The following is a 72,089-nucleotide window of genomic DNA, read 5'->3' as shown; positions in this document are numbered from 1 at the left end:
TAATTGAAATTTCAAGGTTATAGGCATTTGAAATAATATCAGAATAAAAATTAGCGTACATGGAGATTTGAGGCAATGTTAAAATTGGAAGGGAGAATAGTTCTGGTCGTTGGGGCTGTAACTCACAAAATAATATTTAAAAAAATAATATTTTATGAAGTTATTTTTTTCACATATTTGTTTAAGGAGATAGTTCTCTTCCCATTCAGTACTTAAGAATGTTGTGCTACTTTCTTCTGGATGTCACGTTTTCTGATGAGAAATCGGCTGTCTTTTGAATTGTTTGGCCCTCGAAGGTAAGTGATGTCTCTTTCTCACTGCTTTCAAGATTTTTTCTTTGTGTTTGGTCTTCAGAAGTTTATTTATAATGTTGTATTTTGGCATGGATTCATTTGGGTTTATCCTGTTTGGGGTTTGCTCAGCTTCTTAAATATGTAACTTTATATCTTTTGCGAAATTTGAGTTTTCAGCCATTAGTTTTTGGAATACATTTTCAGTCCTATTCTTTTTTCTCCCTTTCTCCTGAGACTCAGATGACATGAAATGTTGGATTTTTTTTATAATCTTACAGGTTCCTGAGGCTCTGTTCATTTTTCTTCAGTCAATTTTCTCTCTATTGTTCAGATTGGGTAATTTTTCTTCTCTGTCTTCAAGTTAACTGGTTCTTTTCTGCATCATCTCCATTCTCCATTGGGTCCATTCATGAATTTTTTAAATTTCAGTTTTTAAATTTTTCAGTTCTACAATTTATATTTGATTCTTCTTTATGGGGTGTGTGTGTGACTATTCCCTTTGATGAGACTTCCTACATTACATTTCCTTCTAACATATTAGTAATTACACATGCAAGCATGTTTACAATGGCTTTTTTAACTTGTTAGAGAATCCCAGCATCTCTGCCATCATAGTGCCAGTCTGTTGATGATCTTTCCTAATTTAATTTGATATATTTTCTGGTTTGGGACATAATAAATGATTTTTGATGGATCCTGGATATTAGGAATATTATGTTATGAGAATCTTGATCTTATTTATGTTTTCTGTTTTCATGGCCATCCTTTGACACCATGCCAGCACCATTTGCTGGGTAGGATAATTCAGGCTCCCCGGCAGGCTTCTGCAGAGATCATGACTGTTCTTTTTGTGGCTTCCACTGACATTCTGGGTGCATGTCGGGTGGGGGTTCCTTATTGAAGACAGAAGTTTCAGGTCTCCAGTCAGCCTTCTTTGAAACCACCCCAGTAAAGGATAGAGGAACCTCATAAAGCTAGTGTAATTGATGACACCACTTTGTGACAGTGGTGATAATGAGGCCACTGTTTTATTCATGGTATTTGTCTAAAAGTTTTCTATCTAGTTAGGTTGCCCCTTTCCTGGTCCTTTGCATAGAGAGAATAGCTTCCCCTGGCTTTTCTTTTTCTGGTCTTTATGCATTGATGTTTCCAGGTTGGTATCTTCTTCAGCACTCAGTCTGGACTACATTCAGCAATGGACAAGCCACCATCCTGTTATTCTTTGGACCTCTAGATTCCTAGAAGGCCTGCTTTTTTCTCTGAATCTATCAGAGTCATCTCTGTTTCATATATAATATTCAAAATTCTTAGTTGTACTTAGTAGGAAGGATAGAGAGAAATACATCTACTCTATATTGTCCCCAAAATTAGAAGTCATACACAAATGACTTTAATCAGTAGATATTATTTGAAGTCTTCCAGATGAACAAGATAAATTAGAGTGCATGTAGTTAGAATAAATTAGAGGGCCAGATGCAAGGCTAGAGGTGCCCTAATGTTTAAATGTTGGTTAGAAAAGGAAAAGTCAATAAATGGGGTTAAATACAAATGTCCAGAGAGGAAAAGGATAAAACCTGAAAGATATGGCATCATGCAAGCAAAGACATATTTGTTTGTCAAGAATATGGAAATGATCAACTTTCATTGCTGAAATGCTGAATTAGATTGAATGCTGTGAATTCATCATTGTATTCTGCTTGACAAAAAGACTTGTGATCACAGAAGGAGTAGCTGTGTAGTAGTTGGGTAGAAATATGTAAATGACTTAAAAAGTATATGTTGCAGGCAAAACTATAAAACAAAAAAAGATCACTGGTTTCCAAGGACTAGTGGAAGGAAGGGATGAATAGCACAAACACAGAAGATTTTAGGGCAGTGAAGCTATTCTGTATGATACTATAATGGTAGATACATGTCATCATACATTTGTTAAAACCTATGGTACATAACATCAAGAGTAAATACTAATGTAAACTGCTCACACTGAGTAGGAATGATGTGTCAGTGTAGGTTCATCAATTGTAACAAATGTATCATTCTGATGCTGGGTTTTGATAAGTAGGGAGGCTGTATGTGGAGGGGAAGGGGATATATGGGGAATCTCTGTACTCCCTGCTCAATTTTTCTGTTAATTTAAAATTACTCTAAAAAATAAAGTCTATTTCTTTTTAAAAGCAAGAAAATTAATAAATATAGCATTTTGAAGAAAAAAGTATATATTTTTGAGGAATATGAGAAAGGGACCAATAGATTCTTTTCAAAAAGTTTTATTCTCAACATGACCAGAAAATAATATGGTAGCCAGAAGAAGTGGAGTCAAGTGAACTTTTCTTCCATCCTTTTTTATTTTTTTAATGGCACCTATTAAAGCAGAAAGTAGCAGAGAGGGAAAATGGAAAAATGTGTAAGAGGGAGTTCAATTTCCAAAGCAGAAATCCTTCAGTAAATGAAAGGGGATAAGATCCAGATGCATAAGAGAAGAGGAAGAATCTGAGATAGGGAGATAAAAATAGTTATGCAAAAAGTCTTAAGTAGGATAATGCAAGAGAAGAAATTGGTTGGAGAAATTTCTGTGTCATTTATCTTTTAAGTTATTGACACTCAAGGTCATTGCAGTGCTACATTTTTATAACCGCAGGTGCTATTAACTTGCCCTAGGAAGGAAGGGGAATCAAAAAAAAAAAAAAAATAGGGAAACTATTCCTTTTCCAAGTAAAAATCTAAATCACATTTGGATTTGCCATGAAAATAGGACAATGTCAAAATAACACAGGTTCATGTCCAGGAAATAAGATTTCCTCAGACAATATGAATAGATATTAACTCACTAATAATGCACTGTAAATGACAGAAATCCAATAAACCATGTTTACTTGCTTTGAAATATCCCTAAGAAAAGAACAGGCCTTTCTCTATTTTGCTCATTTAGAGCCATTTACCAATTTAGCATGTGGTAGGCCAACGACAGTTAGTTTCTTTTTCTTTCTTGACATTTTTAAATTTTATGAAATATGGGGGTTCATATTTATTAGCTACCTAAGCTATTACTTTTCGTAAAAGAATTTTGCCTATTTCCTTTCCCGACTCTACAAATTCAGTCAAAAGAATGAACCCCATTAAATGTGAGAACAATAGACAACATTATTGGTAATTTCAATGGCAGATAAGTTAGTCAGTTAAAGGGAATGAAATGCCAGTTCATCTGTGAAGTGATGCTGGAAGCTTCTGAACATATTTTATGCTTGACAGTAATAATATTGAATTAATATGTCCCTGCAAGGCTTAGAAAATCTGGTTCAAATTTAGCCCAATTTATCAAGGTTTGGCAGAGTTATAAGAATTAACAAATCATGCTGTGACTTAAAATTAGCATTATGAATATTTAGTAGCTGTTAAAACTGTGGGCTAAATATATAAAATGTCACTGTCATCATAGAAAAACACAGTTTCAAACATAGGAGAGGAAGGCTTATTACATAGTTCAGTCTGGTACAAAACACAGCATCTGATTTTGCTTTTGAGATTAACGTCTTTATAAATGTTTTTCTTTTTAGTAATAAAAAATACTTTACCTCTGCAACAAAGATGTCAGCTAAGGATATCTTTCTGCCCTTTGATCTGATCTTCCTTTTTGTTACTTGTACCACATAGGAAATATTAGTGACATTCTGTCCTTTTAACAATCAGGAGAGAGCCCTTCCAGAGAGTTTCTCCCTTGTCATACTGTAGAATTCAGGGGGGATCTGAAGGTTATATGCAGTTGTTTGAACCATAGCTTAATAAAAGTGAAAAAAAAAAACCCACAAGTCTTTGACAAATGCATATGACATACATTTGTCCCTTGTAAGTCCACTATTTACACTTGTACATCAATAAATTGTAGAATATTTGTTTTTATTTTATTTTTTTGATCAGAAATTTAAATGGAAAAAGAAAAGAAAAAATATACCTAACTATAAAAGATGGTTTTCTAATCAGCAAAATGAGGTCAAATAAATTGAGTAGAGTGATAGATGAGTGATTATATCCACAGAGAGCTTGTTAAAAGGTTATTTATGATAGAAAATTGGGATTGAAAACCTTATTTAAAGTTGATAACTTCATTTTTTATGAAAACATACTTTTTTTGTGTGTGAATACAAGAACAAGGCCTGGAAAATGGCATTACTGGGTATCTTTAGAACAGCATACAGGAGTGATTTTGCTGCTAAGGGGCATATGGCAATGTTTAATAACCTTTTTGGGGGGTGTATAAGTGACATAGAACATTATGTTAATTCACAAAATAATTCTATTCATATAAAACATAAAGATTCAATATTTGTATATATTTCAAAATGATCACAATAAGTCAAGTTAACATGTCACTGTACATAACCACAAAATTTATTTTTCTTGTAATGAGAACTTTTAAGATCTACTCTTTTAGCAATTTGCAAGTATGCAATACAGTATCATTAATTATTGTCACTATACTGTACCTTACATGCCATGACTAATTCATTCTATACCTAGAAATTTGCACATTTTGATTCCTTTTCACTTCCCACTTACATCCTCGACCTCTGGCAACCATCAAACTGTCATCTGTATCTATTTTTCATGGAAAAATACGTTTAAGTGAGTGTTGTTCTCACATAGTATCATTGTCCAGTTATGTGATAAAAGTGATATTATTAAAATGGATTAGCCATTTTTTTCTCATTGTCATGTCATTTCATGCAAAGTCTTGTTTTAAATTCCAATCCAGTTTGAAATAACTTGATAATTTAAGTTTTCATTACATATTGTACACATGGTTTAGGCATTGGTTGAATTCTGATACAATTTTTTCAAGCATGAAAAGAACATATCTATATAGAGTTTAGATTTGGAATTTTTAGGTCGCATCAATTGATAGTGAATCTTTTGAAGTTACTCTTCCTTTAGAAACACAATTGGTGAGCAATCTTTGGTGAAGAAAAGGTCAAAACTAGAGAAAATGAAATAAGAAAAACTAAGAAGTAATATACTATCAGAAATGCAGTTTTGAAAAAGGTAGAGTGAACGAACACTAGTTGTACTAAGATAATCAGATACTTTTTCTGAAACGTGATGATGTATGAACATCAAAACGATGATGTGTAAAATCCAGTGCTAATGAGTATCTTATAATGGTTCTAAAAAATAAACAAAACAAACAACAAAACAATAGTACCATAATCATTGCAGGGAACAACCAAAACAGATCTGCTCTATTTTAAATGAAAAGTAAATATATTGTATTGTTATAGAGTAGCCCAGAATTGGCATCATAAGTCTTTGACTAGAGAAAGCCTTAGCAGAACAACTGGGAGAAACCCTTAATAATTTGGACAAGATAAGAGGAAACCCTTTTGTATTCCCAGTTCTTGTACCAGAAAGAGGAATAAGAATGGCAGAAAGTTTCCCAGACTCCTCTAATTCCTGGAGTGACAGAGGGGCAACAGAGGGGAGGGACTTGGATAGTCCTGAGGAGGAGATTTCTCTCTTATTGCCCTGGACCAAGGTGTGCCATATTATGGGAGTACAGAAGACAAATACACTCAAATTACAGTTAATTTTGGTAAAGAAAAAAAAGTCCCGGAACTGCACTGTTGACTGAGTTTCTTTTTCACTGTCTCCTTGCCTGAGGTCTCTGAATGCTGAAAAGTGAGGTCTAAATAAATGATGGTCATGCCTTTGTTCTCTAGGCAGAGGTTGGGGAGGGAACTCAGACACAACATTTGTACTGTGACCTTGATTAAAGTAGAAAACAGATTGTGTCTTGTGCAGAAAGAAGTAATTATTTATTTATACTGACATGTGTTGTACGAACACCTTGTCAGACACTCTGGGACTGTCATGTGCTATAGATCCTAGGGAAATCAGAGGTTCCTGATATTGTCCTCCTGGGAGTTTAAGTCTAAAATAAATTCACTGTTTATGAATCACTAGTTGTGGTCAATAATCCTTGACTTTATCTTTCTAAGGTGGGAGTTAATGATTGAAAGTTTTTTTTTGTTTTGTTTTGTTTTGTTTTGTTTTGTAACATGTTAAGCCTATTTTTCCGGGGAGTTTTTTTGTTTTGTTTTCTTTGTTTTTTTTTTTTTGTTTGTTTGTTTGTTTGTTTGTTTTTTTGCCAAAGGTTAACTTAACAAATTTCTTTAGGCTGTATGCTAGTTTAAATGATTAAGTGTGCAACCCAAAGCTAATTTAACTTTAAAAGTACTTGACATAAACACAAAAATGATGTATTCCAACAAATATTAACACAGGATTTGAGCAACAGATAAAAATAGAGAACATACATAACAGAGCCAAAAAATTAGGGGACTAGACATGGATGCTAAATTTAAGTCAATTTAATTTTCAGCATAATGTGTTTATTTTATCTTTAGTATCTCTTTCCCCTTCTGTATTTATGACAAAGAAGTAGAACAGGAAACTTACTACCAAATGATCTAAAGTGATATCTAAGATTTTCACATTAGTAGACTCACACCATGAATCATCCAGAATACTCTTATTTTTCAGCCTTATAAGTGGGATCTATTTTGTTTAATGCCTTCTGCAAGGCTGAGGATAGAGGTATTTTATTTTTATTTATTTATTTTTTTTATAATTTTTTTAAATTTATTTATGATAGGCACACAGTGAGAGAGAGAGAGGCAGAGACACACACAGGCAGAGGGAGAAGCAGGCTCCATGCACCGGGAGCCCGACGTGGGATTCGATCCCGGGTCTCCAGGATCGCGCCCTGGGCCAAAGACAGGCGCCAAACCGCTGCGCCACCCAGGGATCCCGATAGAGGTATTTTAGATAAAGAAAGATGTTTGCATATCTACAAATTGTCATACCTATCCGCCAAGTGTTATTCTTGTAAATGGACTAGGCATAAGACATAGTGATAGAGTGGCATTGGAAGATAGCAGAATAGGAAGCCCCAAGGCTTTCTTTCTCCCATGGAAACATTGATTCAACAATATTGGACCATTTCTCTTTATCCAGAAATCAATCAAAGAATCTTGCACCCCAGCTAAGCCAAAAGTAGTTGCATCAAAGCCAGTAGGAAAATCATGGCATTTTTTCTCTCCAGCATCCTGACACAGTGCCATACCATTGGTTATACAAAACAAATAAAAATTTGGACCATTATATTACACTATACACAAAAATAAGCTCAAAATGGATTAGAGACCTAAATGTAAGAGCTGAAATTATAAAACTCCTAGAAGAAAACTTCTGGGAGAAGAGAAAAATCTCCATGACATTGGTTGTGGCAATAGTTTCTTGAATATGACACCAAAAGTACAGGCAACAGAAGCAAAAATAGATGAGTGGGACTGCTTCAGACTAAGTAGCTTTTACACAGCAAAGGAAACAATAGACAGAATGTAAAGGTAACTTACAGAATGGGAAAAAATATTTGAAAACGATACAACTCCTATAGCTATTGAAAAATGAAAAAGGACTTGAATAGACATTTCTCCAAAGAGAACATACAAATAGCTAGCAGTTATATACAAAGATACTCAATATTACTAATCATTAAGGGAATGCAGACCAAAACCACGATGAGATATCACTTCACACCTGTTAGTATGGTCATTATAAAAAAGATAGGAAATGGCAAGTGTTTTGGTGAAGATGTAGAGAATTTGGTACCCTTATACACCATTGGTGGGAATGTAAAATGATGCAGTCACTGTGGAAAACAATATAGTTTCCTCAAAAACTTCAAAATAGAACTGCCATATGACCAGCAAACCATCTGAGTATTTTTCCAAAACAATTGAAAATGGGATCTCAAAAAATTATTTGTACTCTCAACTTCATTGCAATAGTATCATAAATAGCCAAGAGGTGGAAACAGCCTAAATGCCCATGGGTGGATGAATGGATAAAGAGAGTGTTGTAAGTGCACAAATGGATAACTAATCGGACTTTAAAAAAAGAAAGAAATCCTGTCACATACTACAACAAGATGAACCTTGAGAATATTATGCCAAGTGAACTAAACCAGTCACAGGAGGGCAAATCCTGTGTCATCCCACTTGTATGAGTATCTGAAGGAGTCAAACTCATTGAAGGACAGAGTAGAATGATGATGGCCAGGGGTTGAGGAGGGGAAAATGAAAAGTTGATATTCAAAGAGTATAAAATTTCAGTCATGCAAGATAAAAAAACTTCTATAGAACAGATTTAGAATACTGTACTTAGAGTGAACAACACTGTACTGTTCATTTAAAAATTTAAGAGGATAGATCTCATGCTATATATTTTAACACCCACACACAAAAGATAGTGATGGAAAACTGGCATGTGTTTTATTTGAAAATATAATTGTAATTTTCAAGATTTCATATCTATTTTTTTTCATATCTATTTTAACTTCTAAATAAACTCTGATCATTTTGGAGGTATGCCTAGTTCAACCTTAAGATGCCATGCCAAACAAGGAGATGGTTTTAGAACTGAGGAGAGAAAAGGAATAGACAGACAGAACTAGTTGGTAGGATCCATACATGTTACTAGGTCAGAGGCAGTGCTAATATTGCAGGTCTTAAAGTTCAAAAAGTATGGAGTCAAAGTAAGTGGATGGTGCAACACGTTTGCACCCTAAATATACAAAGTAAAGTCTTAAATTTGCATAAATGTAAGTCAAGTCTTAAAAATTTTTTTCCCATAATATTTTGTTATTTTAAATCTAGTTTCCTAAATTTTCCATTCAGTCTTGAAAATGATGCCACAAAGATTAAAAAATAATCCATTCAAAGATCTAAAATTTCCTTAAGAATGTCTTCCAGTCTACCCCAATGCTTCCAGTCACCATGTTTTATCACTCTGCAATTCAATGGCTCCTGATTACAAATATCCCTGATCAGATACACCATCAGAACCTAAACACTTTCTAACTGACATTAACTCCATTTTTCCTCATACTTACTACACCTGATGTGGGATTTATCCCATCAACATATTTGAGAGAATACTAATACTGCCCTTCTTCGGCAAAATGCAGACATTATTGCCAGTGAATTGGTATTAGAAATTTGGTCCTTGAGAGTTCCCATAGTAACTTGTTGCCTGCCTTTGGGGTATTGTTATCTGGGAGTGTTTTCTCTTATAATAAAAGACTATTGTTGAGGAACTCTTATTGCCTTAGTGTCTAATTCTGTCCAGTACTCCATGTCCTATGGAGCTTTTCCTGATAAATCCTACCTTTAATCCTTTTATAATTGCTACTTCTTTATTTTAAAAGGATCCTTTTTTTTCATATTGAAAGGTCAGAACTGTGCCAGTTCATTTAGGAAATGTACAGTCATTTACATAATCTTTGCAAAGAGAACAGCCTTTTAAAAAGAAATACTTGCCTTCCTTTAAATTCCTTCAAATAGCTGTGTATTTACATTTTCCTTCATGGCTTCCTCTAGAAGAGAAATATGGTTGTACAATTGCACAGCTTGCAAATTCAACGTTAGATCTCTCTGTGGAAGCCTGCAGATGCACAGAAATTAAATACAGTAGAATTATGTAGGAAATGAATGATCTGTAAATTCATTTGAAATGCCCATAGGTACCCCCTTCCAAACTGGGGTCCTTTTTTTAGTGATATGCTGCATTGATTTTCTTGTATGTCACATTACATTGGGTTTGTATGTCTCATTATGCGATGTTATCACTTTATGGTGCTGTGGCTTTCGTGGTGACACTGTGAACATAATGTAATGTGATGTGCCATAGCTGTGAAATGCCATTAAACTATGACACTCTAGAGAGTCAGTGAATTATGCCACTTCACTACTGCACTTTCAGAAGGCAGAGAGAACTACAGGAGGCATTGCCTTGTAGGATTATCCAAATTTGTTTATCTATCTCATTTGAGTCATATAAAGTCATATGTTGGTAGAATTGGTAAAACTACTAACACCACGACAATTTGAATTTGACACTAGGAAACCCACATGTCCTTAAAATGGGTTGCTGTCACACCCTTGCATTTCTATAATTATGGAGCAATAATAAAAGAAAGTATTTTGTGTCATCTGACCCAATGTTTCCCTCATATTATTCAAAGAAGGGAGAGAACTGCTCTTCTCAAGCATGACCTTTCCCCAGGGAAGGGTTGACCAGAATATTAAGGAACAACTCAGTGGTTTGTGACTCTTGTCTATACTAGGTTTTGCTTTTCAGTCTCTTGCGTTATCATGAATCTTCTAATCCACAGAGATCTTCAAAGTAGTATAACCTTGAGTTTTCTTCCTTTTGATGCTGCACTGCAGTGATTTGTTGCCAGAAGAACCTTCAGGTCACCATAGCATTGAGTTAGAAGATGTGCAATCTTCTCTGATCATCTATGGTCTTGGCAGCTTAAATTAAAAGAATATATTCCTTTAGAACCATTTTATTAATAGAGAGCTTTCAAAATGGAGTGTACAGTGAAGGGTCTCTGGTGGCAACTATTTGTATCATAGTAAATGGTGGCTGTAGTTTAGGTTAGAGACTGGGTAGTGTAAAACCAGCAACAATGGCAATATCTGAAGTATTCCATTCCAGTTTTTGTGGGGTTTGTTTTGTTTTAGAGAGAGAGCCTGAGAGCCAGGGTGAGAGGTGCAGAGGGAGAGGGAGAGAATCTTAAGCAGACTTCATGCCCAGAGTGGAGATTGACCTGGGGCTCAATCTGATGACCCTGAGCAGAAATCAAGAGTCAGGTCCTTAACTGACTGAGCCACCCAGGTGTCCCTGAAGAATTCCATTCTGTTTGTAAGACATGACATTTTTTTAAACATGATCTAATTTAATTATTACATTCAACAAACTATAATTCACCCAAATTTACCTACTCCCCTGTGGTTCTTTTCAATCTGGTTCCAGGACCAGATCCTTATGGTTACTACCACTTTATCCTGCCAAAATCATTAGGGAAGTTTTTTAATTACAACAGCAAAAGCACGTCACCGTGTCATCAAACACAGCCTGGTACATTTGTAGGGAACAAACCAATTCATGGAAATATTGCCCCAAATCATATTATTATTAGCTGAAACAACAGTTTAGGGCCTGAAAGTTCTCCGACAGGTGACATCACTGGTCCTCATTTAGCACTCCTCTTTGCACTTAAATATGATGAAGGGAAGCATGTGGCAAACACAGGGAGGTTCAGAGAGAAGATATGCCCCACTCTCTTCATCAGAAAACTGGCATCTTCCATTTTGCTCTCAGCATTTTCTCTTCCACATGCTGCTCACATTTACTACCTGCAGAAATGTAATGCTGCTTCCTGTTTCTTTTTTTCCCCCGCCATTACATTAAATGACTTTCTTTTATACTTATATGTAATTCCATAAATAATAAATTTCTTGAATTAATTAAAATACTCTTTCCATGCCACTGTTGAAAAATGTAAGGTATAATGTAGCAGGTACTCCTTTAAAGCTTGACCTTGACTTCAACATTATTCAGTTGCAATAAGGTTTCTCCTAAGCCCATTTAATTTGATATTATGTTTTGATAATGAATAGATGTATTCTAATTTTTCATGTTGACTTTCATGTGCTTATAATACTTACAATGACATTAATAACTTTTAGGTATTCATATACTGCATCAGATTACTGGCATGATAATATGTTTAGGAGTATTGCCAATTAAAAGAATTTCTGCTTAGTACATTGGCTTCACTGATTCTCATTTATATCCACAGGATATAGAATTCTTGCTAAAAACATATGTTGTAGATCCAGTTGCAAATTTCTAGTAAAAGAATTATAAAATATTTTCATAGCTGTGATTAGTTTGGTCTATAAACCAGTGTGTGTGTGTGTGTGTGTGTGTGTGATAAAATGATAGGATTGTCAGAACTATCATACCTAATTGGTTCCATGAACCATGAAGCACCTTCACGTTCTGGTTTTATTTATAATTTTTTATATTTTAAATATTCCAGCTTTTATTTCTACTTTAGGGACACTATTTATATTATGGGCCAGTTCCCCTGTATTAGCTTTCTGTTGTTGCATACAAAATTACCATACACTCAGTGGATTAACACAATATACATCTATTATTTCACCATTTCTTAGGGTAAAGAGTGCAGGAAAGGCTTAACAGAGCCCTCTGCTCAGGGCCTACCCAAGCTGAAATGAAGGTGTTGGTCTAGCTGTGTTCTTATTTGGAGACTTGACTGAGGAAGACTCTACTTCCATTCTCTTTTGGCTATATGGTTGAGGGTCTTTGTTTCTTACCGGTTGTTGGCTAGAAGCCACCCTCAGCCCCTGGAGGCTTCTTGTAGACTTCTGTCACATAGCCTTCTCCATAGGCAGCTCACAAGGTGGTCATTTTATTCTTCAAGGCCAGCAAGAGAATATCTCTTCCAAGACTGCTAGGATGGAGACTTATATAAACATAGGAATGGCATATGACCTTTGCCATATTGTATTGGTGGACACAAGTCACAGTTTTCACCTCTACTCCAAGGGAAGTGACTTTAGAAAGTACAACTCAATAGGGCTCATCTTAGGGTTTATACGTGACACAACACTCTCCCAATCGCATCAAGGAATGCCATCAGTTTAAAGTACACCAAGTACCTGCTTAATCAGTATTTTCCTGAGTTTTTATGGGAGACAAGTTGGCTTTAGGTCAATATCCCTTGCTGCTACACGGAGGACACCTTCTCACAGGAGTCAAGTCTCCTGGAATATGAGAAGCTTGAGAACAACAATGCATTTTTTGTTCTATTTCTTATTGGTAACTTCCACTAGGACATTTATCAGTATGTTTTCTACTTTTCCAATTTTAAGTGCATAGGATTAGAGTCCCTTATATAATTCCATATAAAATAGTGATAATGACAATAATAATACCAATTGCTATTATTTGCTCTATGTGGTCATTCTGAATATTGTCATTTTCTCTTCATAGTGTTGATGAAATGACAGTGTCTATTATTAGTGATTAGAAAACTAGGATGTGCATGTGGCCAAAGTGAAAAACTTCTATTTAGCAAAATGAGTGTTTTAGGGGAAGTCTGGTTAAACCAAAGTTCTCATGCTCATTCAAGGTGTTTTGACATATTGTAATACTATATGGGTGATCCTAAGAAAAAATTAACTTTCTTTTGTATTTAAAGAGACTTTTCTGAACATATCCATAATCTACTATTATTTTGCTTTTTGGATTTGGTATCATATTAAATATGTACATTTCTGGAATTCTGGAACTATCCATAGCAGAGTTGCTTAAGTTTGTGTTCTGACATTTTGTGTTGGATAATACTTCATTTTGAGGGCTGCTCTGTGTATTGTGAAATATTTAGTAGCATACCTGGCCTCTACCCAGTGTGACAAACTAAAAGCTTCTGACTTCAGCTCTGAGATCTCCTTAGGAATATTTTTTAGGATTATATTTCTCTAAATATGACATTATATCTGTGATTTTTTCCTTTCATTTACACCTTTTAAAGATCATTTTCAGTGATTACCTGTGGTAATTTATCATTTAACTAACCAATCACATATTTTATCAATCAGATATTGAAGTGTGGTGAGAACAGGAACTTTCAGATCTGAAAGGGCATTTTGTGAGAGCAAAGCCCAGAGTCTTGTAAAGGAGCTTCCTTTGATATACTAGCAATGCAGTCTAATTTCTTACCATTTTAACAATCTTACCAGATTTGTTCAAGAACTGATTTTTTAACTCTTCTCATGCTGGATATAACAGCTCCAGATATTCAAATTTTGTATTTGACCTGGTCTCAAAAACCATTTTTGTTTTATCAACTGAATTGAGTTCCCCCTGATGCTTGTTTAATAATCTTGGTTTTTGTTTTTTTCTTAATAATGTCTTTTCTTTCTGTTGACATTTATATTGAACTTGGTTTGCTCTATGACTGATGGAGGAGATTGGTATCATCTAGACTAATGTGAGAGAGTCAGTCTTCCTAAGAATAAGCTCATAAATACATACGTTCATCATTAGCTTGGACCTTAGCTATTTTATGTCCTACTTAATCTAGAAAATAAATCCTGTATTTGTGGGTGGATGTCTTTATGCAGTTTAAACTTTGAAAATAAAATTGAGAATGAAAAATCTAGAGAACAAAATAAAACAAGCATTAAGGGTTTAAAGGGAAGCAGTGCAATTCAGAAGCTTGGAATGTTTTTACTGGTCTCTTTTCAAAGTATGTATCAAAATGATAAGAGAGGTTTTTCTTGGACTTTTTTTATTCAGAGATATGAATATTTAGTTTATTCAGGATATTTCTTCAACTGAAACAACATAGTTCCTTTATTACCTAATTCCATGATCATTTTTTTCTTGTTTTGGTTTTGAATTTTTGTTTGTTTGTTTGGCTTTGATTTTTGTAATCAAAGTACATGTTCTTTGATTCTCCTGCTTTGGTGGGCATATTTACTTATTTTGCGTGTTAGTTAAACAAACTATCTGCTTAGAAAAATGAAGTTAGAGTCTTCAACTTTTTTACTTGCTTCGAAAAATAAAAACCCATATTAATTATGAAAAGGCTGGGTATAGACTTGCCTTTGTTTTATCATTGAAAATATGGTAACTGCTAAGAAAATAATAATATAAATCAGAATAAAAGGGGAATTTTATTCTCTTAAGAGAAAGTAAGTATAAGGAGTGTGAATATAGTGATAGAAGCAGGACTAGTCTACTTAAGTGAGTAAGTAGATAGAAGACTTAAAAGTTGATACTATCTGTGAATGCAGGATGAAACTCAGCTGAGAAGAGCTTCTTTATTTTCAGAGTTGATAAATTTACATTATATGTCAAATTACAATTGAAAGAATTTTTAATATTGTTGACATATTTCTAATTCAGAAGGACCTTTCCATTTGTATTCATTGCTTTTTTGCATGTTAGTGTAGATTTTATGCACATGTACATAGAAAGTGGAAGAGTGAGGGGCACCTGGGTGGCACAGTTGGTTAAGCACTCAACTCTTGGTTTTGGCTCAGGTCATGATCTCACGGTTGTGAGACTGACCCCACACTGGGCTCTAGGCTTAGTGTGGAGTGTAGTCCTTCTGTCCTTTCTGCTCATATTCTCTCTCTTAAATAAATAAATGAATTTTAAAAAGAAAAAAAAAAAGAAAGTGGAGGAGTGAATGGTGTGCTGTGGTTCTCATTCTTACTATCTGTGCATAATTCTACCAATTAGAATCAAAGTCTGAATTTTCACCGATCTTATTATTTTCCTTCTAAACATATGTAAAGATTGCACTTTCACTTGTTGTATTTGCAAGGTGAGATTCTGTCTCTATATAGCTTTGCCTCCTATCTCTGATTCAAAATCTTAGTTCTAAGAAAGCATATTTCTTACTTTTTGTGTGCTATGTCTGCCGTCCTTCCTCCCTGTCCTTCTTTCTAGTATATCCATGGTTTCATGATATCTCTATCAGTCAGGGTGTTTCAGGATATCTCTATCAGTCAGGGTGGTCTCTGTTATGCTATGGTAAAAAGAACCTCCTGATTTCAGTGGCTTAAAGTGTCAAAGTTTTTGTTCTTGCTCTTGCTGTGGGCCTAACAAGGGTCACTGTGTAGTCTCTTCTGCGTCACAGCCACTTTGGATCCTGTGCTGATGGAAGAGCCCATCTCTGAAACATTGTCTCTGTGGCAGAGGGAAGGAAAGACTAGTGCATTGCACACTGAACATTTAGCTATCCTACCCAATGGGATTTTTACAGATCCAGTCATATTTCACAGCCCAGAGAAGTTTACTGATACCTCCTTTCTTGTGGGGTACAGAGAACATGGTGATCTCATTGTTCTGACAGAAAGTTCAGAATAATTGTGGGCAACATCAATGCAATATTGACTATCACCATGTACCCATTTGGTCACAAAATATGAAGTTCACTGTCCCTCCTATATGTAGAGCACACTAACCTCATTCTCAAGCAAGATCCTGAAAGGGTCTAATCCAGTCACTGGGTCCAAATCAAAGCCCAAGACATTCAAGTTATGCTCAGTTCACAGGAGTATCCTCTGGCACTTGAGACTTTTGAACACAAGGGACACAGAATGCCTTCTCTTCTTTGTAATCCCAATCTACAGTGATGGACAGGTGTAGGATGGCCACAATGAAATCTCTCATCTCAAAAGGGGAAGAACAGGTAACAAATACCAACTGTTGGCTTATGGGCAAACCTATTCACTAAACACATGGTTCTGGTTTACCTGGAGGATGGGGAACCTCCTTTGATTGAGCTCTGGTTGCTCTTTGAGAGTGCTTCCCCATCCATGGTTTCCCAATGCTCTTCTTTTTCCATTACTCTCCTTGGCCACATCTGAATTTGGAGAAAATGCCTTCCCTGGGGATGAACAGCGTTTTTTTAGTGCTTCTGGTTTGTGGACTACTGGGGGACCACGGGTCGTTTTATGTCTCTAATGGTCACAGTCTCTTTTAGTCCAGACTGGCTGTGACTTTGACAGTAATACTCTCAGAACAAAATCTTCTCCTTGTTGATTTGATTATATGACAATGTGCACACCTGTGCATAGCTTTTTTCCAGACAGAAGTTCTATATTTGTGCTATATCTGTGTCCTATCTCACCCCATGACTCTCTTGCTGCCTTCCTACTTAATTGCAGGTAATTGAACCTGAGGGAGCCACACACAGCCTCTTTTCTCTGGCACATCTTGTCCAATTAAAATGGATTTCTGGGTGCTTCTCTCTTCATTTCAACTTTACTCCAAATCTCTTTGTGCATTTATTCCTTGCAGCTCTGAAGATCGTTTCAGTGGTTGCAACCTGGCAATGAAAAGATGAATTAGTCAGGGTTCTGGGTTGCCAGGAACCAAAATTGAATCTGGCCAATTAAGCAGAAATGGTGTTTATCACAAGAATACTGGGTGGCTCACAATTTGTTTGGCATGAAAGGACCAAGCTTCAGGCTAAGTCTCCAGGAATAACACCCAAATGCTTCGTGCAGAGTTTAACTGGTGCTGCATTACTAATGCTGTTGCTACCCCATGGGATGGTGTGGAAGGTGCCATGACCGCCACTCCCTGCCCAAGGATGGGCTTGCACCACAAGGTTTTCATTGCTGATGCTTCATCACCAGATGCCTCTGCCACTGCTACCCTCAAGAACAAAGTAAATTTTTAATGGATCCACATTCAAAAACTACAAATTGAGTTGTTCCCTTTTGAGTTCAAGTTCTTGAGAAGTTTTCTGGTTTCTGTCTTGCGAAAGCCAACTCATAAATTTGGAAATTAATCCAACATAACAAAGATGTTCGAAAAGTACTAAAGAAGGAAAATACATGATACCCAAAGTCTCGTCTTGTTTTCAGCTATCATACTGAAGGTTTGGTGGATCTCTCCTAATACTGAAAAATTTTCCAAAATCCAGCATGCAGGTTCTGGAATTTCACAAGAAGTCCATTTTTGACCAGCTAACATGCCCCAAATCTTCAAATTAGAGTTATTCCTAATGGGCATCTTACCGAAGTGATGTAGCACATTACTAATAATGACATTTGGATGCAGAAAACTATTTTCATATGCACTTTCTCATTTTATCTTTACTACCACTCTGATATTAGTATTATCACTACTTTTACTTAACAGAACAGAAAATAAATGTAGACAGGCTTTGTAATTTGGCTCAGAGTTCATTTCTACTACACTAAAGCTGAGAACTGAGTACAAACTTTGGATTCTAAAACTTGCGTTCAATTGACTGAATTGCAATTATTCATTGATACTAGAAAAATGAGCTCCGAGGAAATGAGACAGAAGGAGGCAAAGCTTTAGTATGTGCTTTGGTGGATGGGAGGGAGGGTCAAAGTAAATAAAAGTAATGAGGGAACAGAAGGTTAGCTGAGGACAATACACAACCTGACACCCCACAAAGGACTCTTCTCCCAGGTGGGGTATGTGTGACATTCCTTAGGTACTCCTAGGTGCCTAAAGCTAAGGAAAGGAAAAACAAATAGTTAACTTCTAGAAATCACAATCCTGCAAGATATGAGTCTCCTTCAGTTTACAAATATTTTAGTAATTTAAAAGAACAAAGCATTTTTATCAATAACCTAGCTTCCAGGAAGAAATATAGATATAATTAAATGTCCCTTTAACCTGCAGCCCATTGCCAGATACTAGAAACTGGCCCAGTGTACTGTTCTTCCAAGAAGCTTCCAACTACCTTAATGTTAATGCCTTGCTAGAAAGAAAAACAACCTTAACTTGACAATGGCAAGGCCCCCAGTGTCTTGTAGGTCTTTTTTGCGTATGAAAGTTCTTTTGAAAACCTCCCTTTTCCTTATCTCTTCCAACTCCCAAGTCACTCCTCACAATCCTGGGGCAGCAGCTCTTCTGGCCCACAGGTCCTGTGTTCCCTTGCTTTAACAAAACCACCATTTTGCACCGAAGACATCTCAAGAAGTCTTTCTTGGTCATTGGCTCCGAACATCACCTATATTCCAAAACTACATCAGAAGGATATCAGATGTGGATAATCTGGGTCAGTATGAGGTACTGAGAAATCCAATTTATCTATAAATAGTGCAAGTCTACAGAAGGGAAAACATGGAGGTAGAAAGGGAAATAAAATAAATTATCATTATATACCTCATAATTAGCTGAAGCCTTCTGATTACTCTTTTCCAGAGTTTCATGTGTTCCTAGAATTAGATGCCACACAATCTCATTCCTTAAAGATACACTGGCTATTTTCTTCAAATAGAGTTGGTCTTCCCCTACAATGTCAATGAGTTGCCTAAATATTAGTATTGTCTAAGGGTAGCATTTGTTGGCAGTTTCAAGATTCATTTGTACTATTATACAGTTGAAACCACAGTTTTAAAACCCATTTTACTTCATTGTTGACACCTTTTGACCAGCAGCACTCTTATGTTCTAGTTTTGTGGCTCTGTTCAGTAGCTTATAGCATTGTGACATTCCTCAGACAAGAACTTGGCTTTTATAAAAGGTGCATAATGTTTCCAGAAAAAAAAAATGAAGTACAGGAAGATGACAATAGTGATTGTAATGTTAATTCATGTCTCAGATACAGCGCATGAGCAGAAGTTTGGCTGTTTGGATTTATTTTCTAATTAAAGAAAATGGAGAATTTTCACAGTAGGCCACCTCTGGTCACAGTCAACTTTTCTCCTAATATTGAATCATCTACTGATTCTGACCTGCCTATCCCAGTTTCCAAAGTATACATTGAAGCTTCAACAGTGCCTTTCCATTACGAAGAGTACAAGAGTAGGAGCACAAAGCTACCCTGAAGCTGGATGCCCAGTAAGGCTCATGTGAAAACTCACGAGGGTTGTGCAGTCCTCAGGAGCACCCACGTTTCCTCAGCGTGAGTTGGGAGACATCATCGTTGGTTACTCATGTTTTCAGTAATGCAGCAGCTTCCTTGTCTTCAGATAACTAATCAGGTTTCTGCTCTTTTTCAAACCCACTCCGTTGTTAAACAAAGAGGCTACTATGTATTACAGTTTGATAGCTCCAATTTATGTCTTGTATTATATTTCTTAAATTAGATTTATTTAGACTTTGAGCTCAGAGAGAGTCAATTATGATTTAAAGGCCAAATTTAATTTGGTCCTAAAAAGATTTCTTATCTGAAAAAAGAAGCTTATTACGTTTATTATGCTGACCTTTATACTATATGTCTGTGATTTTTATTTCTGTTTATTCCATAGCAAATTTCAGACTCAGGATGTCTTGACACTTTCAAGGAATGTTTGAAGACCATGATTACATTTGTGTATGTGTAAGCGTGTGCTACTTCCATGATGAAATGTGCATTACTTTATATTCATATGGCTTTTGTCTCTTTAATTTTCCTGAAATCCCTAGTCTTATCATGGAGGAGCCTGCCCAGGAGAGTTTTTCCCCAGTATCTATGCTTCATTTGGTTATCTTATTTACCATGATGATGCATTGTCTTTTTTATGCAGATGATATACTGATTTATCTCTTTCAGTGAACTTTTCTGCAGCAATTTCAAAGCTGTCAGACTGGCAGACTAAGATTAAAGACCAAATGGCCCAGCATTTCCACAACAAAGTGCATATAAACACAAGAGCCAGCTAGAGATCTTCCCTTGATTTAACAATCTTTGGCTGCAACTTCTTTTTTATGAGAACAGTCTCTTCTGTAGAAGAAGTGCAAAACCAAGGTCATGGAGGAATGGACTCTAGAGGTATTCCAGGGGGATATTATTCACCAGTTGCTTAACTGTTTCATTTAACTTCTAAGGAACATTGATCAACCATGACCATTGTTCTTTGGGACTGATTTATAAGTACAGGAATAGCCTGAGAGCATCACATTACTAGATTAAATATCAAGGAATGAGTGGGAAAAATGTTAAGAGAGAGAAGAAAAACTAGAACACGCTGTGGCCAGAAATCCTTCCTTTACCATCTTCTGTACATTGGAGTTAGTAAGGGCTTAACTTTTTCTGACTTTTAAAAAGTTCTCATTCTACTCTTTCCCTCCAGGCTATTAAATTCATTCTTATTTCTTTAAATGTCATCAATATTTTCTGATGCTGAAACTTACACCTCCAGTCTTGATGTGTTTTCTGAGATGCTCACTTATATAATGTCTTATTTGAATATTACATATAAATGTCATCACTCTCTGTCATATGATGTGCCACAAACTAGCTTGTGTATTGAGGTCTAGCATTTCTCATCTCCAGTAAAAGTCACACATGGTCAACTAATTGCTCAGCGTGATACCTAGGAATTGTCTTCGACACTTCCCATGTAATTCACTAGCAGGCTGGATTGGGTCCACCTACAAAATATCTCCTGGACATCTGTTTCTCAATGATTTCAATGCTGACCCTCTATTTGATCTATTACCATTTCTTAACTGGTTTATTGGCATCCCATTTCATTCTTCTCTGGCTTCAATCTACTTGCTACATAACAATCAGAAATACATTTTGAAAAGCTGAGACATACTTATTACTTCACTAACTAGTGCTCTATCATCCTGCATAATATTACGCTTAGAACAAAAGCTAATCCCCAGCATAGACTCTGTTCCTGCTAGTGCATTTTAACATGTAATCCTTAGTTTATTTATCTTTAAAATGAGGATGTTGGGGTGCCTGGGTGGCTCAGTCAGTTAAGCATCTGACTTTTTTTTTTAAAGATTTTATTTATTTATTCATGAGAGACACAGAGAAACAGAGAGGCAGAGACACAGGCACAGGGAGAAGCAGGCTCCATGCAAGGAGTCTGATGTGGGACTTGATCCTGGTACTCCAGGATCACACTCTGGGCCGAAGGCAGATGCTCAACCACTGAGCCACTTAGGCATCCCTGACTCTGGTTTTGACACAGGTCCTGATCTAAGGGTTGTGAGATGAAGCCCCACATTGGGCTCTGTGCTCAGCACAGAGTCTGTTTGAGATTCTTGACTCATTCCTCTCCCTCTGCTCCTCTCCTTACTTGCAAGCTCTATTGCATTCTCCCACTAAAGAAAGAAAGAATGCAAGAAAAAAAGAAAAAATGCAAGAAAGAAAGAAAGAAAGAAAGAAGTCTTTTTTAAAAAATGAGGATGTTAATGGTGAAAATACATTCATCATAGAGTTTTTAAGAAAATTACACTAGTTTAAAAAATTACATTAGTTAACTATGTAAGCAATTAGAATGATGTCTCATAGTGAGCACCTTATAAAGATTTGCTATTGTCCTTGACCTGACCTGCCAAGCTTGGATTAATTCTGCCTCTGCCTTTCCTTTGAATCTCACTTTGTATCATTCTTTTGCTCACTAAGATCTAGTCATGTCACCTTGTTTAGTAATTTAATTATGTATTCAATTAACCTCATGATCCAGCTTCTTCTCCATTCTCCTGCTAAGATGTCATGGCTTAAATACAGTCGTAAACATCATACCCTAGATACTAAGTTCTTTCATTTGCTTAGGCTGAGGCAACTGGGTAAGTGGAACTGCCTCTGGCCTTGTGCCAGAACCAGGAAAGTATAAAAGGGAGAAAGAGTTGGGAAGGACCCCTCCACACTCTCTTTCTCACAGTAGCCCATATGCCAGGTTCTATGTCCAGAAAGACAAGACCTCTTGAAGAATTTGTGGCCCATGCAATTTTTTTTAAAAAGATTTTACTTATTTATTTGACAGAAAGAGAGAAAGATAGCACAAGCAGGGGGAGCTGCAGGGAGAGGGAGAGGGCTCTCCTTTCTGAGCAGGCAGCTCAACCTGGGGCTTGATCCCAGCACACTGAATCATGACCTGAGCCAAGGAAGGTCATTAACCGAATGAGCCACCCAGGCATCCCTTGACCATACAAACTTGCCAGGGTCTCATCCCCAGGTCAATGTCAATACAGAAGGTAGAAAAGACAAACAAACATAATAAAACAAAACAAAAAACTACGGGCTCTCATCTCATATAGGTTGTTTCTTCCTTTTGACTTTATGCTGCAGTCAACTTGATTTTCCTTACTCTTTAGAGTAGAAGACTATTCTAGGTAGTTTCTTTTTATATTTACCCAGCATTTTTGAAGTATAGTGAGCTTACTCTATCTTAGCCAACACTGGAAGTTCATGCATCTCATTCTAAAATTCAAGCTCTAAAATTCTAAGATCTATTGACTCTTAGATGCCATGGGGGGCAATGAGGAAGGCTCTGGTCAAGTGGTGTAGGTTTTCAGTGGTAATTTCTTTTGACTCTCAATAATTCCTGAACTACCTTGATGCTGCACATACTTGGTATTCTCAGATGTGGTCTCTGTAATCCCTGATTCCTGAAAGCAGTGATTGGCCTGCACTCCCTCAACTCCTCCAATTGCCCTGTCTTTGGTTCCCTATATTCTGCCTCTAACTAAAACAACCAGAGTAACTTTGGATTTGCCAGTCTTACCCTGGAGCTTATTCTGATTTAGTTTCCAAATGATCTCTAACAAAGAATGTGAGCACACGCTCAGAATCTCACTCAGAATACATGGGACAGACTGTGCTATAATTTGAAAGGCTATAATGCAAAGAATTTTAATGAGGAAGATGGGTAATGAAAAAAATAAAATTTAATGTAAGAATTAGGTTCTCCAGGGAAAGCAACTCCAAGTACCAGATTAACCTCATGACTTTCATTGCAAGTCAGGGTCACTATTCCTAGAGGAAGCCATAAAGGCAGCCCTAGGCTACAGTGAGACAAGCTATCTGATTCCCAAAGAAGCCAAGACTGGGGCAATGATAATAAAATTTATAATGTTTATTGCCTGGGGAAAGATTTTCAAAGATGGCATGAAGCCAAAAATAAATTACTTTTTAAACAAATCCCTGAACCTTTGCTCTCAGTGGCTTCCCTTTCGTGTCTTGTCAAATGTCTCTAGCCTGATAGCCCACTTCATATTGAGATTGGTGCATCTATAATTTATCTTAGGACTAGCAGGGAAAATGTTTTTTCTTACATCCTATTCAGAAATTTTCCTAAGAAACAACAGCGTACCATTAGTAATATCTAGGCCAGAAACTAGTAATGGCTATTACTACATACGTTTATTTCTACCTAGAAATGTCTCACTGAGGAAAATAAAAAGGGGACTGGCTAAACTATTTTAAAATACAGCTATAGTTCTTCTTTCTCTTCTTTTCTAACATGTTTAGCCAATCTATAAATTGTATAACACAACATACACTGAATTAAATACTTATACAGACCAATTATTCCAAGGTATATTTGGTAAGTCCTTTAAAGCTAATTAATTTGAGTTTAATTAATGTCTGATGTATTATGAAATTTTGTTTTATAGTTTCAATATGTGTCTTAAGTCAAATGAGATAAACTGGAAATATAATGCATATGAGTTTGTCATGAAGTAGAATTTAAATTAATACAGAATCTTTTTGCAGGCACACCCTATAAAAGCCAAATTCACATTATTATTCACAAGGAAGTGAATTACTTATAATTCTTAATGGATATGAAATTTTTTTTTAATTTTTTTTATTTTATTTATGATAGTCACAGAGAGAGAAAGAGAGAGAGGCAGAGACATAGGCAGAGGGAGAAGCAGGCTCCATGCACCGGGAGCCTGATGTGGGATTCGATCCCGGGTCTCCAGGATCGCGCCCTGGGCCAAAGGCAGGCGCCAAACCGCTGCGCCACCCAGGGATCCCTTAATGGATATGAAATTAATGACCCAGTACTGTTAAGACTATATCAGTTGCCAAAAAGAAAAAAAAAAGATGCAAAACAAAAACCATGCCAATACCCAATCATCCAGATTAAGTAGAATTTCATTCAGGAAAGACCAAAAAAGATGCAATCCACTGACAAATTATGTCTGAAAATATAAATAAATTGCACTTTTCATTTGAGCTACACATGGCTATCTCCTATTGCAGGTGTTTTCAGAATCTCCATTGTCTCTGCTATAAATAGAATATGATTATGTGGGGCAAAAAAGAAACGTATACAATACTTTCCAAGTTTTGAGAAAAAAATATTTCCTACCAACAAGCCTATGTTATTCAAATTATTAATTAAGACTGAAGGGAGAATATAGCCATTTTCAAACCTTCAGAGATGTGTAAAATTTGTGCTCTATTAACCCTTCCTTTGAAAGCCACCTAAAGGTAAAACTCTAGCAAAATGAGAGACAAAATAGCAAAGAAAGTCTGATGACTCAGGAGATCATTGAAGGTAGGTCTGCAGAAAAAATCTTTCTGCTTAGAGCAGAAAAGCAATAGTCTATGGAATAAAATAATAATGACCGGAAAACTGCATGGTATAGTGGTCTCCCCTTATCAGCAGATTCACTTCTTGCAGTTTCAGTTATTCAAGGTCAGATTAGAAGCAGATGATCCTCCTTTGACGTAACACCAGAAGGTCAGCAGTAGCTTAGTGCTACGTCACAATGCCTACATTATTCACCTCACTTCATCTTAGCACATAGATATTTTATCATCTCACATAATCACTAGAAGGGTGAGTACAGCTCAAGTCATATTTTAAGAAGGAGAGAAATCACATTCACATAACTTTTATTACAGTACATTGTTGTAATTGTTCGATTTTATTAATAGTTATTGTTAATCTCTTTCCATGCCTAATTAATTAATGCAATTTCAGCATATGTATGTATGTATAGGAAAAAGCCCAATGCATATAGAATTCAGTACTATCTGAAGTTTTGGGCATCCACTGGGGGATCTTGGAACATATTCCCCATGCATAAGATGAGACTATTGTATCCCATCTAAAATTGATATAAAAAAATAAAATAAAAAATAAAAAAAATAAAATTGATATAGCACAGTCCATAAAAATAAACCAGGAAATTGTAAGCACTTAAACAAAAATGATACTAAGTAAATAAATAAGCAACTATAAACCTCAAGATAAACTTCAATTCATCAGTTGTGATCAAATAAAAGGCTCTACGAAGGTTATGATATAACTTTAAATAAAACTTAAAACTTCATTTTGAGAGTCCCTAGATGGTTCAGTTGGTTAAGAATCAGTCTTTAGCTCAGGTCATGATCCCAGGGTCCTGAGATCAAGACCCACATCAGGCTTCCTGCTCAGTGGGGACTCTGTTTCTCCCTTTTCCCCTTTCTCATTGTGCTCTATCTCTCTCTCAACTAAATAAATAAAATCTTAAAAAACAAAAACCGTCATTTTGAGCAACTCATAGACTATTATTATGAGACTCAATTTACCTTGACCATGTAGCATTATCTTAAAAAGTAGCCAGTGTTTAAGAATGAAATGTATAATACATTTGCTAGCACTAGCCTGTAGTTTCCTTATCATTTGTTAATTCCCAATTAAATTTACCAAAGTATCTTCTCCAAAAAACAATTATTTAATCTCAATTTCCCAAACTTTGATCCCCAACTCCTATAAGAAATTCCTCCTTGGCCTCTATTTAAGTAAGAAGGCAGGTGCTATCCAGAGAAAGCTGCCTGAGTTTCCTTCCACTGTCTCAGAAGGTCTGCTCACCTTGCCACCATTCTTTCTTTTCTTTCTCAGCTGCTCTGTTCCTCTCCAAGACTACTTCATATATGAGTACCATTGTTGGATCTCAACCACCAGCGTCCTTCTAAACGTAATTCCCTCTGTTTGGTCTTCAGTCCTGGTCGGTGCTCTCTCTCTTCCTGCCCACTAACATGCTCCAATACCATTGATCAGATTCACATTTTTCAGATAGCTTACCCTTCTTGCTTTTTCCCTGACCTACCCAATCTTATAATAAGGACAGCACACACTTGCTGTATATATTCTCTTACCTTTTTAACTCATTTGATAACCTTTTAACATTTGACATTGATCACCACTGACCTCAAAAAATTAATTTTTATGTGTTAATAATAGCCTTACAAATACCACATTAAAAGTAATTTCTCTGAGTCTTACTCAGTTACTCCCTTAATTTATCAGTTTTGATTAGTCAATCATGAGTGAAATTCTCTTTTGATGCTGTATCACCAATTTATCCTTGTGACATTCTGAACATGGCTTCTCTATACCAATGTTCACTCTTCTTACTCTTCTTCAACCCTAAATGACATCATATCATAAGTTTCTTTGCCATATTTTGTCCTTGTATCTATGATCTCTCTTTTTCTCTCTACAAAGCTCTATCTTTACTTATGCTTCTGTAGTTCTAGCACTGCACTAGAAAGCAGAAACATATTTTAACTCACCATATCTAGTATTTAACTCATTACATTCCACCACCAGACCAATTTCTCCTGTTGACTCTTTATATCTGGTTACTCTTTCTATCAACTAAGCTTAAGACATCAAGGGGCCTATTGTCTCTTCGCAGTCCTCCTCTTGCAAACATGCACCTATTTGATCAGTTGATTAAAGATCATTATTCATGTCCTCACATGATCCTTAGGCATTGATCTTCTGTTTTTGTTCCCATTGTCTCCATTGTCAGCTCCCACATTGTTTTTCTTTTAATTTTCCACCCATATTCATCATTCAATCCTAGTTCTTAGAGCAATCCAGACTGATATAGGATATGTTTTAAGACCTTTAGCCTCATAATCTGACAAGATTTGAACATCATTCATGAAGCCCATAATTTATGGCAGATACTGGAGCTAGAAGCCACTCTATCTTTCTGGGATCCATTCACAGATTTGCAGATAATATTTTTTCCTCTTTCTAGCTCATGGAAAAGTCTCAGTCACACATGGCAGATTGAGTCAAATCTGGCTCAGTCCCCTGGATTTGGTTTCAGATTAGCTAACATCTCCTTACTCTCTTCTTAGATTGTCAAGCATTCCCCTTGGGATCCCACACTAAACCACAGCTCACATCTGAGACACTTTTCTATTCAAAATCCTTAGGTATGTAATCTACTTCTTACCTCTTCATCCTCAGGCAAAAGACCTGCTATAGTTGTAGAGTGTCTTTGAAAGGACTGCTATTCAATAGGTTTCTGATTTTAATCCACAATATGGGTTTTCTAGTGCTGTTCAGATTAGTTGTGTCACTCAGTACTATAGTGCACCCGTCATGTCTGAGATCTCTCTACAAAGCAATAGTTATTTAATTTAATATTCTTTATTATTGTTACTTTAACTGTCTTTGCATATCACAATTTTATTAAGTTGGTTTTCCTAAGATTAGGGAGTGTACATTTATATAAATTACATTTCCTTTATTGGTATAGCAATTTAACATATATTTATTAATTTAAAATCCTCAAACTATTCCTAAGTTCTCTTTCTCAAAGGCCTTTAATGGCTCCCCATTTTCTTGAAAAATAAAATTCGAAACCTGTTTGTTTCAAAGTATCTTAACTATGTTACTATCTTTCCATGCAACCCATGTTTTAGACAAAAGTACATTTCTCAACTTTCTTTTTTTTTTTTTTTTTTTTTCATTTCTCAACTTTCTGTAGTAATTCTACACATCAATTTATGGCATTTCTTCCACTAGAGTTGCCTTCCTCCATCATCTGTATAAAAACCATATCCTGCATTTTCCAGTTGAAGTCTAATTCCAAGAGGAAACTTTACCAGTTTTTGACTATGGGAATAAAGAAAACCATTCACTTTCTAAAGATTTTATTTCCCTGCTTTCTAATCCTATAATCTTACTATCTCAGAAAATAGTATAATAATTTATATGAAGTTGCTACTTGTTATGCTTCATGAAAGGTAAATTATTGAAGAATATTACTACATTAATTCTGAATGGATGCCAATTTTTGTCATTTAAGTACAATGAACACACATAGAATTTAATTGTACTTGTATCTTTCAGAAAAGTCTCATTGGTTATTACAGTACTAAACATATCATAGTGATATTGTCTAAGCATTAATAATTTTTTATGATTCATTAAGAACATAGATTTTGATATAATATATCCACTCTCTGATCCTCTCTTTTCCACTATGTTAAATGGAAATATCCAACATAAAGTTAACAAACACACATAAATATGATCACTACAAAAAAGTCCAAGATCTATGTAGGTAATTACCTTGATGCTCTCAATACTACAAAGGCAGGAAATTTAGAAATTATTTCATGCTTTTAATGAAAAAGAATAAAAGATAATGATCCTATTTTAAATTATAGTTAAAGTCACCTCTAAGACATGAGGCAGAATTTTGAATCACACACCAGTTACATACTTGGCTGTATTATGTGCCAAATGAGCTTTCTGAAAATATATGTTAATACTGTATAAAAACAAAGTGATATAAATTTCATATGGGTGGTTTTAAGGTAAAGAAATATAAAATATTTTAAAAGGTAAGAAAATATAAAATATTTAAAAATCACTAATAAAATAAATTCATGGGAATATAAGGAAAAAGAAAAAAAAAGTGGAAAAATAAAGGGAAAAATATTTTCCTTTTATTCAACAAATATAAGTAAATATAAAGGTAGAATGGTTGGCAAGACAGAGACAATTCTTGCTTTTGTAATATTTGCTATTTTAGTAAGAAAAGGCAAATAATAAGATACTAAATAAACATGAAATTTTCCCAGATAGTGATAATTGATCAAAAGAAGACAAAACAGCCTGCCTAGTGAGAGAGTGGACAGGCAAAGGAGAGGGACTCTAACTGAGTGTCATAGTCCTTCCAACAGGACACTGGAGCAGAAAATAAAATGCCAAAAGACAATTAAGAGATTTCAGGCTATACCTAATGCAAATGCCTTCAGGTGGAAATGAGAGTTGATTTCTAAAGGAAATAGAAAGAAACTAATATATTTTTATAAAAATGAAGGAGAGAAAATGGCACGAAATTGAATCGGAAAGGAATGAGCTCATGTAGAGTCTTATAGGCTGTGTTAGGGTGTTTCAGCTTTGTTCTAATGTTTTATTAAGATACTGTTGTCCTTAAGCTAAAAATAATATTTGTCTAGCCTTTGACCACCACAGCCTATTTCCACATAATATAAAACAAATGTATCCTGAGAAACACAGATATCTTCTTACTCTTAACTCATTATAACTTAAAGAGCAAAAATACATATATATACATATATATGTATATATATGTATATATATGAAAAAATATATATAATTTATTTTATTGGGTTTTTTGCATTCTATTGAATCAAACACTGTCTAAAATTTTAATTATACTTACATCTTAACAATATTTACTTTAGAAAACAGGTGGGGATATTTTCATAGATGGCTAATGTTATTGAACAAACCATCGTGTTTGTTAAATTGACTGTGTCATACTCATAACTACTTAGGTAAATCGTGTTTGGGAACCAAATGGAAAGTGTCAGGTAGTGATGCAGAGATTTCCATTTTCCTCCAAGATGTGACCTCTAGTACCATTGATGGAAAGTAAGAATAGGATTGCATCTGCCCATGCCAATCAGTGTGAACATAACTTAATTTGTTGACCTGGAATTTTTCTCCTCAGTTGCTGAAACTTTAAAAACATAAACACTAAGGAGTTAGATTTACAGTGAATAAAAATTCTGGTGCACTACTGCTTTTCCTCATATGAGAGAATAAAATAAAACAGCCACCTTATATACATCTGCCATTCCTTAGCACCTCTCTTTAAGCTATTATGCACATGGCCAAGGGTTGGTCTCCCTTGAGGATTTCCCTGGCAAACAAGAGACAGACTATGTTATCTATACCAAACATGGTGATCACATCTTTTTCATCTTTTTATCTTTATGATAAAAAAGACATATTTTTATCATAAAATAATATATACTTGCAAAAAATAACAGTTTTAGTGTTGTTATATCACTCTGAAATATTAGGACTTTTCTAAACTGGACAAAGAAAGATACAGATAAATGATCTTGTTCAACTTTAGTGCTAAAGAAAATGAAATCAAATAACTTCTTAATATGCTATTTGTTTATCTGTGTCATCGCATTTGACATCATGATTTATTAATTCACTCAGACCAAATCCAGCATATTTGATATGTTACCTAGGATTAGGGACTTCAGACCACTAGTGGTCTGGTATATTTCTTCTTTGGCATTTTATTAAAAAATAAGGTTTGCAATGTTAAATAACTGTGTTGTGCAAATTTTAATGTGGGTATTCTAAATCACAAGGTATAAGGACATTGAATGATTGCTTGTGTAGTTATTTTACTTCATTGTTTAAAGACATTCGTATTGGTCAGAAGAGGTAGGTTTGTGGTAAGAAAAGAGAATAGCTCAGACCTAAAACATCCTAAAGACCTAGCACCCCAGTGCTCCCTCCCACGAGATAATTGTAACGGGTTGGGTAGTGTGTTTTGCCTTATAGTCATCCTCACTCAGATACCCACACCAGGGAAGCTCTGTCTCTGTGATTCTATGATCACCCTGGACAGAGAAAGGCATTATGGAATTTGCATCTTGGCCTTGGAAGGTCTTTCCCAGAAATGATGCGTGCCATTTCTGCTCTTATCCTTTGGCCAAAAAAAGGTATATGGCCACACTTAACTTCAAGGAAATGGGGACTTGCAGAGGGTAAAACCAGATATATTTGATGAGCAATGCTGATGACCACCACAATTTCTGCTTTCCCCTTGTTGAATCTCAAGAAAATATACAAAAGCCTATTGTCTAAAAACTTGTTATTAATTTATCTTCAAACCACATTTCTAGCCTCATCTCCATCTTGCTCCCCATACCCTGTGGGCATTATGTCAAAATTCCCATTGTTCTCTCAACATATCATTTTTGCATTTTGTCGTCATGATTTTTCACATGGTTTTTATGTCTGACATTTCCTTCTTTTCCTCTTTTTTCTAATTTTCTTAGAATTATTCTTTAAGACATATGCCAAATTTCAATTCTTCTGAGAATCGTTCTTAACTTCTCCAACTCAACTAATTTGCTTTATTTTGAGTCATTGACTATGTTATAAATATATAGTTGTTTTAGGGTCTTTTATGTAGACTTTAGGTTCTATGACATCAATTAAATTGTTAATATTAATCAATAACATTAGAAAATATTTTTAAAGATTTTATTTATTATTTATTTATTTATTTATTTATTTATTTATTTATTTAATTCTTGAGAGACACGGGAGACAAAAAGAGACATGGGCAGAGGGAGAAGCAGACTCCCCACAGGGATTCTGATGTGGGACTCGATCCCAGGACTCCAGGATCATGACCTGAGCCGAAGGCAGATGTTCAACCATTGAGCAACCCAGGCATCCCTTATAACATGGTTTTACTTGACTTCATCTTTCCATTACCTATGATCAAAGGACACAAAGCTCTACTGGCCTAGGATATTTAACTATAGGTTAGATATTAACAAAATCCTACCCACAGGTCAAATCCACCAAGCTTCCTGTTTAAGATAGTTTTATTAGGATGCAGACATATTTGTTTATGCATTATGTATGGTTGCTTTTGGGCTATCATAGAAGAATTGAGAAATTATAACAGAGATTGTATTTGCAAAGTCTAAAGTATTTACTATCTAACTGCAATGGCCTGAATGTTTATTCTCTACCCCCAAATTCATATATTAAAGTCTTAACATCCAAGATGATGGCTTTAGGAGAAGGGGCATTTGGGAGGTGATTAGGTCACAGAGTTGGAGTACTCATGAATGAGATTCATAACTTATAAAAGGGACCACAGATAGCTCTTGCCCTCTTTCCATCAAGTGAAGACACAATAAGAGGGCAACCTGTAACCAGAAGAAGATCCTCTCCAGAAACCAACTTTGCCAGCACCTTGGTCTCAAACTTCCAGTCTCCAGGTCTGAGAGAAGTAGAGTTTTGCTAATTACAAGCCCTATATGGTATTTTATTATAGCGTCCTGAGCAAACTCTTAAGGACAGTTCCCCTTTATAGGAACTTTGCAGATCCCTAATCTAAAGATTTTATTAACTTATTTATTTGAGAGAGAATGAGTGAAAGAGAGAGCATAAGCCAGGAAGAAGGGTAGAGGGAGAAGACTCCTCACTGAGCAGGGAGCCCTCTGTGGGGCTCAATCCCAAGACCATGGAATCATGACCTGAGTTGAAGGCGGATGCTTAACTGACCGAGCCATCCAGGTTGCCCTTGCCAACCCTTAATCTAAATAAAACTGTGACCTTCATTTCCCTCAAAGGAAGGAAGAAATTTGGTATTTTCCAAACAACTTTTTCTATTAGGCATCATGCTATACTCTTTATTATTGTTATTTCCTTTAACTCTCAAAATAGACGTGTATTGGTACATCATCTCCTTTTTTTCTGCATGAAAACATTATAGCTGAATTAGAGTAAACTCTCCCAGTCATGTGGATAGGCTTGGAATTAAAAGTTTTCACTGACGAGACTTCATGTTTGTCCACTATGTTATTTCATTTCTGGAGTTCTACATGGAGGAGTCTGATTATGGTAATTATTTAATTGAATCAATTATACATATTGAGGTGTGTATGAAGAACAAGCAATGTTCTGAATATCATGAGACACAAAGGAGGGAAAGAACTGAATTCTTCAGTGAAAAATTCTCCCTCACAGCTGAATTCCCCATTTTATTATTGTCATAATTCTCCATAACATGGAACATTATACCTGTCACATATCTTGGACCCATACCCATCCATTGCTCCTACTTTCTACAACCAAGCATTTTTGTTTATACCCATTTTACATACTGCCTGAACTATTGCAACCACCTCCTCATTTTTTCTGCCTCAAGTCTCTTTAGTTTCCAATTAAAGATTAACCTTGGCATTCACTCCTTCTCCTTTCTTAAATGATAACTTTAAATTGCAATCTCATTTTAAAAAATCAATCTTCTCATGCAAAAATCATTGGAATAATGCCAATCTAATTCATTGGGCAAATTTTTGCTTTTGGTTTTGGTTTTAGTCTGTCTTTTTTCTCCTTCTTTCTTCTTCTTTTTTCTTTCTTTCTTTCTTTTTTTCTTTCTTTCTTTCTTTCTTTCTTTCTTTCTTTCTTCTTTCTTTTTCTTTCTTTTTCTTCTTCTTCTTCTTCTTCTTCTTCTTCTTCTTCTTTCTTCTTCTTCTTCTTCTTCTTCTTCTTCTTCTTCTTCTTCTTCTCCTCCTCCTCCTCCTCCTCCTCCTCTTCTTCTTTTTTTTTTTAACCTGGCATGACATCCTAAACCAAGTGGGTGGTAAGCTATTGGTCAAAAACAATGGGGCAGCCCTGGTGGCCCAGTGGTTTAGTGCCGCCCTCAGCCGGGGTGTGATCCTGGAGACCTGGGATTGAGTCCTGCATCGGGCTCCCTGCATGGAGCCTGCTTCTGCCTCTGCTGTGTCTCTGCCTCTCTCTCTCTCTCTGTGTCTCTCATGAATAAATAAATAAAATCTAAAAAAAAAAAAAAATGAATGGTCTCTAGGATCACATTTCATCCATTGCTCTATTCATCTGGATTTTGTTTTGCTTCAGTGTTCTTATGTCTACTCCTTACCTTTCCTTCAAGTTTGTAATAAAGCTAATGTTTTCTCCCAAATGTTTCTCTAATGTCCATGGTACAGATACCAACTTCTGTAAAACCATTTATATCTCAAATGACAATGATTACATCTTGCTCATTAATGGAGTGACTTGTATAATTGCCAGATTCCTTTATAGATTAGTTTGGGCTAATGTACCAAATGTAGATTTTTAGGCCACATTCCAACTTTTTCACTTACTTCTCATTACCATATGAACTTGAGCCAATTATCTTACTGCGATCAGTTTCTTCATTTGTATAATTGGAGTTATAATACTTTTTTAAGATTGCAATAAAGATAAAAATGTATATAATAACATAGCTGATACATCTCTCATGTATCTATCTCTATTATCCATCTATCTATTATCTATCATCTATCTATCTATCATCCATCATTCTACCTTAATTTAGAACAAAGCAAAATTACTTGATGCATAAAAAGATAGCCCTGTCTCTGAAATAGCAGTAATGTGAATAGGAGTCATAAACTTTACAAATTAAATGTGCTGCTTCTTGCCCTGAAGCTCACAAATAATGAGAATATTATTAAAAGATGACTATAAAAGAGAACATACATAAGAGTCCATTATTTCTCAAATGGATATTTTTTCCTAGTGGCATTTTGTTTGGAAATTGGTCTTTATTAACCCAACCCATGTGAGTCAGTGTAAATTCCTTCTTGTATTGAAATGAGTGAATGAAAAGATGGAAATACAGGGATATAGAATGATCACGAAGCCAGTTTTGTTTAGTTTTTGAATACAGATTAACCATTTTGGTTACTGGCCAGTGTAGCTTCAATGGTCAGCAAGTTCAAAAACAAAATATGAACACCAGGGTCTTGATCCTTTGCTATGTTAATAATGTTGAGTTTCCTTAGAGGATTGGCCAACAATGTCTTAGCAACTAAAAAGATATTTTAGCTTTGATAAGAAAACTCAAAAGGCAAGAAAGAAATGAGAGCAGTTGTTTATCCCAGAAATTACTAACTAGAAATGAAACTCACACAAGTACTATTTGCTTAGCTGATAATAGCAAAAAAAAAAAAAAAAAAAAGGAATAAAAGATAAAGAAGGTCTTCCCAGCAGGAGACCTGCAAAAGTATGGGCAAATAAAAATGTGTAACGAGATCACATGTTGGCAGAAAAAAAAGGAAAAAAGGAGAAAAAACAGAAAAAACAAAAACTTTGATTAGAATATTGTTAGGTGATAGATTGCTGATTGAATCATGAAAGTTACAGTTAACAAATGAAAGTAACAAATTCAACTATCTATGTAATGGGCAGGATACTATAAATGACAAGAATTTTTAGGGAAAGAACTTGAATTATGTTTACATAATAAAAGTTAAATACTTTACAAACGTCCCATTAATAATAGTCATATTAAGTTTGTCTCTATCCACATACAAGTTTCAAAAGTTGAACATGACATGAACTTCTCTTTTGCCACAATACTTGTATGGAATTGCTTTTTAAAATATCAATGTAAAAGCATTGATTTTGTATTCAGTTGGTTTTTTTTTTCCTCTCTTGATAGCTTTCCCTTTGTTAGACTTTAAGTCTACAATTTGCAAAATCAATAAAAACACAGCTTTCCCCAAGAAAGAAAAGTCCTCCCGAGGTTTACCTGAGAGTGTCTCGGGCATGATTTCTGTGACCTTGAACTATTTGTAAAGTACCAGTGGTGACTTTTCAGAGTGTCACATCAAAATTGGTTTTCCGTCTCCAAGGAAGGTTCAGCATGTAATGTCAGTAACAGCTGGGGTAAAAGCAACAATTATATGTCAGCTCTGCTTTCTTTTCAAAGAGAGCATTTTCCCAGGCTGACACATTGCTGGGGAGAAAAAGGACACACACAAAAGTTTGTTTTCATTTTCAATTATTTTTGGAGCTATGAAGCCTATGACGTGCCAATAATAGTAAACAAAAAAATTGACACCAGTGACCGTAAGACGTGGAAGCTACTGTGGTTAGTACACATTTGGGTTGGCCTCTTGCAATTTTATGAGTTTGGAGAAGAGGAAGGAAAGAAACCCAGAAAGCCATACCCATTTAATAAGATTTTTCTAGCTATAAAAATACACACTCCCCCATGCCTTTGAAACTCCCACCGCTTAAGGAATATAGAAATAATTGCTCAGCATGAACTCATTGCAAAACAGTTTAAGATTGACTTAAGCAAGTATCCTCACCCTTTATGAAGCCTAAGGCAGCACCATTGTTCACACATTATAGGACCTTATTTGTGCTGTTTGAGAACTAGCCCTAAAAAGATCACTGTAAAAGGAAAATGCTGAAAGTCAGCTACAACTAATTAATGTTTAATCTACACTTTATAAAATGTAAAAAAAGAAAACTGTTTCATTTATTGAAAACAGTTGTGTGGGCTCTCTGGCAGAAGGAACTGCTATGTTATGTTATGAAATAATCAGAGGAAAAACCCTCTAATGCGCTTTTCATAACACTTAAAGGAGGTATTCTAATATCGCAGAAACCTTGGGGGAAGGTTGCAGACAAAAAGCAACATAATTAAATTTCAGTTAAAGGCCTGCCAGAAAGGGATTAAATCAATGGTCCTGTTATTCTTGGTAGACCTCACTGTAGGGTGCTCAACCAATAGGGTAAACACTATGCATGAGACGCTGTCTTGCTTGAGGTTTTGCTTGATCAGGATTTTCAACTATTTATTTTTAAAACTCCATATAGATTTTTAAACATAAGAGTGAAATGCTCTTGTTTTACTGATGAAAATTCAGTGATGTTTTAGCTGACTGCCACTGATTTGCATGTGCCTTGTCTTATACATCAAAAAGTGAAGCTGCTAGGGAGAAGAAAACATTTAAATTCTAATCATCCTTGCTTTAGGACTTATTTCAGGCTGTCATTTATACTGGGCCAAATCCAGGTTGATTTGTTTGTTGGGTTTTAATATTTTCCATTTGAGCACTTTGCCCCCAGCATTAATTCCATCTTTTCAAATAAGGAGGAATAGGTGAGCTTAAAACCCGATGAGGTGCCCAGCAGGAGACCTGCGTAAGTATGGGCAAATAAAAATGTGTAGCAAGATCATATGTTGGCAGACCATTAGGACAGATGGCTACAGATCTTTCCTCTCCTTCTGTACATTGGAAAACAAACAAATAACAAACACCATGAACCTGTAGGGTATTATGCTAAGGGAAATAAACCAGTATAGAAGCACAAATACTGCAAGACTCTAGTAATATGAGGTATCAAAAAAGCCAATCTAGAATAGAAGCATAAAGTAGAATAGTTGTTGCCAGGGGCTGGGGCTGGGGCAGGGGGTGGAGAGAGGAGGGGGAAAAGGGGGAGTTGTTCAATGGATATAGAGTTTCTGTTATGCAAGATGAATAAATTCTGGAGATCCGCCATACAATATTGTGATTATAGTGAACAATATTGCATTGTTCACTTAGGATTTTGTTAAGAAGGTAGATCTCATATGAAGTGTTCTTTCCACAATTAAAAAAAAGAAAAGTGGGAAAAGAAAAGAACCACGTTCTTCCTGAGAATTCAGGGATGCAAGAAACAGTGCCCTTGACCGGACAGGCCATGAGTAATTGGACATGAGGCCCTTAAGCTGTGGATGTACTCTGGGTGGGTGGAAGGAGAAGGGTTAATAGGATACAATCATAAAAAGTGCTATGTTTATTTGGATAGAGCATTTGAAGAGAAAACTAGTTGGAAAATTTTTCTTTGCTTGCCCAAAGCCATGGAGCTCTAAAAATTCGGCCATTTCAGCTGCAGACAGGAATTCATGGAAATTTTGAGCCAGACATTTTTCTTGAGGGCATTTACAAAACATCCCCAGCAGTGTACACATTTAAAGATACTCAAGCAAAAGGAAAGAGAAGTAAATGTCACTACACATTGCAAATACTGCTGATGAAGTCTATGTGCATTCAAAATTTAACTTGGGAGCATTTTAGCTATTGGGTCTGAGAATGCTTGCAAATAATGTATTAGCTCTGAGCCAAGAAAATGTCTGGACGTTAAGGGAGGAGATTGAACCAATGAGTGACATAGGAGCAGATGGGAGAGGCCAGAACCAGATGAAAATAGAAGAGGGCCAATCTGGGCCCAAATTCCTCATCACACTTGCCTAAAGATGTTACCAATCCAGTGGTGGACTTGATATTTAATCTCAGGCACATAAAGTAGCAATATACATACAATTTGCATTATAAAAATGATATATACGCACACATACACACAAATAAGATATGCGATCTTATATGTTTTGTGTTCCTACATATAAACACATAAAGATATCCTTTAAGGTATCCTTAGTTAATCTGTTGCATGAATTATTTTAGATTATGTAAGTTATCCAGATATTTTTAATGGAGCATCTCCCAAACCTTACCTGTAATCACAGCCCACAGGCCAAAAATATGCAACCTAGGTAAACCTGGCTCTTGGGGAGTGTTGTCCACAGTGAGTGACCTTGACACTGAAGCCTGGTTTTCCAACTGTCTTTAGACACTGCTACTTGTGTGCCTGCATGACATTGGGAGTCCACACTCATATTCATAGCCCACTCAACTTCTTTGCTCTAAGCTCTGTGCATGTGCCAGTAATAATCCTTAAGGAATAATTCCCTCTACTTTACCTAAATAAGTTAAAATCTACAGCAAAATAGGAAATGTTCGAAAATAACATTAGCTCTAACCTTTTACCTTTCTTTCTTTTCCTTCCTTCATTCTTTCCTTCCTTTCTGTCTCTCTTTCTCTTTCTTTCTGGAGTAGAAAACAAAAGGAATCAGTGCATACTACACAGAAAAGGAGGAAAAGTCTATTCATCTGTACTTAGATGAGTTATTAAAGCCACTAACCTAACACCCTGAAAAGTGACACCACAGCTCATGTAAGATCCGAGAGGTTTGGCATAGGTTAATTTGCATGCATGAAACAGTCAAATCTCAGACATCTTTGTCACAATAACATTGCCACAGAAATAAGGCGTGGGTTTGTATCTCATTGCCCACCTGCTCAGGTCTGCAGATAATTTATGATAGCATCTGATTTTCACATATTCATGGAACCTGATATTAATTCAATAAATAATCCACTAAATGATTTGTGCACTTGAGGTGTGGCAACCATCACCCCCAAGTGTTTCACATATCTTGTCTCTTATTTTCGCAATGATCCTATGAGGTCAGAAGTATTTGTTTCTTCATTTTGAAGATGAAGGAGCTGAAGCTTCAAGAGATTGAGTACATTGTCACAAAGCTACTAACAGTAGTGCCAGAACAAAATATGCTTGTCTGACTCCAGAGTCTGGACTGTTAAATGCTATATTATTTGCTTCATTTTTGTGCAACAATGTTATGAGATTTAAATAAGGGATACAAAGTGAGTTTTATAAATGTTGGATGTGATTCTGTGTACCCTCCAAGATAATGGATAAAGATAAAAACATTTCTCTGGAATTTCTCATTAAATTTGGGTAAAAATAAAGGTATTTTAGTTCTAGGTTTGATTCGGCAAACAGATCAATAGGATTATTTCATAATGAGGCACATTAAACAACTTTGACATAAATACAACAATATCCTCATAAAATTTTTGGTCAAGTGTGTTGGGACTACTTTGGTGTTAGATTCTTTCAGATTCAAGTTCCTTCAGAATCATATTTTTTTTTTTGAGAGAGAGAGAGAGGGAGAGAGAGAGAGAGAGAGAGAGAGAGAGAGAGCATGTGCCCAAGTGGTAGGGAGAGGCAGAAAGAGAGAGAAGCATATTTCATGCTAAGCGGGAGCTGGACTCGGGGCTCAATTCCAGGACTCTGAAATCATGACCTGAGCTGAAGGCAGATGCTCAACTGACTGAGCCACCCTGGTGCCCCCAAATCAGATCATCTTGATATTTATTGAATATCTACAATGCACAGGCATATGCTAGATTCTTAAAGATTAAAAAGAATCATAAAAAAATGTACATCTGATGAAAGACGTGTTTTGAATATATGAGGAACATTTCATCTTAATAATAAGGCAAACTATCTGATAAATGTTCGGGTTAAACACTTTGCCAAAGAAATTACACAAATGGCACATACACATATGAAAAGATCTTCAATATCTCTAGTGATATGAAAGATTAAAAACACGATTAGATATCACTTCACACCAAAAGTTGCTTTTTTAAACCAAATGTTGAGAATGTAGCACTTAAAAAGTTCTTACATTGCTAGTGGCTATTCCAAATGGCAGATCCACTTTGGAAAACAACTCCTCTGTTACAAATGTTTTTTTTTTTTTTTAATAAATTTTTTTTTTTTTTACATTTTTATTTATTTGTGATAGTCACAGAGAGAGAGAGAGAGGCAGAGACACAGGCAGAGGGAGAAGCAGGCTCCATGCACTGGGAGCCCGACGTGGGATTCGATCCCGGGTCTCCAGGATCGCGTCCTGGGCCAAAGGCAGGCGCCAAACCGCTGCGCCATCCAGGGATCCCTCCTCTGTTACAAATGTAAACATGCTTATCATGAAACCCAAGATAAGTATCCTTACTTATAATCATTTAACCAAGGGAAATGAAAACATGTCTATAAGAAGATATAACATAATGCTCTTCATGATATCTTTGTATTAGAAACAACCTTCAGCTATCAAGAATTAACAGGTAAACAAACTGCGGTATATCTATACGGTAGGATAGTTAAACATAGATAAACACCAAACAGACAGATAATTAGAGAAAGCACTGATATACACAAACAGAATCATAATAACATTATGGCAAATGACAGAATCCAGATACCATAAATTCTACAGTAAATTATTCCATTTAAATGAAATTCTAGATCAGACATAAGTCCAAGTGATGAAAAAGTAGATCAGCAATCACCTAGGGCTGAGTGTAGGGTGAGGGGATCCATTGTACAGGAGCAAGAAGGAAATTTTGGAATGATTGAAATGATCTATACTATAATTGTAGTGTTATGTGACACTGTATATTAATTAAGACTCATCAGTCGTACATGAAAAATTGGTAAATCTTATTGTATTTTACTTCAGTAAAGCTGCCTTAGGAAAAACCTCATTATATTAACACAATATCCCAATAATAAAGCCAGCGTTAATTCAATTTTACAGAAGAATAAATGAAATCGCCCAAACTCATGCAATTAACAAATGATAGAATAAGCGTACGAACTAGGTATTTGGAAGAACAAATTGAAAGCTCTTTCATTTGTCCCATTCATAAACACCCTTATGTCTTTATCTTCAGCCATATTTGGCATGAAATCTGACTCTTGGGACCCCTGCTCATTTCTGCTGTAGACTCACAATTACCTGATCTGAAGCAGGATAATAGAGTTTATTACAATAATTATGTTAATATCAATACAATTAAAAGAAAATGCCAATTCTTTTCTGCAGTGTTATTATCAATTAATGTCTTTAACTGTACTTTTCCCTAATCATAATGAATGAAGACATGATAAAACTTTTTATTTTATTTTTAACATGGGATAATCTGTTTTAAAATAATATGCTATTAAAAATAATAAAATAAAATAATATGCTATTAAATAATTACAATTTTTAACAAGTGATCAGTGGTAAACTGGGGAAGAGAGCAGACTCCCACGACAATGCTATATCATATTTAAGGAAGACACCAGCTTAATTGTGCATCCAGTGACCGAGGCTTTAGATTAAAAAAAATTATTTTGGGGGATCCCTGGGTGGCTCAGCGGTTTGGCACCTGCCTTTGGCCCAGGGTGCAATCCTGGAGTCCCAGAATCGAGTCCCACGTCGGGCTCCTGGCATGGAGCCTGCTTCTCCCTCCTCCTTTGTCTCTGCCTCTCTCTCTGTCTATCATAAATAAATAAATAAATCTTTTTAAAAAATTATTTTCATGCTGTTTGTAGATAGCAATAGGAAGTCATTGGTATTTCTTTGAAGCATTTATTGAGGGTGAGGCATGCAAAAAAAAAAAAAAGGAAAGAAAAACTCTGAAGTTATGGGGGACCTGAAAAACATGATTAAAACAGTTTTTTCTCTCTCAGTTTCTACAGTCACTTGTAGAAAGATACACAACCCACATGTGTATAGACAGTTCCATGACTGAATGATGGGACTGCTCTAGCAATAAATCAAGGCAGAATGATACAGATTGAGAAAGAATTCAGAAATATATATATACTTTTTAATGTGTCAAAGAAAGAGAGGATAGCTAGGGCCTGACTTGACTTGGGATAGTTCAAGCTAAAAGAAATGTAGATATCTGCCTTCACAATTTTTTCTGTGCAGAAATCTGTGATATAAAATGTATCTGGACTCCAAGGATGAATCAAATAAATAGCTTCTACTAGAAAACATATTAGTTTATGAAATTAATTATGTAATTGTTGGCTACTTATTCCCCTAGAGCTTATTAATCAAATGTATCCATACTTCACCTGTAGTGTGGAAGGATTATCACATGGAGAGAACTATACCATCTATTGTGATCTTGGTTAATTTCTCTTTAAATTTTTTCATGTTCAAGTAAAATCTTTACTAAGGGTAATTTTTTTCTTTGCAAGTTGATTTGACAGACAACAAATCATGTAATGAGTGACTAGACGCATATATGTATCAAAGCAAAACTAAATTATGTACCTTACAGAATTTCTATCAAAACCTGTGTTTGAGGATAGCCTGGGTGGCTCAGGCTTCAGCCCAAGGCATGATCCTGGAGACTGGGGATTGAGCCCCTTGTCGCTCCCTGCATAGAGCCTGCTTCTCCCTCTGCCTGTGTCTCTGCCTCTCTCTCTCTCTGTATCTCTCATGAATACATCAATAAAATTAAAAAAAAAAAAACCTGTGATTGAAAATTTTATGAAATCATTATCCTTCTGCATTTATGGTTTGATTTTTTTATATGGCAAAGAGTGGCCACGACTTACATGATACAGGTCTAACTTATTCAACCATTAAGATTATCTTAACATTAAAAATAATAACAATAGGGACTATTCAATGAAAATTTAGTATGTACTAGGGAGTGTTTTCAGTGCTTTATCTGTATTAACTTAATCTCACAACAGGCCTATAATGTAGGCTGGTATAATTATCTCCACCTTAAAAATGAGAAAACTGAAGCACAGAGAGTTTAAGGAACTTGCCGATGGTACAGAAGTAATGGAAGAACTGGGCATGACCTCAGGCAACAGACGGTTAGAAACCTTGGTCCTTTTGCTTTTTCTTTCTTTTTTTTTTTTTTTTAAGATTTATTTATTTATTCCAGAGAAAGAGAGAGAGAGAGAGAGCACACTTGAGGGGATGGGGAGAGGGAGAAGGACAGAGAGTCAAGCAGACTCTGAGCTGAGTGTGGAACCTGACATGGGGCTCAATCTCACACCCCTGAGATTGTGACCTGAGCTGAAACCAAGAGTTCGATGCTTCACAGACTGCACCACCAAGGTGCCTCAGAGTTCTTGATATTAAGCAATACTTTCTATTGCCTTCAAAGAAATAGAGCTAAAGTCATTCTTTCTTATGTAAAGATATTTTATAAGTTCAAAAAGTATTAACTAAAAATCAATATAGTATTCTTATTTTCCATCATGCCTCAAAAGAAACATAATTGGCTGCTGAGGTTCTCACTAAGCAAAAGTGTGGTACTGTAGAAAATTGCAGGTGTCTGTGCAGAGCCTTTGGAATATTAGTATTTTGACCCAGTTCAAAAGTTCATGTTTCTATCTAGTAAGGACATGCATAAGGCTCACCTCCTGACTGGCCTTCTGGCTCCATTTCAAACCCCCTTGACAAAGTAACTCCATGTTATTTTACCTTTCACAGTGGCAAGACTATGGGTTGCAAACAGTCTGTCATTTTTTGTTCCTTTACCTTTTCTCCTCCTCCACCCATGAAATATAGTTGCATACACTCCATGTTGATTCTTTTTATTATTATGCATCATGGCAAGAAGAGATTTCATTACCCCTGTATCCCCAGCAGCTACTTGCAAGTGATTTGTTTTGGGAATTGCCTGGACATGCTCTAAGCTGATTGGACTTTTGATTGTTATTGTTTGTTTCTTTTCTTAGTTCTAGTTTTTTTGTCTGAATTTGATCATGCTTTTCTTATACCTACTTAAATGAGATAAATAGCTCACTGTGAAAAACTATAACCCAAAACCTTGCTTTTCATCTACTGAGACAGAGATCACACAAATTCTGTGAAGATAGCTTTTATCCCCCCACAAGAATCCTCATTTACTTCCACCTCCTTTGTTGCTTTGAACTAGCCCCCTCAATGATAACCTAGCATTTTTGCAAATAAGTGTGTGCTTCACTTCTTTGCTTCTTAGCATTGTACTTCCTCTTTCTTTGCTTGGATCCATCAGAATGGAGTCTTCTCTATTGGTGTATTAGTTCCACTGTTTGCTGGGTGTCAGCTTCATCCGTTTCTTTCCTGGTAGCCACTCCATCTGTTTTGGTGTCTGGCTTCCCAGCTGTCTCCTTGTTTCACTGAAAATGAGTTTTTCTTTTGTATTTGCTATTTTCTCAATGACCTCTAAGATGAGATAACAAAAACTAAATTTTTACGATCATGTTCAAACTGAAAACAACTCTTTCTACTTCCTTAATTAAATGTACCAAGTAACTTATTATGCTCCCGTGTTTTAGAATATCATAAAAGTAAGCTTTAGCAATATACCTTAAAATTAATGGCATAGAATATTTTGTATAAGAAGTCTGGATGGATGCATCTATGTGAATATCATTTTAATATCCTCATATGTTTATTCCATATGTTATCACAAAGTAACATAATGATATGAATGTTCCTGCAACCTTCAAGGATGACATCTTTGCAGTTCCATATGATAATGGGTCAGGTATTTTGATAGGATCATTAAAATATTCGAACTTAAAACCTACTCCTTAAGGTATTCTTCAACATATGATAAACTGGAAAAAAACCCACAATGTTTCAATGAGCCACCTTTTACACTATCTTTCAAAAAGAGAAGGATGGAATTTACTGAAAGAATCAAAACCCATCACCAGTATTCATCACTGTCAAATTTCTGGTCAACTTGCCCTTCACAGAAGTAGCTCACCATGCATTTCTAGATCTGTGATAGGCTTAATTCCTCCTTCAGAGCAAGTAGCATGCCTTTTCAACAAGTATGATTTAGAATGACTTGTATGATGAGAATCATTTTTGAGACATACATTGTTACTGCTATTATAAAAATGAACAAATGGATGGATGAATAATATGAAAGTAGAAAAAAGAGAAAAGTTTTTGAAGATGAGCACAATTTGGGTATAGAATCTAGAGGTAATAATAAATAGAACGAGGTACATAGCAGACGTGAAATTGAATTGGGATCAAGATAAAAAGGCATGAGTTTAATCTTTGCAATGCTCACAGACTGAACTCAGAGTGCATACATCTTCAGTAGAATCTATAGATCAGGGATTTTTAAACTCTTGACTAGGCATAACTCGAGGGTGGCCCAACAAGATACCTCAGGGATAATGAAGGAGACAGAGTGGGTCAGGTGGGCAGATCTTTTCACCAAGAAAGGCTTCTAGAACAAAGCCATTTAAAAGAATATCACCAGGCAGCCCCAGTGCCTTAGCAGTTTAATGCTGCCTTCAGCCCAGGGCATGATCCTGGAGACCCCAGAATCAAGTCCCACGTCAGGCTCCCTGCATGGAGTCTGCTTCTCCCTCTGCCTGTGTCTCTGCCTCTCTCTCTTTCAGTCTCTCTCTCTCCCTCTCTCTCTCTGTCTCTAATAAATAAATAAAATATTTAAAAAAATAAAAAATAAAAGAATATCACCTATACTGTGCAAATCTGTAAAACTGCTTAAAAAAAGGGAGCTGAGGCTTAAAAATGTTTGGATAGCACTTTTTGATATAGCCTTAATGAAATTGCTAGAATATGCATTGTGGTCAGCAGTATCCCCCTTGAGCTATGTTGGGTAGATATGGAATTCAAAGAACTACGTGAACATCTTGGCTTTGCTCTTCATTGCTAGCACAGCCTTCCATGTAGGAGAGTAATGGGCTGGTCACAGTGAGGATATATGACTCCTCTTCAGTGCCTGACAACTTTTGCTACATAACTGTGACCCTCATGTCTTAAGACATGACTTCAGAGTAATAGTGGGCTCAAGTGAAAAGTTCATGGTAATAAATGCTTTGTGGAAATCAAATGTGAGTCCACATTCCCATTTGCTATTTTTTAAAAAAAATTGTTTCTACCTCTTTCTTCTATGGCCAGTCTTAAGTTTAAAGATAATTTATCCCCAAAAGAATCTAAGCATGGAAACAAATTGTGCCTTTTGACACTGAATGATGATCATGATAACATTGAATCAATTACTAAGAATGGTTCATGTAGTGCAAAGAATTGTGCTTAATTTCTAGAAGATCTAGAAAATAGGTATTTAATTAAATTAAGTTTTAATTTTATTTAGTGAATGTAGTAGTCAGGGTTCTCCAGAGAAAACGTAATGAATAGGATAGATAGATGATAGATAGATAGATAGATGATAGATAGATAGATAGATAGATAGATAGTTGATAGATGATAGATAGATAGATAATTGATAGATAGATAGATAGATAGATAGATAGATAGGTAGATAGATAGATAAATTGGTATAGAAGGTCACCTAGAGGAGAGTTAGAGTTTGAGTCTGAGGGCAATCTTTTGGCAGAATTCCTTCCTTTCCTGGGAAGTCAGTGTTTTTCTATTAAGGTCTTCAATTGATTGAATGAGGCCCACCCACATTCTGGAGGACAATCAGCTTTACTCAAAGTCTACTAATTTTACTGTTAATCTTATCTAAAATAATACCTTCATAGAAGCATTTTGAATAATCTTGGACCAAATACCTAGGTATTATGGACAAGCCAAGTTGATACGTAAAATTAACTATCACAGATGGACAAAGACTATTATAACAGCTACATGCTATCATCAGGGACCTAAAGTTTTTCAGTATTTCAGCTTCATTGTATAAATGACTTTCATCTTCCAGTTTGCCTCATGGTCACAAGATGGCTGCTAATATTCAGGCAACATATTGGTGGTTCATTGAAGGAAGGAGTAAAAGCAAAATGGTTTTGTTGTTGCCCATATCTATTTTATATGCTCATCTTTATCTACAGAACAGATTGGAAAACAGCTTTTAGTGGGCAAAATACAATTCCCAACAAAAAATCCACAAAAAAGCAAAAAATAAAATAAAAAAATAAAGAAGGGAGGCATGTATGGTGGATAAGCAACTAGTAGCCTTTGCAATAGCAGCTCTTTTCAGGAATACTTGTGTGCCAGGTCCTGTGCCAAGTACTTGGTACACATGATCTCATCTACTCTCACAAAAGCCCTATAAAATAGAAATAATTATAATCATCTTCACCGAAAGGGAGAGAAGCCTACGCTTAAAGGCTTTAAGCAACTGGATCCAGGTCAAACACTTAGGAAGAGGTACCTGAAAATGGGCTGTGGGACCTTCTGACAGCTCTGCTTGTTTTATGGCTGCCATTTCTCCTCAGTTGATGACTGCTCTTCACCCCCTGTGGTTTTGAGTGCTCAGCATCATGTGCCTTTTGTTCTTAAACTCGAAACCACAAGGTCGCAAGAGTTCTTCTACAACTTCTAATTGCATATAAAATATTAACTTGAGCAAGTGTGCTCCCAGTATTCACTTGCATTAAGCATGTTAAATTAAACCTCTTCTGTTCGTTATCTCAGATTATTTAAATCGAATAAAATAGTTCAAAGATGCCATTTGTGTAATATATTAAAATATCAAATATATAGATGTTTGAAATATGGTTTTTAAGCAGGAAATCCACCCACTTGTGCTTCCATTTCCAAACTACAAGCAAGCAAGTGCTCCTTTTGTGTGTATAAGTCATACTTCCCATGTGATTCAAGATGCTGAGAAAATCAATGACTCTGCTTCCAATCACAAAGTTGTTACCCTGAAGCCATTCTTAGTTTTCTTCTTTGTTCCTATCTTCAGCCCAACCAATTGTCTCTACCCCTTCCCAGTATCCTCTATGTCCAAACCTGGGCTGCTTCCATCGTGTGATAATGGGTGAGTGAAAATGGTCCCCATTGTGTACCTTAGCTCATTGGTCCCGGAAGACCCACAACAAAGTTCCTATATCCATCCCAGAAGACCAATTAGCTGCTGCAATGTCTTTTGAAATGGATAGCATATTTTATTATTTTAAACTTATGGCAGCCTTTGTTTTTCTACTTGACTGACATTGTGACCTTGATTCTTCTTCCACTAATGCTACTGATCTTAATTTGATTTTGTTGCTTTGCTGCTACCAGAGTCTAACAGCTAATGCTATCTATGGAAAAAGAATTCTGGCCATGCTGTTCTAACAGTTAGGCATCAATTTTGTGGCCTCCTGAAAATCAATTGTGTCCAAGGACATAAAATTAATTCCCCATTGGTTTGTCTCAGAGGCTTACGAGGCTTTCTTAATTAACCTCTAAATGGATGCTAGAAAGTGGTTGTGTCCTAGACTAGTCCTTTTCTCATATTGAGTTCCTGTCTTCCTGGGTGACCCTCCCTGCCTTTAACACAGAACAAACCTTCCTCCCAGATGGTCGATGTAAGCTCCACACTTGTCATACCACACCACCGGCTACTCAACCCTCCCCACACATAAGCAGTTTAATAGCTATCATTGATCTTCCTGTCTCAATGGTGGAAAGATGGTGGAGGTGACAGGAATCTGAGATCATGAATTCTTTTCCAGGTGTTCAAGCTGTCACAGTTTCAAAGGAATGTATGCAGAGGAGATATTTCCAATTAAATTCCCATTTTCCCTAAATTTTGGAGAACTTGTCTTCAAATTTCTCTATTGGACTTTTGACCTTAGCAAATGCAATTAAAACAAGTATAGGAAACAAGGACTTTATTTACCTCTAACTTGACCTCTTTTTCTTAGTTTTACATCTTAATTTTAGCAATTAATATCTTACGTAAGAGAGAAAGAAAGAGAGGCGAATCTAAAGACAACCTGATCAAAATACAGGAGAATTTCCATTTGTCCAAAGCAGAATTTTCCCAGGTAGGCCACCTCAGAATTTTTCCGTAGCAGATAGGTTCTTTCAAAGGGTAGATTGAAATGGGCCAAATTTTCAACACAAGCTGCGCAGGGAGAAACAAAAAGAAAGAAGGAGAAATTTAATAGGAAAGGAAAATAGTACTGGAATCATGAGGGATGGGCATATTCTCTGTCTTTCACAGGGATCCTTTTCCTTAGTATCTTGGTCTGATAATAACTGTGTGCCCTCGCACTTGGCATGGGTATGCCATTCTAATACTTGGGACCAGAATAGATGTGGTGGGTGAAGAAAGGAATGGCTAGTGTGGCTTCTTCATCAGTGGATGGTACTTTTTGGTCATGGAGCCCTTTAAACATTGACTATACCTTTGGCTTTGGTCCCCAGAAAACATTGCCTTTTATTTGAGGCCAGTAAATCCAAAAAGTTCACTCACAGACTTCTGAGTTTTTGCCCCAATGGTTAGAATGTGCCGTGAACAACAAGATCTATCTTCTGTCTGCTCCCAGTTCTCTGGTTTGCTTAAACCAACACAGCAGTTTGCCCCCAAAATCTGTCTAGTTAGATGGAATAGATAGCATCCCACCAAATCCATCATTTCAATGGAAGATATATTTAGAGCTGCAGGATGGAGTCAGGTATGATCTCTTTTAGCCAGCAATGTTTTAGTAAACTATAAAGGACATATGGAATTTCTATGACAGGGGCATCCAGGACGCAGAAGCTCAGGTCTGTCTGGAGAGCGAAAGAATCCCAAAGACAAAAACAAACAAACAAAACACATGCTTCTGACAGAGATCTTTGCTGTAGGGCTCTAACTGATCTTTTGTTGTAGGGCTGGGTGCGGAAGACCAAGCAGTGAATCTGGCTGTTATTTATGATTTGGGTTCTTCTGACATTTCTTTTTGGGCCTCTTTCTTTTTATATATAACATGGACATGCTAATTCTTAGCCTACAAAATTGGTGTAATGACTCAACAAAATAATATAGCTGGGAAAAAAGGAGCACTTTGTAACTGGAAAAACTAGTGTGTGCATTCAGTAAATGTTTAGAATACAGTCACTTCAAAGTATATGAGAGATATCCTCATAATATTTAAAGGTCTTCACCTTATAATTATAATAATAATGCATGGTGTTATGCAGGAAGGATGGTCAGAGACGCAAGTTAATTACTTGTGTGTGTGTGTGTGTATGTGTGTGTGTTGGGGGAGACACTTTGTTGCAAGACTCCCTACATTTTGGGGGGACAAGTGGAGTGGGTAAAAGGAACATGGCCCATACAGGGTATTTCAAGACAGTCTTCTCCCTACTTTGCAAATTCTCAACAGCATGAAAGTCATCAGAAACCTGCTAGTATCCAGTTAAGTAAGTTACTATATAGACCAATTATTTCATCTCCACTCCCAGAAAGACCTGAGTCTCCTTTTACACATAAAACAGATCTGTCTTATTTCTACGTGAATGAGTCATTGGATAAAATTCAATCTTTCCTTCTCAGAATATTTTTATAAAAGAAAAGAGTCCACATGTTCCAAAGAATATCTGAATTAGCATTTCCTGAACTCAGTTCCTTAGAAGACAATTCATCATGAGAACTTACTAAATATCAAAGTATGGTTAGTTTGGGAAAGGCTGGGCTTTAAAATTAGATGGGTCATCTTGGAATCACTAATATGTTAATTTGTATTGTGATAGATGCACTATAAGTTCACAAAACTTACATGAGTGGGAGGAGATTTCAACAATGGTAGGGTCCCATCTTATTTTTCACCAAGCATTTTAAATAAATGTACAATGCCTTATGTTTGAAACTAGAGACAGCACAGCAGAGTAATTAAGAGCCCAGGCCAATCTCATGGGGTAGCAATGAAAACCAAATGAGATAAAGTTTACAAAGCACTTAGAATAATGCCTGGCACACAATAAGTGCTACATAAGCCATTGTCTTTTATATAAGGAGAAATTGCATGAAGAAAATCTTTGTGTAAAATAGAAGTTATTTAAGCACGATTTCCCCCTTTCTTTGGGCTTGTTTGGCACACTTAAATCTTTATTGAGGGCTTTAGAATTACCCTAGAAGAAGAAATATAAAAAACAAAAGCAGAATAAATTCTGGTTACATCTTAGAGAAATGATGGATTTATGGCATATTTGGAATAAGCAAGAGTGAATATAAACTCATGGATGGGTTTTGAGCAGCTGTGTTTCCACGGGCAAATATTGCATGGAGACACAAGTTAGGCATTATTATCATAACTATTTTAACTATTTTAAAGATGAATAATTTCAAAAAGAAAGAAGTTATGTATCTGCTTAAGCAGAATTTCAAATATTTGGCACAGCTAAGACTTGAACACTGGTATCCTTGCTCTAATCATTATATTTTTAGCCTAACCTTGTAGCAACCTCTCAAGTAACTTGTTCAACTCTACAGGTTGGCGATGAAACTCACTGGCACAGAGGGAAGAATGTGCTGAAGACTCTGAAATCTGGAAATCTTTTTGTTTTATTCTCCTTATATATTCTTTTCCCCCTAAATTGCAATAATTTTCTGCAGCTGTTCATGAAAATTCAAGTCTAGACTTTACAATGTATATTTGATTTTGACACACATGTTTTGTAGCAAATTTTGTAATAGAGTAATTGGAACTTAGATTATAAACTGCTGTTTGTCACATTTAATTGATATTTTGGTTGTTTCCACACAGTTTGAGTGTGAGAGTGATGCTATGGTATTCTTGGGTGTCTTGAGTGTTTCCTAAAACTATAGAAAGATGTGGCTAGTGAGAGCTATTTTGGGAGGTGCTGAAATGATTTCAATGGGAAGATATCCCAGGCTTCAGATATTGAAGAAATGCCTGAAATTCCATTCATTCATTTGACTGCTATTCCTCAAACTGAATGTGAGCTGAAAGAAGCCATGTGGCACATACATTATTGTGTGTGTGTGTGTGTGTGTGTGTGTGTGTGTGTGTGTGCAGGCAAGTACTTGAAATTGCTCTAAGTTGATATGTGGGAACATGGAAGTAGACTTTCATTCCCTTAGCACTCCAGATTTCACAATGAGAACAGGAACAGATTTGGTTGGGGAGAGGGAATTTATAGTGGTACATTCTATTTTTTCACATGCTTTCCTATACGCATCCCCACCTGATGACCTTAGGTTCAGTCTCCTTTCTGGTGATCCTTAATGTTATATCTCCATCCTTTGTCTATACACTGAGTTCATGCGTCAACTGCCTACCCAATATCTGAACATGGATGCTGTGTAAATGTCTTAGACTTAACATCTCTAAAGCAAAATAATTTATTTCTTTCCATATTCCCAAAGACTTTCCCTTTCCTAATCTCATTTCAGCAAGTGATGACACCATCCGTTGAGTTGTTTAGGTTAGAACAGTAGGAAGTTCCTGTGTCCAATTCTTAGAGTGAACATCTCATTGATTGGCAGATACTATCAATGGCACCTCCACAATAGAGCAAGAATCCACTGATCTGTTTGTCATTTCTACTACTACTACATTAATCCAAGCCATCACCATCCAGCTATAGATTCTCACTTAGATTTTTGCACCACACTGTACCAAGCCTCCCTGCTTCTACTTTACTACCTGACAGTTCTGCACATAGTAACCAGGATGATATGTGGCTTCTAGAGATAATAAGTCAGAATAAATAAAAGTCCATAGGAGCTGATCCACCTACTATTTTGGCCATAGATATATAGGAGTAACAAATTATCAGTTCCCAAAAGGACAAGCAAAATTTTCCCTCAGTGCTCCTTCTGCTATGTGGGGAAGTACAATAAGCCTAGTTAATTGGGTCCAAGACTAACAATTATTGTAAGAAAAGGAGAAAACCTGTATGAGTGTGTTGATCGCACATCTCACCCTAACTGCAGGATAGTGGCCTTGTATCTATTTAATATAGTCAACATAAGCCCGGTGGAAGGCCCATAGCTCACCTACCCTATCTACTCTCACTGTATAGTGGGAAAATAAATGAATGGGAACCACAACCTGGATCCACTACCCTCTGGGGGACTATGGGTCATACTTGAGAACCTCTGGTATTTATAAGTTGCTAAAATGCTATGCCATCCAGATTGTCCACTCCACCTCAAGTAAGAGATGCTCTGCCAGATGTCAAGGGCAAAGTGGAGTTCCCTAGTCCACAGAGAGGCAACACATGGAAAGGTGATCTTTTTATGAATGAGATAGATTATTATATATTGAACTGAACAGGTGCAATATTGTTTTCTTTATGTAACATTTTTCTTCCAACTCATGTAGCTGATGTGGAAAAATGAAAACTGGAATTTATTCCAGATTGTAAGGTGCTTTATAAAATGCAGAGTATGAACAGGGAAGATCCCTGATAGTAAAAAAAAATGACAGCCCAAGACTCTTTCTGCTCGTACTGGAAAAGAGAAGCACTAAAGGTTATATGTGATCTGGATTTATGAAACAGGATATGAGACCAGATAGGCCTTACAGAAAATATAGCTTCTTTTAGTAATTATAATGTCTTGTTTAAATTGTTAGCCCCTTACTTGAGAACTTAGCAGGGTAATGATGGCTATAGTATTCAGATTAGGGATTCTAGATTCTAGGTTTTACTTAGATCCACAACTAATGGGTATTTATTTTCATTTTCCTTTTTTAAAACTTGGAGTATATTTTCTCAATACCAGTATTGAATGCAGAGGTTTTGGAAGGAGGTGAAGGGCTAACCACAAGCATTAACATTACTTTTTTGGTGTCATATCAGCTGAATCAGATACACACCTGAGCAATCGCTACTCTCTCTGTCAATAATAAATGAGAAAAGGCCAGGAACAGAGTGAGCAAAATTACACAAAAGGGGAAAAATGGATTTCATTGCCACATGTTCCAAAAATATTGGTTAAGTTATGGTGTTTATCACTCAAGGTATATGCTTTAAAAAGCACACGAATATGTTATGATCAGTTAAGTGTGCTGATCCATTCTTCATCAGATTAAAAATGAAGGGATAAAAAAAGCAGGCTGACACCATGTTATATAGGATTATAGTTTTTTATTAAAGATTAGCAGACTTTCCACTATCTAACACGCCTGACTTCTCCCAGTCCATTGCCTTTGGAAGGCAGGATGACAAAATTCAAATTTCAAATGCAGCTAGAGAATGAATAAAGTGTGCAGATGACTCAGCCCAGAGAAAATATGACTGTCGGAGTATTACCGTAAAACAAGCCTCACTGTTCTGGCTGTCAACACAAATAATCGGAGTGAGCAGGAAGGACCCAGTAGAGAAGGGGGATCTAAATGAATATGGAGTCCTCAATCTTTCAACTTGTTAGAAAGAAAGGAAAAAGAATGCCTTTGTGAAGAAGAAAGAGAATCCTTATATATTTAAATTTATAGGACTGATTTAATTTTCATCTGTAAATTGAAATAGGAGATTGCCTGAGTAACTGGCAGCCTTTGGAAAACACCTGGTCAGCATGCAGCAGAATAGTTATAGATTAGAACTCTGCATGGTCAAGTCTCAGATGGGTAGTCTATTCTCTCAAAAAAAAAATCATTTTACCTGATATATAGCTTATTTATTCATGAACTGTTTTTAAAGGTTTGGGTTTCCTAAATACGAAAATGAAACACCACAATGATTCTGGAATTAAATACATAGCCTACCTCTTTGTATGCTTCCAAGCAGACTATAGGATGAAATGAGGAATGGTGACTAGGGATTGCCCCCTATTGATTGTGAACAATCAGGTTTGTGGTCTCTGTATTTAATGAACAAAGACTGGGGTCTTGAAAGATCTAACAGAGGATAAGCTTAGAGATGTGTTCATTGTCGTAAAGATGGGTGTTTACAAGAAATCTCTCTAAAACAGAAATTTTAATTTAAGGGACCAATACATTGATTAGGGAGTAAGCAGAAAGGACAAGCACAGATCGGTCAGTTTGACATTTAAAGCAACATGCTCCATGTTATGAATTCGGCCCTGCATTTCAGGGAATATAATAAATTTGAAAGGCAGAATTTGGATCAGTTATTTCTTATACTATGTCAACTATTTCTTTATAGACCCAGCTACCTTCAAAAGAGCTTGAAGTGACAAGGGCAATAAAGCTGGCATCAGTCTCCAAGCTCTTACAGTGGTGGCCCTGTGAATCATCCAGTTTCCCCCACCAGGGCCCCTGAGAACTTGCACATGGAGTTTGTCCCATGTTATAGTTCTCCTATATTACAATACCTACAAATTGTCTCTATTCATATTAGTAATGTGTCCTCATACGGAACTAAAAACTGCACTTAGGAGATGAGAGCTCTTCCACAGGATACATGATTTTGGGGGCCCCCACCTGAGGGTAGGTTAGTGGCAATGAGTTTCACTCCAATATTGCTTGTGCTTGGTATAGATTTCGCGGTTCCTCCATCCTCACGTTACCCTTTCCCTTTGATGGAAAAAGAGAGGACAGTTTTACCAACTTTACTTGTTTAATTCAAAGTCAGGTCATAAACATTCACATCGTAGCTATAAGCACACCCCTAGAACCACCAGAATGAACTTCTTTGTCACTATTTCTTGTGGGAAATTTGCATCTGATATAGACATCTGAGGTTATGCATATTTTGTATAAAAAGTTATCTCTCATATCCTTCAGAGTTTATCTGTATTTGCATTTATCATTTGAATGTCCTTCAGTTAAATTTTGTGAATTTTTACCAAAGGTATTATACATTTGAATAGATGTATTTTCTAGGTAATTTTATAGTTTCTTTTTTTCACTTTTGAGTGGATTTTCTTTTTCTGTTTCATTCTTTACTTAGTTATGTTTGCTAAAAGTTTCTAAAATTTCAAATTGTAGTCTGGTTTCATAAACCTGATTTTATTTGACTCATTTTCTTTAGTTTTTAATGTTGACAATGATATCACTAGTGACCTGTCATTTTATGTTTGTATTTCTTTTTACTGTATTATTTATTGGTTAGGTTATCCAGTATAATGTTGTGTAATTATGATATTATCAGATTTTTTTTTCTTTTTTCCCCCCTGTATGGAATGCATAAAGTTCCAAAAAAGATTTTTTTCACTAATACCACTTACCAGGTTAATGATTATCGTGTCTAATTCCACTCTGCTAAGTTTTTATTGTGAAAGTTTTAATTTTATAAAACATATTTTGGATATATTAAGATGACCACATTTTTTCTTTTATCTATTAATTGCACACTGTGTTACTCAATTTTCTAAAATAATCTTGCCGCTATTTGGTTAGGATACATTTTTTAAAAACATACTGCTGACTTATAAATAGCTATATTTTTAGTTAAAATTTTTATTCTCTTTGGTATTGGAAGCTTTGTGAATCTTCCCGCTTTTTTCATTTTCAAGGAGAAAGTACATAAGATTGAAGAAGAGTTTGCATAAATTCATTATTCCCGTTCCTTGAAAGTTAGAAAGCATATGTTTAACAGCCTATGCTTCTACTTTCTGTATTTTGGGGATAGTGTAGAATATTCACAGGGGAGTTTTTTTATTTTTTATTTTTTTTTACTATGTACTGGACTAGTCAGGGGTGTGTGCATGTGTGAGTGTGTGCTCATAAATGTGTGTGTGTGGTTAGATTAACTTTTCTATTGGACGTGCACTTTTCAAATCACTTACTTATTAAAGTTAGATTTTTAAATCTATACTTGTTACTACAATAAAAATATTCTTCACATGATATTTTTTTCCTCAGGAGATAATATCCTTTTTTATTTTTACTATTTTTTCTTTCTTTGTCTATTTTATTGAGCTTATTTCAAAAAGACTATTTCGTTTTGTTGATGGTTTCTGGAGTTTTTGTTTGTTTGCTTACATTCTGTTTCAGTTTTATGTATTTTTTTCATGTATTATTCATATTTTTCTTCATTTATCTGAATTTACTAAAATCTTTTCTTGTGCTTCAAGCTAAATTATTTTCCTTAGTCAACACTTATTTTCAATGTGTCTTGTTTTATAATAAAAACATTTAAGGCTATAATTTTCATATAAGTACGGATAAAGCTGTATTTGACCACATTTTCTATAAACTGTTTTTGTTATCATTTGATTCTAGGTATTTTGTAGTTTTTATTATGTTATTCTCTGACCTATGCATTACGAAGGATGAGTTTAGTGTTGTTTCCAAGTACTTGGGGAATTACAATTTTTTTAAAATTTATGTATTACCAAAGAATTTTTATATTCACTAAGTTTTAAGACATACAAAAAAAAAATACTGTGAAAATTTGTCACACTTCTTCTTGCGCAACTAGCTACAACTCCTCCCTGGATGCAATCATGATTCTTGATACTGCCCTGCCAGATGTTTCTCTGAATTTTCAAGCACCATATACGGATTCTTTTTCCCACAGGAAGAAATGACATGTGATTCAGTTTTAATTTTAACAGTGCACCTAGAGATGTTGCATTCTATATGAAACAGTAAGATATCCTATCATTTGAATGTAGCATACTTACCTTGTCCCATTCTGTAGGCATAGAAGTAGTTTTACATAACACACTGTGGCTGCAAAGAATGCTCTTGTTCATACAATACTTTATAAAAGTGTAGTATCAATTCCAGAAAATGAATCACTGAGTCACAGAGCATGTGCATTGCATTTTGATAGTTGTTGTCTAATTATCTTTCATGGAACTTATAAAAATGTATATTCCCATCAATGTACATATTTTTCAGAACACTTTGTGTGTTTTTATTTGTTTGTTTGTTTTTGTTTTACTACAAACTACCCTTTGTTTATCTTGATGCTTTTTTTGGTCTTTTTCCTCTTGATTTATAAAACTATTTTTTTAAGATTTTATTTATTTAGAGTGTAAGGTAAGGAGGGGCAGATGGAGAGGGAGAGAGAGAATCTCAAGTAGACTCTGGGCTCAGCATGGAGCCTGATGGGGCAGCTCAGTTTCATGACACTGAGATAACAATCTGAACTGAAATCAAGAGTAAGATGATGAACAAACAGAGCCACCCACATGCCCCAAGAGTAGTTATATATCAAGAAAATTTTCTTGCTGTTTAAGATGTGAAATGAAAATATTTACCCAAATTAACATTAGTCTTTAGTTTTATGAAGTTTTCTGGGAAGAATCTTAAATTTTCATTTATTAAAATTCATCAGTGCTTTATTTTCTGTCTTTTGTCTTTTGTTTTATATTTAGAGATGCCATGCCCCCTATGAAATTTTAAAAACAAATCTACCTATCATGCTTTATTTTTGTGCATTTCTATTTTTTTAACCAGTTGTTTCAATCCTTGATCCATCTGGATTTATTTTAATGGAAGATATGAAATAAATTTCCAAATTTTTATTTTTCCTTTAGATAACTACCCAGTTCCCCATTTGTTGAAAATGCATCTTTCCCATTGATTTGAACTGTCAACCTATGTTATATTTTGAACATTCCTTCCCTTTCAACACTTCAAACTTTGCACTTTTTGGACCAGCCTGTCTTTTGTTTCCATGATCATTCTATGTAGTCTTTCAAAACAGTATCTTCAAGTAAAAAAAATAAATAAAAATAAATAAATAAATAAATAAATAAATACAAAAACAAACCCCACTCTCGGCCTCTAGACATAAATCTCTGCTTATCTCCCCTGTTAGGGGCAAAATACCTTTCATTTTTCCTCACTAACCTGGAGAAAAACAGGTATGATTAATTGCTTTATCTAATTCTTCTGTCACAGATGGAATAGATAACAGCAGTAAACACAAGTGGAGTAATTGTACTTAAAAACACTCTTCAAAAAATGTTATCTTATAAATTTTTGGTATTATAATTTGTTGTAAAGTAAGATTGTTTAAATTGTAGTATGATGTTTAGTCAAAAATAATTAGATGAAGATCTCTCCCTATACACATTTTCTCTGAGGAAGTCAAGCCAGGATTTTTAAACTGTGAATTACTATGTGAGACTGAGGGGTCTGTGAAGAAGATTCTGGAGAGTTTGCAGATAAGACTGGATGCCCAGCAGCATTTCTGTATCTAGTAGAGCACCTGTAGTTGCACCTGTTTTATTCAATGGACATTTTTATAAAATGTTACTTGAAAGACATTTCTGGTGTTAAAAAGATTTGAAGACACTAAAGTGTACTGATAAGACTACAATTTGCACACAGTTCTAAGATATTTAAAAATTCATAGTACACTTTAATTCATTGAGAAGCCATTTATAATTATTCTATGATTCATTCAGTGATCTTTTCTCCACAATCTCATGACATCTTCTGTAAATCTTTTTATTTGTCAGGGTTCTCCAGAGAAACAGAACCAATAGGATATAATATATATTTATTATAAGGAATTAGCTCATGTGATTATGAAGTCTGACAAGTACCAAGGCCTACAACCAGCAAGTTGAATACCCAGCAGAGCTGATGGTATAGTTCCAGTCCAAAGGCTGGGTATCAACACCAAAGAACCAGTGTCTCGGTTCAAGTCCAAAGTCAAGAAAGAGGCTAACATCCCTTTGGAGGCATTTGGGTATAAGGAGTTCCTCTTATTTGAGGGATGGTCAGCTTTTGTTCTAGACAGGCCTTCAACTGATTAGATGGGGCCCATACTAGGGAGAATAATCTGCTTCACTCAGTCAACGGACTTAAATGTTAATTTAACCCAAAAACACCCTGACAGAAATACCCAGCATAATGTTTGACTAAATATCTGGGCACCACATGGCCCAGTTAAGTTAATACATAAAATTATGTGTTAAGCCATAAGTGAACTTCTCACATTTGGTATCTAAAACATCTATTATTCCATAAATACAGAGACAGTCTTTAGACCTATGTATTTTTTGGTAGTAAAAACTGTTTGATCTAGAATAAGCTTCAACAAATCTTGAATAAACTAATGAATTAATTGACCTTGATAAAATTCTACATGTTGAGTTAAGGATAATTAACATTTTGGCAAGAATTTGGATTCCTTTTTAATGGAAAATTCAAATGAACTCTCCTAGCTGGAGATTAGTAGACCATGTTCTTAATTAATTGAACAGTTTTTTGTTTCTGTTTTTTTTTTTTAAGAATAAATAAGGCTAATTGTCTTACTAAGGCTAGTCCTTGAATCCCTAAAATAATGAGTTACTCCACCGTAACTCAAATTAAAGTGTCCAGACAGACATAAATTTTCACTAAAAAAATGAAAGCTATATATATATTATATATATATATTTATAAATATATATATATATATATATATACTCCACCGTAACTCAAATTAAAGTGTCCAGACAGACATAAATTTTCACTAAAAAAATGAAAGCTATATATATATTATATATATTTATATATATAATATATATATTTGCTTAGTTCAAATTAGACGTTAAAATGTGTTTAGTTCAAATGTAAAAAAAAATCTGAATTTATGATAATTTTAGTGACTTTAAATAATATCTACTGATCTTTCTTTTAGTAACTTCCACAATTAATTTTGTGTAAATCTTTTTCCAGACAGGCTCCACAGGGGAAATGGCACACGGTTCAAGAGGATACATCTTTTTGAATGTCTGACTAACAAATCCTTGGATCTCAAAAGATAACGGTAGAATCAGAAGGACCCCAGACAGTCTGCTTCCTGCTCAATGTGGTCTCATCATCCAGATCATTCTGTGCAAGGAGACAGTAATGATAGGAATGAAAAAAATTGTGTCTACATATAATCTACTGGTTCCCTAAAGCTGAGAAAAGCAATGCCAAGTTGATTAATATGGATCCCTTAATTTCTGTAATCGTTTGCAACCTAGTCTTTATGGGGGAATTTTTCTTAGACTTAACATAATGCTACCTCCTTGGCTATAAACTTCTGTTGTTGTGTTGGGAAATTAGTTTGGTCTTAAATTTTCTTTGGTGAATAATACAACTGGCTTTGGGGACTTGATTCATGGATACATTCTCCTTAGGAAACTATTGCTCTGTGGTACTACTGGCTTTTGACTTCTGAATTGCCATATTTATCCCTGAGGGCACTAATGCTCCCAACCAGTCAGTGGCTGCCTTCATTCCTGAATCAGTCTTCTTGAAGAACATATACTTCTTGTATCCTGGGTTTAGGCCTCTGGGGTTAGGGTCTTCCCACTTTGTTATTTCAATCTGCAGCTGCTCCTAATCTGGATCCCCAACAACTACTCTCAAAGTTCTTTTTCTATGGGAGACTTGTGCCTGAGCTCAACTTAAGCACCACATCCAAGTTTTTTTTTTTTTTTAAGATTTATTTATTTATTTATTTATTTATTTATGATAGACATAGAAAGAAAGAGAGGCAGAGATACAGGAGGAGAGAGAAGCAGGCTCCATGCCGGGAGCATGACGCGAGACTCGATCCCAGGACTCCAGGATCACGACCTGGGCCAAAGGCAGGTGCCAAACTGCTGAGCCACCCAGGGATTCCCCCCCCCCCCACATCCAAGTATTGACACAATGTATGTCCCTTGCATCCTTTGCTTTTCATAGGAAGAGGAATAGGGTGGTGAAATAAATGATGTTGCTTGGATTGAATGCAGGTCTGTCACAGCCACCTAAGAAAGGGGACTTATGTGTCCATGCAGTGCAGGAGAAAACTAACACGTCAAAGAAAACAGCTTAAACAATGTCTCTAATATTGATTTTAAAGGACATATAGGGGAAATATGAGAAGAGTTTACAGAAAAATACTATCTTATGTGTTGACCTAGAATTCTATTTTAATTAAATTATTTTGGTGCACCTTGTTCACTGTCCTTTCCCCAAACAATTGAAGAAAAACCTGTTGGTTAGACTTTTGAGGTAGGAAGAAAATCACATTGAGTCTTAGGAGGGTCTCTCAGTGAGGAAATTATGCAAACTCCAATAGACTTTTACACCAGTCAATGATTTAAGAACCCAGGATAGGCAGTTTTAAGGTGGATAATTCAAGGTATGGGAGCAGTTGGGAATGGACATAGTTTACAGTTTTGGTTTTGCTGGGGCATCAAAGAGGTGAAAATCTTGAAGCAAGTCTCACACAAACTTAGTTTTAATAAGTTAGTAGTTGCTTTGGTCTTGTCTTCCAGAGCAGGTAATTCCAGGAGCAAAAAGATAAGCTATTTTTGCTTGATGTTGGTATAGGAAAACATTAGAAAGTATGCCAGTATTGTTTAATTTGGGGATAGGAATTACGCTGACTTATGTCCTTGGTCTTCAGTTGACCTAGGCTAGCATCCTATATGTTTTTAGAGAGAAGTGTAAAAAAAATTAAGGAAAATTCTTCTCAGCTATCTACCAGTATACTTATACAAACCCGAACACATATTCATAGATACAAGAAACTACTATAGTCAATATTTACTATGGAGTTTCTACTTTGAGAGGAACTACAAACAGACCAGTTGTATCATGTTTATTTTAAAGCCTTTCTGAGAAAAAAAATAATCACGTTCAATTTCTCTTTAGTTTTAATAAGGTAAAAGGTTCAGAATATCGAAGTATTTGAGTGTTTTTACAGTTCATCTTTGATGAGTGGTAGAAGAATATGTCTAAGTCCATCCTGAAGTCAGGCTGTTGAAAATCTGAAAACAGTTACCTTGTAAAGATTCTCCATTATGTCTTAGCCAAAAAAATCCTTATAGAAAGACTCAAGAAAAGTTCATGTCTTTGGTTTTCCCTAAGATTTCACTTAAACAATAGTTTTCTTACTGGCATATCCCTGGAGAATCAACACCATTACTGGCCATAAAATCATAACTCATTCCATACATAAAGAACTCAGACTACTGCAGAAAATGTTTATATGCCAAATCTTTTCTTTCTGTGGCAAAAATATTCTGGCGGATGCAGAGCAATTTCTAGAGAGTGGAGTGCAGAAGAGTTCAAGGGCATTCCTCCTGGAAGTGGGAGAGTTGAATGTGGAAAGCAGTGTTTTGGCAATTAGCTCAGTGTTCCTTCAGCCATGTCATCGCTGCTGTGAAACTGGGCATTGTGAGAACAGAATCAGTCTTTAAAAAGGCAATTACCTTTATACCTGGGATACCTTTCTAGATAATCTAGGCCAGTCTGAATCCAAACAAAGAGTATTAAATTTCTTACTAGTCACCTGAACTCTGCAGCAAGGTGTCTGTGGGATGAGTGGGTGACAAGGAGCCTTGGCCCAAGGCCTCCCTGTGCTGGGCATTTCAAAATCACCCTGCTCCGGGAGAGAGCCCTCACTTCAGAGAATTTCAAGTATGAGAGGAGAAGAATTAGTTTAATTTTTAAAATTTCAATACATCATGGCTCTACACTTTTACAAAATCCAATTAAACTAAATTACTAGAATAAGAAAAGGGGAGAAAAAGCATACAAAACACAAACACACTTATTATTATTATTATTCTGTTATTGCATTCACCAAACATAAAGTTACTTTAAGTTTACTTAAAGTTTAAAGTTACTTTAGAACTGTCACAATGCTTACTCACATTTCCTTTTTTTTAAAAAAAATTAATTAGTTAATTAATTCATGACAGACACAGAGAGGCAGAGACATAGGCTGAGGGAGAAGCAGGCTCTCTGCGGGGATCCCAATGCAGGACTCAATCCCAGGCTCCAGGATCATGCTCTGAGCCAAAGGCAGACACTCAACCACTGAGCCACCCAGGTTTCCTGCTTACTCACATTTTCTATAATGTGTGTCACCATGGAACCAAAACAGAAATATCAGTGATCCAGGTCACACCTTGATGAGGATTGCTTTAAGTCAGGGCATATCCAGGCCACCAATGTTGAGGAGTTTGTGATGCACGCAGAGATGATGCTTAGAAGCTCAGAGTTGTGTATTTGCCTGCCTGCTTGCATTTATCCCTGTCTCTTAGAGCACTATTATTTTCTATCTTGAATTTGTAGTATTGTATGCTTGTTTTCCTCTCCCTGTTTCTAAAATGTAAGCTTTTTTTTAAAGATCTGTGTCTGAATTACATGTATAACCTTCACTACCCAACTCAGCACCTTGCCTATAAGAGATCAATAAAATAATATCATTTAATGAATGTACCCATCTTCATAAATATAACAAAACCATACAAAACAAATTATCATTGAAATCAGATTACTGGTAACAAGTACAGCTACCCTTTTCTTATGTTGTAGAAGTTTCAAATCCTGCTAGAGATAAAATAATCAATTGGTATCCTGGTACTAAATATGTTGAAAAGATGTTGAGATCCTAACCCATAGACCTATGGCTATAACCTTATTGGGAAGTAGAGTCTTTGCAGATGTAATTGGTAACTAATAAGATCAAGTCATTAAGGTGGACTCTAATGCAATATGCTGGGTATAGGAACAGATGAGAGGAAGACAGGGAAGGCAGACTGATGAATGATGACAGAGGCAGAGGTTGGACTCATGTAGCCACAGCCCCCAAAACACGGGAGCCTACCAGAAGCTGCATAGGACAAGGGAAGATCCTCAGCAGAGGGTTTTAAGGGACTTCGGCCATGCCAACACTTTCATTTTGGGCTTCTGGCCTCCAGAACTGTGAGAGAAAAAGTCTCCTGTTTTAAAGCCGCTCATCTGTGGTGCTTTGTTCCAGCAGCCTAGGAAATAAATACATCAGGGAAATATGGGGAAAAAAAAAAAAAAAAAGGAAGAGTGGATTCCCCATGGAACTCCTTCAAACCTGGACAACAGACAAAGAACTTTAGCAATTCAGATTCTGGGCTGAAGCCGAGGACCAGGGCTTTACCGATTCTGTGCCTACAAAGAAAGTGATGAGTGCCATATATCTGGTAAGCATCCAGTTTTAAAATCCAAACACACTGGCTTAGACCTAGAGAAGAAAACACCAGGTAAAGAAGTGGCTTTGCTCCCAGTGTCTGGTGCAACACAAGGACCCTTCCACACCCCTGAAGGAGAGGTGTGAGGTCTAATAATAACACTTTAAAGGGACTCCTGGGTGGCTGCGTCAGTTACGTGTCTGCCTTTGGCTCCAGTCATGATCTCAGGATCCTGGGATGGAGTTCTGCATTGGGCTTCCTGCTCAGTGGAGAGCCTGTTTCTCCCTCTCCTTTCTTCATCTCCCCTGCTCGTTCTCTCTCTCTTTCTCTGTCTCTCTCTCTCTCAAATAACTAAATAAAATCTTTTAAAAAGTAACACCTTATATGTGCCAGTGTGTCCCTAATTCTTTTTCCTGAACATCACTCATTATTTCCTGGAGGAGTGATAGCAGGTTTATAAAAAAATACTGGGGCAGCCCCGGTGGCTCAGCAGTTTAGCTCTGCCTTCACCCCGAGGTGTGATCCTGGAGACCCGGGATCGAGTCCCACATCGGGTTCCCTGCATGGAGCCTGCTTCTCCCTCTGCCTGTGTCTCTGCCTCTCTCTCTCTCTCTCTCTGTGTCTCTAATGAATAATTAAATAAAATCTTAAAAAAAAAGAAATACTGATCATAAGCCCTCCTATTCCTGTAATTTCTCTCTACTGATTTGTTGTTTATGGTATTCTAAAGAAAATAATGGAAAATAGTTATTTTACAGGATTTTAAATGCTTATCAAAATAACACTCAGATATGAAATAGCATTGAAAGCATATATGAAACTTGAATTCTGAAGACCTACAGATCAATCCTGTATTGATTCAAACCGTTTAAAAGCTTGTTAGGTGTGTATTGGCAGTAATGCATTAAGCCCAGGATACTGCATTAAAATGTGTAGAATCAGGTATATGAAGCCATTAGTATACGTCCATTAAGTACAATATAACACTCATAAAATTTATGGAATCAAGTATATGAGGCCAGTACCACATGGATATTAATTCTCAATTCTAGATTTATTTAACCATAACTTGTTAAAGAAAAAGGTCTTCAATTCATAATAAAAATTGGAGGAAATATGCAGAAAAACTCAAGTAGAAACAAGAACAGGTAGAGATGGACGAGCAGATTTAAAGCAAAGTAATAAAACAAAAGCAATCTATTAAAATATCAACTGCCCTTAAAAGTGAGAAGGGAATCTTAAAATTGAACACAAGGGCATAACTTTTAGATGCTATTATACATGTAAAAGGAAAAGCAGTTATCTGCAATATTTTTAAAGGTCAAGGATATATTCTGAAATAGGTCAGTGAGGAGGAGAGTGGCAAGGTGCCAGGTGTGCCTTGGAAAAGGCGGCTCCCATCTTGGCTCTGCTGACTGATAAAGAGCTCAGGGGCATCGGCTGTGAGCAGTCGGGAATGTGATCACTGAAGGTGTCATCAACATCAGCCAACATTTGCTGTGTGTCTGAGGCAGCAAAGTAGAAGACGAGCAATTCTAGGGAAATGCTGCTGGTCTGCAAAACTCAGGTGAATCTAATAACAAATCGGACTGCTAACTATGGATCCTCTGCTGCCATGAAACTCAAAAGTCCATCAGAAGCATTGAAATCATGTGATTTCTTACCTCTCATTAGGAAGCATTCTAATTAGAAAAATCAATGACTCCAGCATATCCTGAAAATAGGAGGACAAAGTTGAGCCAATGAAGACATGGCAGCTCAACACAGCAAAGGAAGCAAGGGAGACTCTAACCTATTTAATACTTTCCACGTGGTAGACAGTCCTCTAAATGTGCTGCTATGTGTATCATTATTAATTCACTTAATCTTCGAAATACCTCAGAGGGAAGGCACCCCTTACCAACTAAGAAACTAAGGTATCAATGGATTAATTTACTTACCCAAAGTCCCACAGCTGGCAAGAGTTGGAGACTGGGTACAAATCCAGGTAGTCTTTCTCAAGGTCAGTGGCCACTCCTTGTCATTAAATAATAGGGACATCTAATACTTGCCTAGTTTTTGCTTGTGGACTTTCTGAAGCTATGGTATGTTTACATAAAGTGTTTCAACTTGCTTCTTTTTTTTTAAGATTTTATTTATTTACTCAGGAGAGACACACACATGCACACACACAGGCAGACACAGGCAGAGGGAGAAACAGACTCCAAGTAGGGAGCCCGATGTGGGATTCGATCCCAGGACTGGAGGACCATGCCCCGGGCCAAAGGCAGGCGCCAAGATCCAGGGATCCCCAAGATCCCTTCTGTTTTTATAAAAAGTATTAAATTTGCTTCTCAATCTGTTTTGTTTTTATATACAGCTTTTCAGCTTGCTACTCATAGTTTTTAAAGATTCCTTTGCAATTTCTTTTAAACAGAAGCTAGAAATACGTGCCTTTATATAACATGAAATAAGTCAAGAAGTAGGTAAGCCTATCAGCAGATGGAATATTAAGGTCCTTTATCTCTTTATGATTTATGGAAGGTTTTTTTTTTCTTTTCTTATTTCAAAGCAGAACAATAGGATATCTCTGGGTAACAAGATGATATGTGTATATACAATGGAATAATAACAATTTCTATGACTCATAAACTAGCTTCAAAATCAACTCCATAGCGGAATTGCAAAAATGTCCTATTCAACAACAGTATGCTAGAATAAGGATATAGCTTCCTGTGTGACAATGCTTATTTTAAAAGCGAATTGGGATTAGGCTTGTGTCAGTATTAGATTCATTGTTTAGAGCACAGACTAAGTTCTCACTTCCTTCATTAGCTTGTATTTATTAAAACTAAAAAACAAGACAAAAGAAAACATGGATAAGTCCTGTAAATGTACAAACATTAATCTTGTAGGTAATTGCTATTAGCAGACACTTCAGCTGGAATTCATTGATAAAACAGAAACAAATGCGAGTTAAAAAATGAGATCCAAAGCAGCAATATATGTCTCGTGTGCTTTTCTTTTTAGTCTTTGCTCGTTCATTGTATCTAAAACACTGAAGATCATGCACTTTGACACTAGGAAACTTGCCTATTGATCTCCTTGATATTGATTAGTAAACATTTGTACAAATATGATTTGAAAATTGTTCAAATTCATAATGAGATATGCAGAATACATTAAGTTCTGAATGAATCTACATAAAGTTAACTCATCATTATTGATTTTAAGATGGAAATATAACATTGAGATTTTAAGTTAGCTCAGCTGGCTGAAGTTAAATATCGTGGGATTGATCTCATATACTTACCTATGTTCTCTACTTATAACTCATTAGGATTGCTATTGCTTTTGGTCTGGTCATTGTTTGTAGTCTTTTCCTTAGGCAGAGCTAGAAAATACTGTTTATGGGACACCTGGGTGGCTGTTGAGCGTTGGCCTTTGGCTCAGGACGTGATCCTGTGGTTCTGTATCGGGTCCTGCATCGGGCTCCTTGAGGGGAGCCTGCTTCTCCCTCTGCCTATATCGCTCTCTGCCTTTCCTTCTCTGTGTCTCTCATGAATAAATAAAATCTAAAAAAAAAAGGAAATATTGTTTATATTTGGGCAATTCTTTCTTATACTTAAAGAATACTTTAACTACACACTTATTTGCTCTATCATATATGTATCCATCCTCTTCTATCATTTATGTATCACCTGGACTGCATTATAAGATATCAATGATGAAAAAGCTTAAGATTTCTTTGGATTCACTTGTGCTTGGGACACATATCACTAGATATATATATATATATATATATATATATATATATATATATATATATAGCTGAAATACTGTGTTTTGAAATCATTTAGTTTGATTAGGACACCAACATCCCAAGAAAGGACAAAATTGTTTTATTTTGCTTTTGATATATAAGGTTTTTTGGGGGTTTTTTTTTTTTGTTTTTTTTTTGTTTTTTGTTTTTGTTTTTGTTTTTTATTTTTTTTAAAAGAGGGGTTAGGGGGAAGGGCAGTAGAGAAGGAAAGAGAGAATCTTAAGAAGGATCCATGCTGGGTGCCATTCCCAGGGCTCTGAGATCCTAACCTGAGTGAAAATCCACTGAGCCATCCAGGCACCCCCTGCCCCTTACAGATTATTTTTTGAAACTGATTTAATTTTGTCTTATATAAAACATGTTCATGGTTCTAAAGGCAAAACTACAAATACATGACCTTCAGAGAAGTCAAACTTCCATCCTTGTGCCCTCCCTGACTTTTTTTTTATCGGCTTTTATTTTATTTTATTTTTTACCTTGGAGGCTGGTAGGCATGAGGGCAAGGTTGTGCGTCCTTTAATTTCTTTTCTATTTTCTTTTGTGTTCCAGAATTTTAAATTTCTCCTTCTGGCTCAGAGTTTCTCCCTTTCCTTACTTCACCTTCCCTCCAGGAGTTCTGTATTTTGGAGACCACTTCCTTGTCCGTGTGGTATCCCTCCCTTTCTACAGTTGGTGCTGTGGTCACCTGAGGAGCCTTTCCAATATTTTTATGCTTAGAGTAGACTTTCTGGGGATGATTTAGCATACTCCTTTTTTCTCTTTTCCATGCAATTTTTCTGAAATATTCCATGTTCTGCAAAATGTTACAGTAGAAGCATGAGAGACAGTTTTCTGGAAATTTAAATTTGTAGTGTTTCACCGTCTTCTTGCTACAGAATTTGTATGGTTTTTACTGGTTCTTTTTCTTGTTCTTTATAGTGAATTGAAGAGTGTATAGAGAAATGTACATTTAAGCAACTTCTATTAATTTAATTATCTAGAAATTGTTTTTAAAAATGTAAGTACTTTCTTGGATAAAATCATCCTATGCATAATTTTGCACTTTGCTTTTTTTTCATTTAAAATTCGATAATTATCTTGAAGAAAATTTAATAGGAATAAAAGGAGATTTTTCTCATTGTCTTTACAGCTACATTGCATTCTATTTTATGTATGTGCCACAGTTTATTCAACATGTCAAGGACAGTTGGGTAGTTTCCAATCTTTTACTATTATAAAGAATTGTCTCAAGCATTGGACATTTTACATTTTGGACAAAATATCGTTGAGCTATGACTTCAAAGTGGTGTTACTATGCCAAGGAATAAATTCATTCTGCTAGATATTGTGAAATACCCCTCCAATGGTGGGCCACTACTGTGCATTCCTTCAGGAGCATATCATGGTAGGGTTTCCTCACAGTTGGGCCAAGAAAATGTGTTATCTCCATGAAACAGCTCCTTTTGTGTTTCCTCCATTCATTTAAATGGCACAATAATCACTATTTTATAATTGCATAAATACACATATGTCACAGACCTTTATAGTTTAAGAGATGTCTGCTTTAATTTTATTCCTATCAAACACAAGGGAAATTCCGTTTCATGGATCTTTTCAATGACTATTATGAATCGTGTTACTAACAGTTTGTCATTTTGGGGGTTTGATTCATATAATGAATTTTCAACAATAATTTGCAGTTGTTTTGAGGACACTGGAAACTTTCCCTGATTTTACTATCAATTGCTATTCATACTTCCCTAAGGCATAACCAGAACATCCAAAATGGTAACACATGTATCACCAAGAGGATTAAAGGGGAAGATGCTTATTCATTTATTTCTTCCTTCCTACCTAATACATTCTAATTGTATGCCTCCAGCAATGAGCAAGATGCTTACAGTTTAGGGGAAAGGACATAGGGGCAAACAGGGAATTGACTATAGGATGAATACACTGGAAGGCCATTATAAATTCAAGGAGCAGGAGCCTCTACAGATATCCATATGGCTACTGGGAGAGGGAGTATTCCAGGCAGAGGGTAGAGTAAGTTTATGCAGCCTGGCTCTCATATACTAGGTATAGCAAGAAGGCAATGTGCTTGAGAGTGGTTTGAAAAGGAGGAAGAGAAGAGAAGTGATCAAAGGTAATAAGGACCCAATTGTGTACAATTGCTCTCTGCATTCCTTTCAAGGTCTGTAAAAAGATTTAGTAGCAGAGAATTGTATAAAATTTGAAATTGCTAATAAATCATGTACGATTAAGAGAAGACATAGCATCAGAATATCTGAGTTCAGAGAGGAAATTTACCTCTCTCCTTAGTATCCGCACATGACTACCTCTGCCCACCAGAAGGACTTTTGCTTTCTTCTTTTTCTTTTTTTCTGCTTTTTCTTTCTATTTTGACATACTATTGCGCCCTCCTGTCCTGTCACCTTTCAAATTGTACTCCCTGTTTCTATTTCTCTTACTAAAATGCTCTTCCTTTTTTTAAAAAAAAAGATTCTATTTATTGATTCATGAGAGACAGAGAGAGAGAGAGAGAGAAAGAGAGAGAGAGAGAGAGAGAGAGAGGCAGAGACATGAGGGAGAGGCAGGCTCCTCGCAGGGAGCCTGATGTCGGACTTGATCCCAGGACCGGGATCATGCCCTGAGCCAAAGGCAGATGCTCAACTGCTGTGCCACCCAGGCATCCCTAAAATGCTTTTCCAAATTCTTATTGTTAGCATACATATTAAGCGATATATACTTTTTATCATGATTTCCTAAAGCTTGTGAACCTGGTAGAGCAAGAGCAAGAGAGACTTAGTGAACTTTTCTTTACTTAAGTGTTACAGAGTAGTAAATATACATCACATAGCAGAATACCAATAAATTTGTTTTAGGGGAGCCTTCAAATAGATACATCTATGTTCACAGAAAGAACCATAAAGCCACATTATCGTAAGAAGGGTTTCTGCTTTAGAGTCTCTGAAGTATTTTAGAGAATAAACTCAGTGAAATTTTATATGCTTGTAGAAATACAGTGCATAAAATTATTTAGTAATCATTCATCGTTTCAGAATCTTTTCCAAAGAGATGATAGAGCATCTGTTACATATTTATGCATAAAAATAAAGTCTTTCAATACCCTTAGTCTTTAGTCTTTGAGTGGCTGCCTAACAAATAAGATGGACTTTGGATATAGATTTAAACCCCTGAAAAAGAAACAGGAAATTGGTTGGTACAGCTAACAAAGGATATGTCCAATGAATGTTGAAGAAGTGAATGAGAG

At 35.9% G+C, this 72,089-nt stretch overlaps 1 long non-coding RNA gene across 1 annotated transcript; it reads left to right on the top strand.

Moving 5' to 3' along the window:
• The first annotated feature begins 26,295 nt into the window (after positions 1-26,295).
• Positions 26,296-61,149, top strand: LOC144287431 (uncharacterized). The gene is made up of 3 exons (XR_013355237.1): positions 26,296-26,372; positions 27,550-27,627; positions 60,779-61,149. It is a non-coding gene; the product is annotated as an uncharacterized LOC144287431 (long non-coding RNA).
• The last annotated feature ends 10,940 nt before the right edge of the window (positions 61,150-72,089 follow it).

The sequence above is a fragment of the Canis aureus genome, chromosome 17, assembly GCF_053574225.1.
Source record: "Canis aureus isolate CA01 chromosome 17, VMU_Caureus_v.1.0, whole genome shotgun sequence".
Lineage (NCBI taxonomy): Eukaryota > Metazoa > Chordata > Mammalia > Carnivora > Canidae > Canis > Canis aureus.
Note: the sequence above shows the minus strand (reverse complement) of the source record. Positions and strands in the feature narration are given on the sequence as shown.